This window comes from Bidens hawaiensis, unplaced genomic scaffold (genome assembly GCF_021521415.1).
Source record: "Bidens hawaiensis isolate Kalapana, Puna unplaced genomic scaffold, B.hawaiensis_p1.1 tig00004474_1, whole genome shotgun sequence".
In the NCBI taxonomy this organism is placed as follows: domain Eukaryota; kingdom Viridiplantae; phylum Streptophyta; class Magnoliopsida; order Asterales; family Asteraceae; genus Bidens; species Bidens hawaiensis.
The window spans coordinates 1,720,168-1,792,256 of record NW_027491269.1 but is presented as its reverse complement, the minus strand read 5'-3'; the positions used below and the strand labels follow the sequence as shown (position 1 = coordinate 1,792,256).

At 35.2% G+C, this 72,089-nt stretch overlaps 1 pseudogene across 1 annotated transcript; it reads left to right on the top strand.

Moving 5' to 3' along the window:
- The first annotated feature begins 36,448 nt into the window (after positions 1–36,448).
- Positions 36,449–37,878, top strand: LOC143626648 (glyoxylase I 4 pseudogene; annotated as a pseudogene). The gene is made up of 3 exons (XR_013152455.1): positions 36,449–36,657; positions 37,092–37,429; positions 37,736–37,878. The product of XR_013152455.1 is annotated as a glyoxylase I 4 pseudogene (transcript).
- Positions 37,879–72,089: the final 34,211 nt, after the last annotated feature.

Below are 72,089 nucleotides of genomic sequence, written 5' to 3'. Positions count from 1 at the left end.
GTAATTTTGACTTTGACATCTGAGTCAAAGTTTTAGATAAGATCTGATGGTCATTCGTTATGTTGAACGAATATCACCCATTCGTTATATTAAGATAATCTATCAGGTCATTCGTTACTCACCCATTCGTTATGTTAAGATAACGAATCATGTCATTCGTTACTCACCTATTCGTTATAACGAATGAAGGAAGCTTTCCTAAAAAATCAGACCATATAACGAATGAAGGAAGCTTCATAACGAATTAGACCATATAGCGAATGAAGTCATTTGTCATAGCAAATGAGATAGAGAATAAAATAATAATTTAAGATTCTAATGAAAATTTTGTTAAGAGCAGTTAATGAAAATAAAATTTTTCCAAGCTGACCTGGCAGCTTAACCCCAGCCAGGGGCTATGTCCCTTGGACCCCGCTAGGGGCTGCCAGCCCTAGAACCCTGTTGCTAGGGGCGCTTCCCCCGGACCCCCGTTCATTGAGGGTTATATTAAACTAGAAATGCAATAAGGGTAGTGATAGTTAATTGATACGTATAATTGTTATACAGTTAGCCGTGCCCAGCTAGAGAAAGGAGTTACCATTAACACTGAGAGGAACCGAGCTCAGGTGAGTTTCTAGCCACACTTCTTTGGTATGTTTTCGGGGTTGTGTGCATACTCGATGTGATTAGTTAATACACTTACCTTAAGTGGTAAGTGTATGCCTTTTTATGATTTTATGTATGAATGATGCTTGACAGTACGTGAACGATCTTCGGATATTGCATGTACCGCCAGGTAATCGTGATATGTTATTATTTACGAATGATGTTTGAATGATATATGAAGTTTATGGAATAGATCAAGTGTATGTGTGCAAGTACATAAATTTAAATATAAAGAAATAATGTATGGTTGTATGGAAGTATGTTTAAAGGGTTGCAGACCCTAATAATATATGCGAAGGTTATAGGGTTGCATACCATAATAATATATGTGAAGGTTACAGGGTTGCATACCCTAATAATATATGCGAAGGTTACAGGGTTGCATACCCTAATAATATATGCGAAGATTATAGGGTTGCAGACCCTAATAATACCTGCGAATGTTATAGGGTGAAATGCTCTTTAAAACATAGAGATAATTATGTATGTATAAGTAAGCTAAAACAAGAAAGAATGAAAGTACGAAAGAAGGAAAGAAAGTATGTATGCATGAATGGAAGAAGGTAATGGGTTAAGTTTGTAATATATATCTTCGGATATGTATACATGTAAGTATGTGAATGTATTGTATGTTTCCTGATTAACTAGAACTCACTCAGTGTAACTGACTTTTAGTATGCACACAACTAAATAGACTAAGACAGCTGGCTTGAGGGAGACACATGGCAGGATCTGAAGAGGCTGGCATCTGAAGATTTGTCATGATGTTTTGATACTATGTTTTATGTTATGTTTTAAACGACAAGTTATGAATGTTTGTAATGAATGGTTGACCTTTATTAATATTCTGCGAAAGTTTTAATTCACTCTGATGTTCAAAACTGTTTTTATGAGTAAATCCAACGTCAAAGTAGGGCATCGGGATCGGGGCCTTACAAAAGGGCTGCGTTCAGTGATGTGACTTTTTGGCAATTACTTGAGCAACTTCTTATGTGGTTATGATATGTTGTTCTAATGGAGGTGAAAGAGAACTAGCCCTAGGAGAGGGGCTTAGATTTGGAGTGCATATTAGCCTTTTAACGGTTTGAGGTGCATCCCATGTGCTTACAATAGTTTCCTTTTATGAGGAAGACTGAGGAGTTGGCTTGGTTGGAGGTGTGACAAGTTGTGAGGAAGTATCGACTGTCAATTTTCTTTGTGGCATTTGTGTTACCACTAGTGGTTCAGGCACCTCATCTTCCTGAATTAATCTTTTAGGTTTCTCTGAGGATTTGGCCTCTGTAGATATTCTGGAAAGTTTTTGTTTTTTTTTTGTTTTAAGTGTGGGTTTCAAGATACTGGATGTTTATCTTGATGACCTTAAGTAGTGGGCCATGTTAATGTAACTGCTATGTCGAAGCATCAACAGTTTGTTCTGATTCCTTATCATCAACCAAGGTTGAATATTTGGAATATTTCATTCTCGCAAAGTTCTCATTGCTGAGACTTTTTTGAACTGGTGATCCTTGGATCAAGTCAGAGTTTGGTAAAATTCTCATAAGATAAACATATAAATATCTTGGATGCATTAAAAATGATTTATTTTTGTTACAAAAATTGCTTTTACATTTGAAACAAAATCATTAAAAAAAATATTTTTGAAAAGCAGTGATTTTCACCAGTTAGAATGAAATATGCCAAATATTGAACATTCCATGGAAAATGATTCCAACTAGTGCTTTTACATGGCATACACTGAAGCAATGTATGAAAAAGGAACTTCAATAGAGAGGGTAATAAGTTTTTATAAAGTGTTTCCTTTGAGTAGAACCCCAATATCCTCTCTCAGTGAGATCAACCTTCAATGTAGATGAAACAATTTTTGTATGAAAATCATCATCATTCAAATCCAAAGGTGGTGAAAGGAGTGAAGATGATACAAATATCGCTATAGTTCCCACCTTAGATTTTATAAATAAAGTTATTTTATTGTCCTCTGCATATTGAATCGAAGCATGCTTCCAGAAGTCATTAAGGGTTTGAGGATACATGTCAGGATTAATCGTGAGAAGGATAAAGTAAATATTGTTGGTGAGTACCCTGATCATGTCACCATAATCTGGGTAGGTTGAACTTCTGGTGAGATATGGAAACAGGTTATATGGGTATTTGAATTGCAGGTTTCTAGGGTTTTGTGCCATGACTGTTGTATGTATGAAGATGAACGGCAAGTGAAATGAAAATTTTATTTGAGAAGACAAAGAGTAATGTAGGCAAAAGCTTCCTTTAGGGGTAACCAAGATGATTATGGAAGGTAATATTTTGTTTGGAGTAGGATTAGGCGGTTTAAGAAAATGGGTGATTAAAAGTTACCGTTAAAACCACTGTTTTATTGAAACAACGACTGTATTCTCAAAACAATTGTTGATGAATTGAAATAATTGTTCTTTGTCATTGATCAGTAGTTTAAAAAACTTATCAGCATTTTTGAAAATACTGAATTTATCAGTAGTTTTGAGAAATGATTGTATTGAAACAATTATTTTCATTATTTTTTTCAACAATAGTTTAGGAAAACAGTACTTTTGAAATCATTAATCAATTTCTTGATCAGTGGTTTTAAAAACAGTTTTCCATTACTAATACATCAAAGGATATACAAGCAATCTTTTGAAAAAATTTTCAGTATCAAAAATCAATTGTAGACAACTGTTTTGGCTTTGTAAAAATGATTATTCAAAGTTAAACATTCCCAACCTAGAAATCAGTTTTTGAAAGTTACTGAATCAAGTGCTTTGGTAAATACATTAGCTAACTGATTTTAAGATGAAACATGTTCAATTGATATCAAACCTTTATATAGCAATCCCTTATGAAGTGATGTATGATCTTAATGTGTTTTGTTTTGGAATGTTGAACTAGATTTTTTATGTTGTTCAAAGCAGCTTCACTGACCAGTTTTAATGGTGTTTTCAAAGCTGTGATTCCATAATCCAGCAATTGGTTTTGTAACCAAAGTAGTTGTGTTATGCAACTTACAGCAGCAATATACTCAGCTTTATTAGTTGTGTTATGCAACTTGCAGCAGCAATATACTCAACTTTAGTAGTTGAGTTTGAAATAGTTGTTTGTTTCTTGCTTTGTCAGGATACCAATGCTTCTCCAAAGAACTGACAACCTCCTGATGTTGATTTTCTTGTCATTTAACAAACCACATAATCACTATCTCTAAAACCGACAAGTTGGGTCTTTCTGCTGGATGGATATCAGATGCCTAAGGTGGGTGCACCTTTGAGGTATCTAAATATCCTTTTGACAACACTTAAGTGAGATTCCCTTGGTGAAGCTTGATATCTTGCATACACACATGTTACATACATTATATCAGGCCTACATGCAGTTAGACACATTAAGGTTCCAATCCTACATCTATACAAGGCCTGATAAACATATTCACATGTTTCATCAGGTATTAATGGATCAATTTTACTCACGGGTGTGGAACTTGCTTTGAAACCAGTCATTTTAAACTTTTCTAGATGATTTTTAACATACTTTGATTGAGGTAGAAAATTCATGTTTTAGGTTGTTTAGCTTGCAAGCCCAAAAAGTATTGTAAATCGCCCATGTTACTTATTTCAGATTCAGACTTCATGAGATTTGTGCATTCATCACATAATTTTGGATTGGTGGATCTAAATATGATACCATCTACATAAATCTGAACAACAAGCAACTCTTTTTCCTTTATTTTGAGAAACAAAGTTTTGTCTCTTTAATCCTCTTTGAAAACGATTTGAAATCAGAAAAGAGAAAAGGTTGTCATACCAGGCTCTTGGAGCTTGTTTGAGTCCATAGAGTGCTTTCTTTTAGCCTGTAGACATAGTTAGGGCTTAATGCATTTTAAAACCCTAGTGGTTGTACAACATACACCTCTTCTTGAATGTCACCATAAAGGAAAGCTCCATTAACATCCATTTGAAAAAATTTGATGTTGTGAGTGGATGCATAAGCAAGAAACAATTTGATTGCTTCAAGTCTTGCAACAGGTGCAAAGGTTTCTTTATTGTAAATTCATTCTTCTTGAAGATATCCTTGAACTACTAACATTGCCTTGTTTTTTTATAACAATCCCTCTTTAATCAGTCTGGTTCCTAAATACCCATTTTGTACCAATAGGAGTGACATTTTCTAGGCATGAACACAATTCCCAAGCATGCATCTTATTGAATTGCATGTGTTCCTCTTGCATAGCTTCAACCCAACTATTGTCTCTTAAAGCAACTTGATACTTGGTTGGTTCTAGTTGAGATAGGAAACCAGCAAAGAAACAGACGTTTGCTTGTTGACTTCTGGTAAGGACACCATGTTGTAAGTCACCAATGATCTGCTCAGAGGAAGAGCTGGGTGAAATACATAAGGTATAATGGCCCTTATATTGTTTGTTGAGGAAGTTGGTGAAATTGCTAATGTGAAATCAGTTGTTAACGGCGGGGGTATTGGTTGTAAACAACTATTTCGGGAAACAACTGATGGACTTCCAATATTGGAATGAGAAAGTCCATTTTGAGAAGATGTTAAATCATTAGTGGTTTCACAACCTTGACATCCTTGATTAGCATATTGTTCTTGATTAGTAGTTTTGGTGAAACTGATGTTTTCTGTGTTTTACTCTTCAAAGAGGTATAGCTTGTCAGAATAAATATCATCATCAGTAGTTTTATAATTCTTAGGTTCAAACTTTAAGATGTCAAGATTAAACAAATCAGCAGGATCATTAGGAATTTTAAAATCATACATTTCATTAATTTTAACATTGAGTTAAGTGCCATTTTAGTACCTGTGGTTTGGCCAACTACGCAACTTTAGTACCTATTCTTTATTTTGTGTAAATAGATACCTCAGTTTCAAAAAACTTGCATTTTTAGTACCTTTTTCTAACCCCGTCTATTTTTTCCGTTAAGTCAGGGATAATTTGGTAACTTCGTTATTTTCTTTGTTTTTTTCTTTTTTTTAAACGCTTATATCTTGTAAACCCTAAATCCTCAAATCATAACATCAAAATCCACATCAAAAATCCCTAAATATCGTAAAAATTCAAACCCTAAGATAATATGGAGAAAGGGTTTGGGGATTTAGGGTTTACAAGATATAAGTGTTTAAAAGAAAATAAAAAACAAAGAAAATAATGAAGTTACCAAATTATCCCTAACTTAACGGAAAAAATAGGCGGGGTTAGAAAAAAAGTACTAAAAATGCAAGTTTTTTGAAACTGAGGTAGCCATTTGCACAAAATAAAGAATAGGTACTAAAGTTGCGTTGTTGGCCAAACCACAGGTACTAAAATAGCACTTAACTCTTTAACATTTAATGTTTCTTTTATAGCCTTTGTTCTAGAGTTAAAAACTCTATAAGTCTTAAAAGTTGAGGAATAGCCAAGAAAATAACCACAATCTACCTTGGCTGCAACTTTGAAAATTGAGTATTTTTAATTCAAAATAAAGCATGGGCGACCAAAGGCTTTGAAAAAATAGTTGAATGGTTTAAGTTTGGAAAGAATTTCATAGACTATTTTCTCATGTCTTTGATTTATTAAAATCCTATTTTGAACATATCCTGCATTGTTGACTGCTTCAGCCCAAAGATATAAAGGTAGCCCTGAATTAACCAACATGGATCTAGCAGCTTCAATCAATGTCATTTTCATCCTTTCTACTACTCCATTTTGTTATGGCTGCCTTGGAATGTTGAATTTCCTGACAATGCCTTTGGAGACAAAAAGTATCTAGCACTTCATTTTTGAATTCAGTTCCATTGTTACTTTTTAGGATTTTGACTGGTAGATCAATTTGTTTCTCTACTTGAACAATCAAGTTCTTGATCTTTTCTATTGTCTCATCCTTTGAGTGCAAGAAGAATGTCCAAGCAAATCTTGAGTAATCAGCTATAACCACAAGACAATACCTTTTCTTTCCAAGACTCGGTATTCTAATCGGTCCAAAAAGGTATGTGTGCAAGAGATTAAAACAAGCAATAGTTTTAGATTCTTCTATGAATTTGTATGAGACATTTTGTTGTTTGCCATTTAAACAGGCAACATAATTTTTTATAGACATATTCTTTGATAGGTAGGCCTCTAACCAGCTGTTTCTTGGTTAGATTGTTAATTAATTGTAAATTAGCATGACCTAATCTCCTGTGTCATAAATTTGTTTCTTTGGTTGATGCTCTACTAAGAAAACATGTTGCAATAGGAATGTTGTTATCCTTATGCATGTCTACAACATAGACATTGCCACTCCTATGTGTGGTTACCAAGGTGGTCTCTATAATAAGTTTTTCACTTTGCATTGCACAATTTGAATTGGTAATTTTGAATGTTTTATTAGTAAAGAAAGCAACAAATTAAATTTCAATTTATCAATTAAATTGACACTATCAAAAGTCAACTTACCTGCTTCAACCTTACCAGAGCCAAGTACACTTCCTTTCTCATCATTTCCAAATGACACAACTCCTCCTCCATGTGTTTTAAATTCAGAAAGGAGAGACCTATTCGTTGTCATGTTCCTAGAGCCTCCACTGTCCACATACCATAGACTCTCCATGCATGTGAAAACTCTCATCACATATAAAGGAAATTAGTTAGAAGGTTTAACCCAAGCCATATTGGTCTTAGGTTGCTTATTTGAAGAAGACAAATCAGTTTTCTAGTTGAAGATTCTTTACATGATTCATCAACTGTTTTTGATTTTCCATTAGCATCTTGAACTCAGCACTTTGTGAAACTGGTGATGGATTACTTGGAACAACAGTTTTGTGAGAAGATATGCTTGTTGGTGGAGCACGTGTTACTTGAACAATTCTTGAACTAGGAATGTTCTTTAGAGCCTAAGTAACATGTGTTTCAATGGTTTCAAACTGAACTTTTTTCTTGGGTGTGGGACTTTGATTTTTAATGAAGACATTTTGTGTTTCAACAATTTTCTTGTGATGAACAGCTTTTAAAAATTTACAATCCTCAGTTAGACGATTGTTCTTTTTACATACATCACATGGATTTGGCAACAAAGGTTTCTTTTGAACATTTTTTGATTTTTTTTCTTTTTAGTTACACCCAATCTATCAACAACTATTGTTCCCTGTGATTTGTATCCAGGTACAGAAGTTGGACGAAGTTCAGCTTGATTAATGCCAGATGCATCATTCTTTACTTGAGATACAACTGATCTAGGAACAATGCGGGAGTAGTTGCTACTAGGCGTAATTCACTTTTCTTTGAAACTGTTGATAACCTTGATATATCAGTTGTTTGAGTTGGAACAACTATTGTGATGTTTACATCAGTTGTTTTGAGTGAATTATTAGTTGTTTATGAAAATACTAATGGATTTTGATCAACTATTAACTTTTGATCATCCAGGAAAGTGCTGTTAATCTCATTGATTCCTTTGAGTGAATCAGTTTGATACAATTTCCCAATACCATCTTCGAATAGGATCTTAGGCAACACATTCGAGTTTTGAGAAACTTCTGAATGATTTTGATCTGCAACTAATCTTTGATTACTTAAATCGGCAAATGAAATTGGTTTAAACTCTTGTGATGCATCAGTTGTTTGATATCAGTTCCATATTTCAACTTCATTAGCAAGTTTTAATGGAGCAACATTCGGTAAAACAACTGAGGGAACTTGTTTTGGAAAAATTGCTTCTTCCTCAAGTTCATCAACACAATTTTGAAGAGTTATTGGATTATACGTTGAGGTTGTTCAACATGATTATATCCAATAACAAACTTCACATTCCTGCTTGATTACTTAGCAGCATTTGAAATCCTTTGTTAGATTTAATCCATTTTCCACAATTCACTTGAGTTTGTTCTAATGTTTTGCTGCATTCATTGTACTTTATCAATAAATCTTCTGCAAGAGCATTTTTATCTGACAATGCAAGTTTTAATTTCCAAATCTCCTTTTCTTTTTCATGCAATTTTACATTCGTGTCACTTTTAGATTTTGAAACTGTTGGTTCAAGTTCAACAACTTGTTAGATCAGTTTTATGTCTGATGTTTGAAAATGCAATTATGCAATTATTAGAACATAACTTTTGACAAATTTCAGGTGTTACCTCATGAACAGTGGTTTGGGAGAGCTTTTCAGCAACAATTTGTGTATTTGCAGAAACATCACTTATTATCAGCACTTGAAGAAGATCATTGTTGAAACTATTCTTAAAGTCTTTCTCCTCAGATGTTTCTTCTCCTATAACCACCAAAACTAGATCTTTATTATTCATTTCTTTAGGTAGACTACTCCATTTGACAAATTCTTGAATAAAGAAACTTGTCTTGGAGTTATCTTGACTAACTGAAGATGATCCAGTTGTGGCAACAAGATTTGGCTTAATATATGTGTTAATGGGTTTCATGAGATGAGGTTGAAAAAACTGCATATGTTGCACTTGTTGAGGCATGGGTGAATAATGATAATGATATTGAGGAATAGTATTTGGTATATTTAAGATTTGAGCAAAGTGTGATATGGAGAGGTTATTAAAGGATTGAGATGGTAAGTGACGATGAATAGGTGAACTTGGGTAACTTATTATAAGCTAAACAATATTAAGACTTGGCATTGACTAAGTTCTACATTCGCGTGCAAAGTATCCTAGCCTGACACACTTGTGGCATGTCAGTTTTTCCTATCATAGCCCAGTTTTGTCTTATTATATGTATGCCAGGGAAATTCTTTCCTGTCTTGTTGTAGAACTTTTTTGTCATGGCTTTAAGCAATGCCAAAGAGTTTAAAATTTCCATTTCTTCCTAATAAGTTGTATCTATGTATTGCAAGTCTTCCATGGAAAATGAAAGGTTGTCAGATACATGTGGAGAGTTCTGTTGAGCAACAAATGCTTGAGTGTTAGCTGCTGATCCAATACCAGTTTCTGGAAGTGATCTCAGAAATCGGTTGTTAAGAGCAGGTTTGTGAAGGTAACATCAACCATTGTCAATTCACTTACTAGAGTTGTGAACCATTCTTATTGTTGAATTAAACTCTCTCCTTTTAAGTGATAAAATGCTTTATACTGTTGCCTAAGAATTTCACGAGTATTCTCCAAAACTTGTGGGGTATTAGCAAATTGTTCTTTCAGTGTATCCCACAAAGCCTTAATAGACTTGTGATGAATTATTCCATCATAAATTTCATGTGGAATTGCCATGGCAAGAATAGCATGTGTTTTGGCATCCAGTTCAAATTTCTATAGATCCTAATCAGAATAATCTGTAGGATCCTTCTTGATCGTTTTGTTTCCATCCAACGCATCAACAGTTTAAGGGGAATGTGGCCCATGAAATATAGATCTTCAAAAACCAGTGGTTTAGTTGCATAGATGGTGGAGCATTCTTTGAGCCCATATGTTATATTGACCTCAAACCAACATTGGTGGTTTAGAGGTTGAACTTGTATGAATGACATGATTCTCAATTCAATTGGTTTCTCAATAATAACAGAGTATGAAACAGATTATGATCCTTTTTGAATCCATAGGAAATATCAAATTAAGATAATATCTATGATACTGAATTGATTACGAGATCAAATTCAGTGAATCTAGCTCTGATACCAATTGTTAGGATCGTAGATCTACAAATATAAGCTACTTGAACACAAATTACAATCAATGAAATAGTAAACAATTGATCTAATCCTTTGAATGGATTAGTATCACTTTAATTGAAATCATATTTGAATTACAACTTCAATTAGTCTATGAAATTAACAAGTTAATCAATAGAATTTATTTGAGCTAAATAATAGGATTTATATGGAAGAACAACTATGTATTAACTATAATCGAATGATTACAATATATTGTTCCCCCTCAACCGCTCATCATAATTTTCTAGTACGAAAGTACACGATTCAAGTGAGTATTGTGACGTGAAAAGTGTTAATGAAGATGAGACTCTCATCTTCATTTTATACATGTGTAAAAGTACTGATGAGCTAAAGGTGATAGTAACAACTAACAAAAAAACAATTACAAACTACTGATGAACTAAATACAGACAACTGCCTATAAGAAACATGTGCTAAGTACTTATCTTTATTCTAACAACTGATGTTTGAGTCATCAGTTGTTTGTCTTCAGCAGTTGGAATCTTCAATAGTTTGAAAAACAGCTGTTAAGTCTTCAGTTCTTTGATGTCAACAGTTTAAAGCAATAGAAAACAGTACATCATAACGGAGAACAACACCAGGTTTAACCCAATTTAGCCGCTTTAAAATGGATATTTTATGTACTAGTGATAAAAAATAAATGAGTTAAGTTCCACATCAAAATTTCACCTTGTTGTACCTATTTAGCTTAAGTGGTATACTATACTAATGTATAGATTGTCAATGTGATATTGTTAGATATTTTATGGAACACTAATGTTACATGTCAGATGATATTAGATAATATTTCAGAACAACATAAGTAGTATAAATTGCTAATAACAATGAATAGGTCATCATTGACCAACTTCACTACTTCATGACTGTTTTTTCCCAACACTTCTGTCCAATACACTTGAAAAACGCTTAGGTTAAGCGGTGTGTCATGTGTGTGATGTTTTCAAACTGGGTGGCCTCAGAAACGCCTGAAAGTGTTGAGGGACGTTCCATCGTTAGAGCATTATCATCCCATTCATCATTTTTTACCCTATAATTTAAATAAAAATCATACTTTTTGAAAATTCAATACTCATTTTAAAAAATCTCCCACAACTCAACCACCATCTTTATCATTATATTACTCATAAACAATTATTTTATTATATTTCTTGTTTTTATACGCTCACCAAAATTTAAAGAATGATGAAATGTAACTTTTTATATATCGAGAGTTGGTGTATCAATTTTCATAATTTAGGATTGGGGTAAACAAATGGTGGATAGGATGGAGCTAGTTTTTAGCATAATTTTTTAAAATTTAAAGATTGAGAGAATATGATGGATGAGATGAAAATGCTCTTACATATGCCCTTAAAGCTCTAACAAACAAATAATCATAATTAATACACTAATAATTGATGAATCGGATCGATCCGAATGCATGATTGTCAATCATTTTAGATGAAGGCTTAATAATTGAAAGGTATATAATTGTGTAACACATGATTCACATGGGTTCCAAGTTTCACACATGATGCGCCTTTATTCGTGTAAGCATTTGTTTCATTTTTAAGAATATTTTGAGAGAATGTTAAAAGCTTTTTACCTTAATAATGCATGTTCTATAAATATATATCTTTTAACTTTGCTACAAAGCTAGACTCACGTGAAACTAAAATCCTATTCCATAAACATCTATTGGTTTTCGGAATATATGTTGTATTCAACCTCAGTTGTCATCTTGTATGTACCCATTATTTTACAAGATTTGATGCACTTATTGTACCAACCAATCGGTTTAATTACTTTAGTTGGATTATTTTCGATTACGATACCATTATTCAGTTTTCAATTTTTCATGTTCATTGCCACATACAAAAACAATAATTCATCTAAGGCTATATAAAAAATGGAGCCTCGAATTTCTTAACGAACTAAGATTTTTCTTGTAAGCAACTATAATAACCAGATAGGTTTTTTCAAGTTTTATTGGCTGCGTGGTTTGAACCCACTAGAATTTTAATGAACTGGATTTGAGAGTGAGATTTTCCAAAAGAAAAATAAATTCATAAGAACTGAAACCATGAAAGAAATTTGAATTTGAGAGTATGCATGCATGGTTTGTGAAACTTTTTTTTTTCCGGAGGAATTCGAATTTATAAAAACAATGGAATCTATCACTAGGATCACAACCTACTGAACATACGTTAATCGACGCATAGCATCAGTCATGTAATAGACACCGTACTTTTTACTTGCACCGGACACGTAATCAACGACTTACACGCTTGATACGTTAACCAGCGTCGGACGCATAACTTGTCAAACTAGTTGACCGGCCTCGGATGCGTTAAATAACGTGGGACGTTGAATGCATTAACGGATGTCGAATGTGTTATGCTTATGTTTTAGACCTTTGAGTACTGTGTTCACATGTATAAATAATTCGTTAAGTTTTCTATAGAATCTGGTAAAAAAAAGTTCTACATGTATAAAAGTATAAAATAATTCAGTTAAGTTTTTTTCTATAAAATCTGGTCCAAAAAAAGACGTTCTTTAAAAATGATTGGACGGGTTTATGTTTATCTTTTAGACCTATGAGTAGGGTGTTCACACATCACATGCATCCGATATTATTAAATGATTTTAAGTACATAAAATAGATAAAAGATAATATATTAAAATACTATCAGTAGCATATTAAGCACATGATAAAGGAGGGAGAAATATATAACAAAGTATAAGAAAACGCGTAGTTTTTTCTCTTTTCATTTTTTCTTTGTGTGGGTGGTGGTGGTTTTGGGTTGGGGTGGGGGATGGGTTTGGGTTTCCACAATCAGGTGAACACCGCCTCCTTCGTTTTCATCTTTGTTTAGTTGAGCTCGTTGTGTACACAACTTTGGTCTTGGCACGACTTTCAATACTAGCGGTTGTCAACGGCTAAAATAATATATTAATTGACAATTTTAAACTATATCGTTATTTAAACAACATTTTTTCAAAACTTAACACAACTCTATATCATATTCATCAACAATTCTTCTACAACTGTTTTACTAATTTTTCTCCAAACCATCAGTTTATATGTAGCAACCAACTCTCCAACCGGTATTAGGCTAGGGTCACGAAGATGGACCCATTACGAAGATGTAGCGTTAGCAAAGGCTTGGATCTATATTTTCGAAGACTTGGATCTTGTGGAATATTTGGAGGAGCAAACAATCATACAGAGTAATAAGTGTGCTTGGAATGACAAAATTGGTGAGACAAATTAACGTTCACGATAATGATACGTATGAAGTCATAAAGAGAATCAAAATTCAATGAAATTGGAAATAATATATTTATCTATTTTATTTACTTATTTAAGTGCTGTTTCAAGTATTTTGGTATTCTTAAAGTACCATTTTAAGATTTCTTTTTTAATTTTAATGTAATTTGTTTTTGTTTTTGCTTTTGTTTAATGAAATATGATTTGTTTTATTTTTATTAAAAAATTTAGAAAAGAAGATAGAAAACAATAATTGAGTAATGATCATGACAAGTTTTTCCAATATGCAATTTTTATTTGAAAAATCATGTCACACAACCCTCTTATGTGCTTAGTTACCATAGAGCATGCTCTAACCAAATATTTACCAAATATTTGATATGTTGAAAACCATTATAAATACCTAGAGTTTAATAAGTAAAAATTATAAAAGTTAAAAACTATTATACAGACAATACGTAAGATATTGTTACAGAAATATTGATATATAAGTTTATGATTGGGATAATGTGAAAACTATTTTGAAATTTAGAATCATTTTTTACCAAAAAAAACCAAAGAATAAAAAAAATCATAAAAAAGCGCAAAAAAAAAAAAAAAAAAAAACCAAAATTCTTATTTATCATCCCGGTTTCATAAAAAAGCCGTCTCAGTTTAGCTAAATTATACATATATGTATATTGTATAATATGTACATACATGTTTTTTTATTCACGTATGTACAATTTAAGATAAATGATAGTGTAAATATGTGTATATTACGTAACTAGAGATTAAATGAAATTATACACATGTGTATAATACGAAGTTTTGTTTATGAAACCGGAATAAAATATAAGAATTTTGGTTTTTTACTTTTTAAAAATTTTTATTTGTTTTTGTTTTATAATTTTTTTAAATATTTTTTAATGGTATAAAATGGTTCTCAAATGTCTCAATTTTTAAAGGGTTCTCTTATGATCCTTAATAATATTTGATAAATATCTTCTTTCTAAAAGTTACAAAAATTTTTAAGACTTAAAAAAAATAAATATAATTTAAGTTTAATCATGTTAAATTATCATGCACTATCATTTAAACGAATTGTCAATAGTGTTGCAAAAATATCAAAATAACCATTCAAATTAAAAAAATAGTAAAATGATATTAATTTTCTACTGAAAAATGACGTCGTCTTACGTGCTCCATGTTATTTCTATAAATTGAACAGCTGCTTAACATGTCTAACACACATCTTTCACAACCATTGCACTTTAGTTATTAACTTATTGGCTCCTTTTATATTTCATAGAAACATCCAAACGATATACAATGAAGTGACAGGTAAACGGGCAACAAGCTGCGCCGCAATCCTCTTTTGGATAGCAAACCCAATCCGACTAAAAACAAAGTTTTGATTCTTATGGGCTGATACGTTACTATACACAACTTTCTGAACCCTATTCAAAAGGTCCACGGCATCCGGAGCTAAGAAACCAAAAGTGTCAAGGCGAAGGGGATAAACATGTGTTGATTCTCCAAACAAGCTCTCTCGTGTTTAGCAACCTTGCCCGATGCCGCCTTCAATGTTGTCTGGCCTGCTGCAAATCCAGTGTCCCTAATCCCAACAAGAGGGGACACTCATGTGAGGTTGACACAAGCGTGTTTTCCCCCTACCCACCCAAAAACAAGTATATCGGCTGGTCGTCATGTAGATCTTCCTTCTTGAGGATCCGTAAGAAAGTTTACGGGGGCTTCCTTTTTAGCCGAAATTCCGGCTCGTTTAAGAACATCGCATAGAACATCCCTCACCAAATCATGCCTGTACTTAAACCCAGGCAACTCTTTGCAGTGAACCGTATGCTCGCCAAAAGAATCCAAACAAACCTTACGGCAAACCGGGCACGGCTCATCTACCGGAAACAAAGGGATCATTAACCGATACTTCAGGATGGCCCGGTACTCCAAAGCCGACATATGTTGGCCCAATCCTTCAATAGGGAGAACACTTAAGAAATCTTGAGCCCGAGGAGCCCGAAGACACTCAAACACCGCTTTCTGACGAGGGGATAAATCAAACTTCATTTCCAAACAATTGATGATTCCACTATAAAGGGCACTCGCCAAAGCATGTTGGGCTTTAGGGGGGGCGGTGTCTTTATTAGAGAAACCGCTAATGTCAAAATCGGGAAGTGAAATGTGCAACCGATCAATCGCACTCCCATAATCGGAGTCAAACCCATCAATACCACAACCTCAAAGAACGTGGCCTTGTAATTCCCAAGATTGCGCCCTCGAGGACACAAACGCATAAGTAGAAACGTCTGAAGCTGAACATAAACCCAAACCTCCAAAACGAGTCGGAAGTGATGCCAACCTCCATTGAAAATCTCCAAAGAAGGGACCACCACAAACCACGATGTCCTCAATCGCCCCCCAAAGGCCATTGTCAAACACAGAAACTGCTTCCTTCCGACTTAAAAAACATTAATGGCGAACAAGATGTAGGTTCCCAGCCGGATCTACACGGAAGTATCTCGTAGTACGTAGGTGCGGAATCCCTACGTAAGACGATACGAGCGTAGGATGTAAACTATGTTAATACCGAACATGAACACACGTTACAATACTCAAAAGACACGTTGTATTGCAACCCTTCAACACGTGATCTTCATCACAATTACACGTACTAGAATCATTATCCAATACAACCCGTAACATATGTATATATATGTTACGACAACTTCGCCTAACAGACTAGGCGAAGTTGTCAATAACTTCGCTTGTCCACAAGTTCGCTTATATCAGGCGAACTTGTGAGACAACCTATCTAAATCAAACAAAAACAAACTAACACGATTACAGACACAAACATAACACTAGATACTGAACTACTGACATCATGTACCAACAGACTCCCCCTTGGCAGTAGCTTCATATCTCTATCTTTAATCACGTGTCTGGTAATCCCAAAATCTTGTCTCTCCCGTCTTCAAGCATGAACTCCCTGTCTTACACAAACAGAGACAACTCTATGGTATTTCTTGGCTTCTTCTGTCCATGCAGGAATATAGAATATCTTTTTCTCGTTCAGCACCTGCAAGTCAGCTTGAGACAAATTCACCAAGTGCATAGGATCATACACTCTCAGCACCTCTTGTTCATCTTCATCCTCCATAACCGCTTCAGCTGTTTGACTGTCGACATACCACCATTTCAGATCCTTTAGGACATCCTTGGGCATTTGTTTCATCGGCACTTCTTTTAAACACCGGATAGGCTTATACTTCATTATCATCCAAGGTTTGCCATCAGCTCTCATTCCTCTGTCTTTATCTTCAACAAGCTTCCCTTTCTGGGGCTTTAACAACTCGAACTTTTTCTCTTTTATACTTTCTTTCCACACGATCTTTCCAATAATCCTAGCCATATTATCATCACTCCTGTTTATCAACCCCAACTTGGCTAAATCCTTCACCTCACACTCCGGCAAGGTATTCAATGATCTCAACAACTTTTTGAAGTACTGAACTCCGTCAAAACGTTTAATCACAAACAGCCTCAACTGCTCATCATATAACCAGCATATAATCCCCTTCTTTGATTCAGCATACCCTTTGATATTATAACTCTTTTTAAACATAGTTGGAACCGCTGGCTTCTTTGTCTTTACGAACCATTGAGCGTAGCCTTCTTTCCATCTCGGCTGCTCTTCCCATTCAGTCTCATCACTTCCCATATCTTGACCCACATTTGACTTATCAACATCTGGAATTTCATGTTCTACATTATCCTCCACAATCTCCCCCTCTTCAATCTCACTGTTAATCACAATCTCGGCTCCTATCTTCTCAATCTCTTCAACCGGTAACACATCGTCGTAACCTACAATATCTTCATCCAACATCTCCTCGTCATCCACAACCACCACATCATCACCCCCTGATCCACCTGCTGCACCAGCTGACTCCCCCTGAGATGTGGAAGTCCCAAGACTTTGTTCAGTTCTTGGAAACTCACCACCTGCACCTTTCGATGCATTGGGATCATCGTCTCTATCATTACTCTTCTTCGTCCTCAACTCATCGCCCTTGCAGCTCGTCTCCCCCTGAGATGCTAAGAACTGTTTTAAAGCATCAAAAAGTTTACCGTGCTCAACCAGGAGGGACGACTGAATCTGATTTTCTGCAACAAGGCGCTGGATAGCGTGAGTCTGGATCAGGTTGATTCTTGATTGTTCTGCCACGACCCTTTCAAGTGCTGCTATCATGTCTGAGTCAGATAAAGTTGCATCAAAATCAAATCTCATATGAGAAATGTCTTGAGCATACGGTGGAGGGATTCCCAAGGTAGCCGGAACATCAGAAACAGGCTGAAAAGTAACCACAGGTGGTATTGTAACAGATAACCCTGCAGTGGAAACCAGTGTCGACTCAACGAATCTTGCAACAACCTCCGATGGAGTAAGTGTAGGAGGTGGCAAGGCAACAATTTCTGGAGCCGAAAACTGAAAAGTAGTGGGTGGAATGCCAAAGGAAGATGATGTAGTTATCACGGGAACACCCGAGGTGATTGGTCCCGTCAGAGTCAATGATGCAGGGACCATAGTCATACCAGATTAGGCGGGTGGAGAGAAACGAACCACCCTCGAGCTTTCACCAGCTCCCGAGCCTTCACCCGTTCTGACCCTTTTCGATCGACGAATCAACCGATCTAACTCCTCCTCAAAATCAGATTCACTGTCATCTGTGTCTTTCTTTCTTTTTCCATGAATTCTTTCTTGGGCGACCAGTATCTGTCTTGCTTCAGCAACATCATCAGCTGAGGACTCAGAGTCGGTTCTTTCAGAATCAGCTACAGACGTAGCTACCATCGACACATCAACACCAGAAACCTCCGCTACTGAGCCCTGAACCTCTGCCTCAGGATCAACTCGCTCCATATCAAAGAACCCTTGGCCACCAAAAGCAGCTTCAAGGTCTACTTGTTCCTCCGGTGCCACAACAGGAGCAGCAGGCAATGCTTGCTGTACCACTGGTGGTGGTTGAGAAACAACAGCTTGTTGCGGTGCCGGATCCCGAAACTCGTCTCCACGAGGAGCAACATACGCCGGGTTTATCAAATACCCAAATAATGGAGTATGCCGAGGACGAAGCTCTGGTTTACTTCGAGCACTCGACGCCCTGCATTGTGCGAATATCCTCTTACTGACACTCTCTACATATCGAATGGGATGGCGCTGAAGTAGCAAAGGAGCCACATGATTCAAGATCATTTGTAAGAATCTTGGATACATCAAGAATCTTTCACGAGCTACCGCACGTCTCTGACGGTCTATTTCATAAACACCATCTGACTGAAGCTGTAATGCTTGTTGTAAGTCAGTGCTGTCATTGCCGATTGCATCGTCGCACCCATCCCGTCCGTACCAGCCTTACGACCCGACATGCACACGATCATCACATGCATGAGAAAACGCCATTGATCCAATAAAAAATCCCTTACGCCTCTGAGTGTCACCTAATGGACCGGAATAGCCCATTCGTAAAAATGCACCATCTCTGAATGGAGCAGTAAAGTCTGTAGGATCATCTCTAGTTTCGTTCCCGAACTGCAAGGCGACCCTTATCTGCTCAGATGAGAACTGCACCTCCTGATTGTTAACTGTGGCGCGCATGACAGGGGGCTCAACTCTACAGTCATATTCTACCGTCCTCCAGAAATCTTCAATGTTCGGTAGAGATATGGGTAGTGTTGTAGTAATAGCGTGGAAGAGACGCGAGCGAACAAGGAATGAGATGATCTCACGAAAATCATCTATACCACTGGCATCCGGATCTAGTGTGATGTACATATTGTGCCCCAACCAGGCGAAGTTAGGTATAAGGCGAAGTTAATGATAACTTCGCCTAATCATAACTTCGCCCCTTGAACAACTTCGCCCCTGATTAGTTAAAGATTAAAGCAGCAGGCGAAGTTGAGAACAACTTCGCCTAAACTATAACTTCGCCTGAACTGAAACGGCAAATGTTCACAAGGCCAGACGATGCTTGTTTGGTGAATTTGGTGATTGTGGACAATAAAAACATGTTACTAAAGAGATCTAGATGATCACATTGGTTACGAACACGTTAAAAGGAGTTTGAAAAGTGGGTGTGTAATGGTTTGCATGAACGAGGTCCCAAATCGGACCAAAACGACATCTAATTAACATGAACGACACGAATTATAAGTCATCCCGACCCTACACACCTTTAACACGGATTGAAATTGAGAAAAATAACAATGGTTTGATTCGAGAGGTAACTTCGCCGAGGATTATATTTACTGATAAGTTCGCTTGGAATTTGAGAATATTAACTGGTGTTTGACCAAAAAGTCATTTATATAGGGTTGTACATTACACAGGCGAAGTTAAGGTTTAACTTCGCTTACCCTTAACTTCACCCAGTAACTTCGCTTTAAATTTACAAAAGAGGCCCTTAAACATTTGAACAAAATGCAACTTTCATTTAAAATCCTCCGTTAAAGATTTAAACTTTATAATCAAAGAACCAAGTAACCAAGCTTTGAACCATAAAATGAACTATGTAAAGTAAATTTTAGAAATAAAGTACACGGGATCAAATTTCAGTCTTGACGGGGACCAGAATGTTTTAGAAAAGATCCGAACAGGAATCATACTAATTAGATGGCTGTCACATAGATCCATGTTCAGCGGTATTATGACATAAAGAAACAGATTGTAAGCAGGTAAACAACTTAGTATGGTTTTCATCGCTTCTGTGATACGGATTAGGTTCAATTAAGCTCAAAATTTAAACGGACAACACATCAGAGATTGTGATGCCTCCCATCTATTCTCAAAGCTTATTTGACTTTCCCCGAGTCACCCCGAGTTGACCTTGACCCGTAGTGTCTGATTAAACAGTAAGTACATCTGATCTTTAGAGTCTTCATCCCGTTCTCTTTCTTGATAAGTATAACATAATAGGCTTCAGAAGGCTTAACATCATTTTTTTTAAATAATAAAGATTTACATAGCTTCAAACAGTAGACTACTGCAAGTCCCGAATCTGGATCACTGCAGGTACTTGACACACTATCTTCTCGGAAATCAGAACACTCACGGGCTCGTGTATGACTGGGTAATCGCTTTTCTACCTATCATTCGGAAAGATGTATATGGAGACATACACAGCTCTTAATGAGTCTTCCCTTTAAATCGAGAAGATTTAGTTAGTATCACTTTAAATTTTACGCACCATAAAAAGCTACCATAACATACAATGACTGTTCTAGAGTCTTTTAGGCTTAATAACTTCACTAGTTAAGCACACATAATTAGTTTGTGTATCACTTTCCAGGGTTGGATCAATTTTCTTAGAAACATTGTATTGAAACTTCTTACGAAGTTATAGACTTGAAAAATTATATCATCTCCCTAAAAAAATTTAAATTCTATCGCCTCGATCAAGTCAAAGCCATCAGGTAAACGGCTATCCTGAAGATCCAATGGATCAGCTGGACCGACCACATACGAATATGCGTCCTTTTAACTAAGTATGAACGACTACTTTTCAGCGAAAGAATAAAAACACACCATAAACCGCCCCGGTCACTTTCAGTCATCTGGTTAATGGCTATCCTCATAATCTACTAGTAGAAGTAAGGACCAAACATATCCGAAGATGTGTCCTTCAAACTGAAGCAACCGACATAATTCTAAGCGATAGTGATGGTTTTTTTTTTTTTTTTACTCAAAAGAAACGAGAAACACAGTTACTCGGGATTGATCATCCCATTAAACTCAACAAGATTTTGAAAACGAGTTCGGTCAATCGCTTTAGTAAAAAGATCGGCGAAATTATCTAACGAATCAACCTTTTCTAGCACAATTAATTTCTTCTCAGCACAATCCCGTATAAAATGATGACGAATGTCAATGTGTTTGGTTTTGCTGTGTTTGACGGGATTTTTAGTTACTGAGATTTGCAGCAGTGTTATCAATGCAAATAGGAGTTTGAGTAAAATTCAGACCGTAATCGCGCAATTGCTGTTGTATCCAAAGAACCTGGGAGCAGCAGTTTGATGCTGCCATGTACTCTGCTTCACAGGTGGAAATGGCTACTGAGGTCTGCTTCTTGCACTGCCATGACACCAATCTTCCTCCCAGAAACTGACATCCACCGGTTGTCGACTTCCTGTTCTGATTGCAACCTCCATAGTCAGAATCTGTGTAAGCGACCAAATCCAAGTTTCCCCCTTTCGTATACCACAATCCCAGCTTAGGCTTGCCTTTGAGATACCGTAGTATTCTCTTCACTCCCTTCATGTGAGATTCCCTTGGGCTTGCCTGAAATCGAGCACAGAGACAAACTGCAAACATAATATCAGGTCTAGATGCAGTTAAATACATTAAAGAACCTATGATTGCTCGATATTGGGTGGGGTCCAAGTCTGCATCACTGTCCGAAACAGCACCCAGTTTGTGGTTGACACAAACTGGAGTATCAAATGGAGTGCTGTCCTCCATCTTGAAGCGTTTGAGTACGTCTTGGACATATTTAGTTTGATGGATGAACATCCCATCTTTCTTCTGATCAACCTGCAATCCTAAAAAGAAAGTTAATTCACCCATTGCACTCATTTCAAACCTCTTTTTCATGACTTCTTCAAACTCCTGACACATGACGACTTTTGATGCAGCAAATATGATGTCGTCCACGTATACTTGAACTAGTAGAAAATATCGCCCTTTTCTCTTGACAAACAGCGTGCTGTCGATCTTTCCTCTTTCGAACCCATTTTCAAGCAGATAATCAGACAAGGTTGAGTACCAGGCACGAGGGGCCTGATGTAGACCATATAGCGCTTTACTCAGCTTGTACACATGATCAGGAAAATCAGGGTCAGAGAAACCCGGAGGCTGTTCAACGTACACTACCTCATCGACTTTACCATTCAGAAAGGCACTTTTTACATCTAACTGGAACACCTTCATCTGATTGTGTGAAGCAAATGCCAAAAAATAGTCGGATTGCCTCCAATCTTGTCACAGGAGCAAACACTGTAGTCGATTCCTTCTTGCTGATTAAACCCTTTTACTACCAGCCTCGCCTTGTTCCTTATGATTATCCCTTTCTCATCTCTCTTACACTTAAAGACCCACTTTGTGCCAATAGCATGTACATTCTTCGGTTTTGCAACTAATTTCCATATTCCATCTTCTCAAACTGAGCTAACTCTTCTTGCATGGCTTCGACCCACGAGCTATCCTTGAGAGCCATTTGATAGTTCTTTGGTTCAATCTGGCTGATGAAGCAGGTGTACAAGCACTCATTAATGATACTTGTTTCCTTAATGCTTGCGTAGACACAGGTGTGCTCATTCAAGCTTCGTCTTGTTTGTACACCATCAGACAGATCACCTATCACATTCTCCAAAGGATGATTTTTGTGAACTCCAGTAGTCGGAACCGTACTTACTTCTAGATTGTTTTCCAAGTTCGAAGAGAGTTCATCAATGGGTGATTGGTGTTGAGAGTGAAAAGGATTGTAGAATTCTTCCTCAGTAGAGGCAGCAGGAATATCAGCGGTTCTTGACGAGGAAGGATGACACTCATCGTATCGCGGACGTTGCACAACATTTTCTTCCTCATCATACAGCATCTGTGAAGCAATTTTCTCATCAACTTCTGCAAAATCCAAGTAAGGCACATTAAAAGATTTGAACAGTTTATCATAGTCAAAAGCTTCAGCGGGTCCCGTGCTGGGCATTGGTGGTTTGTAACTCGTGATGTCAGTGTTACATACCACTTCAACCTTGCTGTTCGATAAATTAAAGACTCTTCTGTTGGGTGTCCCAACTGTTGGAATTACGTATGCCCGAGACACATACTTATACTAATGTGGCTAAATGTGTTTGATCCAAGTCGGGTCATACCCAATAACAAGCTAGACAACACCAAATGTATTCTTTTAATGATTTGATCAATTAAACGAATACCGAACACTACATGTTTAGAAAATTGGTTTTCTAAACAAACACACTTGAGGATTTAAATAAATTATCTGGATAATTTGTTTATATAAATTAATTATTTAATTGGTTAAATAATTATATAAATGTATGTACATTTTATAAAAATGAGTTTTATAAAATGAATGGAGATGTTTTAAATGGTTAAAACAAAACAAAAAAAAAAAAAAAAAAAAAAAAAAAATATATATAAAATAAATATAACCGGCCACCCCATGTGGGTGGAGGTTTTGGTCCAATCAAAAGTTTTGTCTTCTTGTGTTGACCATCTTATTTATCTCCATTCACATTACATGCATTTTGGTCTTGTCCCTTTTTGAATTCTCAAGTAATTTTGAAGTTTTCTAAACTCTCTCTTCTCTCTCAAAACTCACGGCCATATTGGCCTCAAATTGGGAGTTTTGTGAGTCTAAAATTGGTGTTCAAATCCTAGCACAAATTGGTGTTGTTGCTACAAAAGCTTGGGGTATACAAAGCTTGAGGGTTTCTCCTTTGCAACCTTGCCATTTGAAGACATCATCTTCTTCATCCACCTACATCTTATTATAAGGTATAAGAAGGTACAACTTACATTATGTGAGCATTTTGTTCTTGTAATATTGATCCTTGTTCTTCGGGTTTTAGTTTTAACATAATGGTATGTTCATAACAAGTTTTAAAATCTAAGCTTCCGTTGCGTTTTCTTGTTAAATATGGTTAACTTGAACTTTGATAATCTTGTATAAAAACCCAACAATGGCATCAAGAGCCGGTTACAAGGACTTATGCTCCTTACATGTTCCTAAATTTCGGGTTTTTTCATGGGTGAAAAAGGGGTCCGAAAATTTGGTGGATTTTACCCCTCATGGTTTTGTAAGATCTTGACATGCATGGAAAGATCTTAGGAAACCATTTAACATTTGGATGTTGAAATATCAAAATTGTAAATATTTTGGGGGGGTGGCCGTAGCCTCTTGGGGGGGGGGCACCTTTTGTCTTTGTGATATTTTGGGCATTGGTTGCTTAGGATGCATGCTTAGAACATTTGGTATGTTTGGATGTGTCATAACCGAAACCTAGACCTTGGATGTGTTGATTGTTGTTTTGTGTATGTTGATTATGTTTATTATTCAATATGGTTGTAATAATTCATAATTTTAGGCTTGTGTAATTTATTTGTTCATAAATGGTATGTAATAAGTAGATTAGTTGCATTTTCTTCATTTTAGAAAAATATGTATTAGGATACATGTTGTAAAAATTGAAGATGCAAGAATTGGTGGATTTGGGCCTTGGGCCGAAATTTTGGGCTTGTTGGGCCTCACCGGCCCATCATGGGATTCAAGCCCATTAGGCCCATAAATTTCACTCTTGGGCCCAAGAAGACTTTTGGAAGTTTGGAGCCCATTAACAAGCCCAACAAGAACACAACAACTTGGAAAGGATACTTGAAGCATTTGGATGCAAGATCAAGTGGGAGTCAACATTCCATCCTTGTGTCATGTTTTGTCCCTTAGGTGTGACTTATGACCTATACTTGTTTCGGCTAACAAGTATGGTCAAATTTAGCGGTTTTCGGTTATGACTATATTTTGCATGTGTATGCTTGGTTGTTTGTTTTACTTAATGTAATGTGTGGTTGATAGATATTAGGATATCCAAACCGTCACATAGGAACGACAACAAGCATAAAACGGGTTCTAATATATATTTGGTAATATCGCGTCAATTAGTTTAATTAAATGGGTTTATTAAAACTAAGCGATCTCTCACCTATAATAAAATTGGTTTTATTATAACTAGAACCTTGAAAATTGGTTTTCAAAATCGCCATATTTCTAAATGCATGTTAGGATATGGCATAATGTTTTTCAACTAGAATATTTGAAAATTTAAAATCCCTTTTTCAAATTACCAAGGAAACAAGTCTAACACCATCCTTTTGTATGACACTTAACGTATTAGGGAACTTTAAATGGGATAAAGGTCACCTAACCATTTTGAGCAAACTAATATACTTAGGGTAATATTAACATATTTGTGGGATAAAGGTCACCTAACCACTTGTATGTTAATCTTACATGTTTATACAAGTAGGACGACTTGAATTGGAAACCATGTGATAAAGGTCACCTAAGCATGGGATCCAATGGTGTTGATGGGATAAACATGCCAACACGAAATAAGGATTTCGAATGGTCCCATACCTCTAGAAGTTGCAAAGGGTTGCAATTGTCAAGGTTGACTACCTTGTTAAATCAAATAACGGGATAAAGGTCACCTAACCGAAATTTGATTTATCGTTGGATTCTAGAATTTAATTATTATTTTAAAATCTGAAATAAAAGGGTATTAATAATTAAATTGATTATAATACTAAATAGAACTTTGTTAAATTTTGTAGATGGCCACTAACAATGCAAACACCTCTACCCATAACACCCGTAACCTATCCTTAAGAACCATCCTTGAAAAGGATCGTCTAAACCATAATAACTTTATGGATTGGTATCGCAACTTGAGAATAGTTCTCAAACAAGAAGAGATATCATATGTCTTAGACGATCCCATTCCCGATGAGCCTAACGTGGAAGATGAGGAGGCTTATAACGATTGGGTCAATTACACCAAAGATTCGGTGCAAGCCTCTTGCCTCATGTTGGGGACTATGATTCCCGAAATCCAAAAGGATTTCGAGCATCATGGGGCATACGACATGATAACTCAATTGAAGGAAATGTTCCTTCAACAAGCTAGAGCGGAACGTTTCGAAACGGTTCGAGCGTTTCATGCATGTCGTATGGAGGAAACCCAAACCGTCTCATCTTATGTCCTAAAGATGAAAAGCTACATCGAAAAGCTTCGTAGGTTGAATTGTCCCGTGTCTAATGAGTTGGCTACGGATTTGATCCTCAACTCTTTGACCAAAAGGTTTGAAACCTTTGTCATGAATTATAACATGAATGGGTGGGACAAAAGCATTGGTGAGCTTCACGCAATGCTAAGAACGGCCGAAGCGGGAATGGGTAAAAAGGCTTTACCCGTTCTAACAATCGATGAAGGAAAAAGGGGACATAACTCCAACCCCAAAGCAAGTGTTGCTAAGGGCAAGGGCCACGTCCGAGGAAAGTGAAAGAGGAAAGCCATCACGCCCATCAAACCGAAGGAAAAGAAGCAAAAGGTTGCGGCGCAAGATCCATGCTTTGAGTGTGGAGAGATAGGTCATTGGAAAAGGAATTGTCCGACCTATCTCAAAGCGTTAAAAGATAAGAGGGATGCGGGGCATACCTCAGGTATTATCTTTACTATACATATTGAACTAAATGTTATTTCTTCAAATACATGGGTACTTGATACCGGATGTGGAACTCACATTTGCAATTTGTTGCAGGGGTTCAAAAGAAGTAAACAACTCAACAAAGGGGACATTAGTCTCTTTATGGGCAATGGAGCAAGAGTTGAAGTCCAAGCCCAAGGAGACTACATATTAAATCTTCCAAGTGGTTTGGAAGTAATTTTGAAGAATGTTTTGTATGCTCCTAAGTTAAGGAGAAACATTATTTCCGTGTCCCTTTTAAAACAATGTGGCTTTGATCTTAAATTTATAGATTATGATATTCATGTTTTGATGAATGGCATATTTTATTTTAAAGCTATACCCATGAATGGTATATATGAAATAGATCAAATTGGTACGTCACATAGTAGTTCAATGTACAATGTCAACACCAAGAAACTCAAGAAGGACTTGGGTGATTCCTATCTTTGGCATTGTCGCCTTGGACATATAAGCAAGAATCGCATGCAAACTCTTCGCAAGAGTGGTATTCTAGAAACAAATGAGTATGATTCATTTGATGTATGTGAATCTTGTTTACAAGGCAAAATGACAAAGCAACCCTTTAATAAAACTTTTGAAAGGTCAAAAGAATTATTGGGTATCATACATTCGGATGTATGTGGTCCTTTTAGACCAATGACTAGGAATGGTGAAAGATACTTCATTACCTTTATTGACGATTATAGTCGATATGGTTATGTGTACTTATTGAAACACAAAGATGAAGCTTTTGAAATGTTCAAAGACTTCAAAACTGAAGTAGAAAGACAACTCAAGACCACAATCAAAGTACTTCGTAGTGATAGAGGAGGTGAATACCTAAGTGGTGTTTTTCAAGATCATCTTAAGAGTTGTGGAATTATTTCACAACTTACTCCACCTGGAACACCACAACATAATGGTGTGTCTGAAAGGAGAAATCGTACCCTATTAGATATGGTTCGATCGATGATGGCTAGAAGCACTTTACCTCTATCATTTTGGGGCTATGCTTTACTTTCCGCTGTTCGCATATTGAATATGGCTCCAACCAAGAAAGTGGAGAAGACACCTTTTGAAATATGGCATGGAAAGGCTCCATCGCTATCATTCTTAAGAGTTTGGGGTTGTGAAGCTTATGTAAAGCAATACACCCCAAACAAATTAGAAGTCCGATCCACTAAGTGTATCTTTATAGGTTATCCTAAAGATGATTTAGGATATTACTTTTACGATCCTAGTGAGCAAAATGTTATTATTGCTCGAAAGGGTAAGTTCTTGGAAACTAAGTTCCTTAAGGAAGGAACTAATAGTAGAACAGTGAAACTTGATGAGGATCAAGAACCACAAGATGATACACAATTGGTTGATACTAGCACTCAACAAGAGGTTGTTGAAAGTGATCAAGTGGTTGATCAAAACACACAAAACGTTCGCAGATCTGGTAGAGTTAGCAATCCACCTGAAAGATATGGATTTTTTGTAGAAGGTTGCTACGTGGTAGATTCGGATGAACCAACCACATACCGTGATGCAATGTCCAAGAATGATTGTGACAAATGGCTTGAAGCCATGAACGTTGAGATGCAATCCATGTATGACAACCAAGTTTGGGAATTGGTTGAACCACCACTCAACTCCAAAGCTGTTGGAAGTAAGTGGGTTTTCAAAAGAAAAACTGATATGCATGGAAACTTGGATACTTATAAAGCAAGACTTGTAGCTAAGGGTTTCACTCAAACTCAAGGGGTTGATTATGATGAAACTTTTTCGCCTGTGGCAATGCTAAAGTCTATTAGGATATTATTTGCCATAGCTGCACATTATGATTATGAAATTTGGCAAATGGATGTCAAGACCGCTTTCCTAAATGGATATCTTGAGGAAGATGTCTATATGGTTCAGCCTGAAGGTTTTGTCGATCCAAAACATCCTAATAAAGTATGCAAGTTAAAGAAATCAATCTATGGATTGAAACAAGCATCTAGAACTTGGAATCATCGTTTTGATGAAGAAATCAAAAGTTTTGGGTTCATCAAAAACGCTGATGAGGCTTGTGTGTATAAGAAAGCTAGTGGGAGTATAATTACCTTCTTAGTATTGTATGTCGATGACATTCTACTATTTGGAAATGACATTCCAACCATGGAAAGCGTTAAGGCTTGGCTTGGAAGTAGATTTTCCATCAAGGATCTTGGTGAAGCTGCCTATATTTTGGGAATAAAGATCTATAGGGATAGGTCAAGGCGCTTGATAGGTTTGAACCAAAGTACATACATTGATAAGATCTTGAAAAGGTTCAAGATGGAAAACTCCAAGAAAGGTTTTGTACCTATTCAAAGAGGGACCATATTGAGTTCAGCTCAATGTCCAAGCTCAAAGGGTGAGCAAGAGATGATGAAACAAATCCCATATGCTTCTGCTATAGGATCCATCATGTATGCGATGATATGTACTAGACCGGATGTGTCATGCGCTTTGAGCATGACAAGCAGATACCAACAGAATCCAGGAAACAGTCATTGGATGGCTGTTAAGAACATATTGAAATACCTTAGGAGAACTAAGGATATGTTTCTGATATATGGATCTGGTGAGGAGGAACTCGCTATAAAAGGTTACACGGATGCGAGCTTCCAAACTGATCGAGATGATTCTCGATCACAATCTGGGTATGTGTTCACTCTTAATGGAGGAGCTGTCTCTTGGAAGAGCTCAAAACAGGAAGTGGTAGCATTGTCCACTACAGAATCAGAATACATCGCCGCTTCATTGGCAGCTCAGGAAGCTGCATGGTTGAAGAAATTTATTTCTGATCTAGGGGTGGTCCCTACCATTCAAGACCCCCTAGAAATCTTTTGTGACAACGAGGGTGCGATTGCTCAAATCAAGGAACCTCGTTCGCACCAAAAGACAAGGCACATAGAGCGGAGATTCAACTACATAAGGGATGAAGTTGAAAAAGGAAAGATATGTATTCGCAAAGTTGGAACTGATCAAAATCTTGCAGATCCATTCACGAAGCTCCTAGAAAGACCGAAACATGAGCGTCATGCGAGTGGCTTAGGACTTCGATATTCTAGTAATTGGATTTGATCTATTTTGTATTTACGTTTAAAAGACTTTTGTAATTTAACTCTTTTATATGATTATGGAATCTTGAGTTAAATTCTAATTTTGCATGTTTAATCCATGAATAAGTTATCTTATTCTAAAAGTCCGTAGTCGATCACATTTGTGGGAACAAATATGAAGCAAGACTATTATGAACTAGGATTGGTGGATATTCATAAGGAATGAATATGGAGCATAGGTTTGCTGCCAAGGTTCATAGATATTTGTGGGATACGAATATTGGACTGACCCGCTCTCAATATTACTACATGGAGTCAATGGACCTGATCATTAGTAATTTTGAGTAAAGGAGAATTTCATATTATCCTTAGACCTGAGATGTATACTGGGTCTTGATTTTCACCAAGTATTACACTTTGACTCTCCCCTTCGCTATTCGTAAAAGATGGTACATAAGGATGAGCTCAGGTGGAGTATAAAGTGATAGTGAGAGGCGTATACAGTCAAGATGGAATTTGTTCCTCTTATGTGTTGAGAGTTTAGATGTCTAAGGCCTGATAAAGTTGAATTGTAAAGAGAATGATAGCCTATGTCTCTTAGATCCAACATGACATCTAGTAACAAAGGGATATAATGATAGATTCACCTAAATCATATCAAGTAAGGGACTTGAAGGAATGATGTTATTGAATGGCACTTCGTCAAACACATTAGGGGTGGTGAACTGTTGTTAGGCGGTATTCACCACTTGCATTAATTTTCTATGTATCTCGTGCAAGTGGGAGATTGTTGGAATTACGTATGCCCGAGACACATACTTATACTAATGTGGCTAAATGTGTTTGATCCAAGTCGGGTCATACCCAATAACAAGCTAGACAACACCAAATGTATTCTTTTAATGATTTGATCAATTAAACGAATACCGAACACTACATGTTTAGAAAATTGGTTTTCTAAACAAACACACTTGAGGATTTAAATAAATTATCTGGATAATTTGTTTATATAAATTAATTATTTAATTGGTTAAATAATTATATAAATGTATGTACATTTTATAAAAATGAGTTTTATAAAATGAATGGAGATGTTTTAAATGGTTAAAACAAAACAAAAAAAAAAAAAAATATATATATATATAAAATAAATATAACCGGCCACCCCATGTGGGTGGAGGTTTTGGTCCAATCAAAAGTTTTGTCTTCTTGTGTTGACCATCTTATTTATCTCCATTCACATTACATGCATTTTGGTCTTGTCCCTTTTTGAATTCTCAAGTAATTTTGAAGTTTTCTAAACTCTCTCTTCTCTCTCAAAACTCACGGCCATATTGGCCTCAAATTGGGAGTTTTGTGAGTCTAAAATTGGTGTTCAAATCCTAGCACAAATTGGTGTTGTTGCTACAAAAGCTTGGGGTATACAAAGCTTGAGGGTTTCTCCTTTGCAACCTTGCCATTTGAAGACATCATCTTCTTCATCCACCTACATCTTATTATAAGGTATAAGAAGGTACAACTTACATTATGTGAGCATTTTGTTCTTGTAATATTGATCCTTGTTCTTCGGGTTTTAGTTTTAACATAATGGTATGTTCATAACAAGTTTTAAAATCTAAGCTTCCGTTGCGTTTTCTTGTTAAATATGGTTAACTTGAACTTTGATAATCTTGTATAAAAACCCAACACCAACAACATATCCGACTAAAATACCTTCGTCGGCTTTCTCACCAAATTTAGAGTTTGTCTTTAATATCGTACATGGGGACCCGAATGGTTCGAGACTATTCAAGTTTGGCTTTCGACCATGCATAAGTTTATAACAAGTTTTATTCAATCTTTTAACAGTTAAAACACGATTAAGGATATAGCAGGCTGTGGCAACAGCTTCAGCCCAGAACACCATGGGAAGTTTAGCATCAGCCAGCATAGTTCTGGCACCTTCAATTAGCGTCCTGTTCTTCCTCTCAGCCACTCCATTTTGTTGCGGAGTATACGGGGCGCTGCACTGGTGGTCTATCCATTTCTGTAAGCAGAACAGCTCCATCTGGTAGTTCTTGAACTCTGTCCCATTATCACTCCTGATGTACTTAACCTTTCTCCCCACAATATTTTCAACCTTGGTAATAAGGCTAATTACCAACTGAACCGTCTCATCTTTTGCCTTCAGAAAGTATACCCAAGAGTATCGAGAGTAATCATCAGTTACTACCAAGAAATATGACGTTCCACCTAGACTCTTTACATTCACGGGACCAAAGAAATCCATGTGAAGCAGGTCTAGTGTACTGACGATTGAGTTAACCTTCTTGGAGTGATGAGGTTTCTTGTGTTGCTTTTCCTTCTTGCACGATAAGCATTGGTTTTCAAAGTTAAAATTTTTCAAAGGAACACCAAGTACAAGCCCATTCTTGACAATGTAGTTCATTTTTCGAAGATGTATGTGTCCCATTCTTCGATGCCATAACTCGGACTCAGATTCAGTTGCCTTTGACAGAAGACATGACTCTTCTGTTGCCATCTCAGTTGACCTCATATCCATTACATATGTGTTCTTTTCTCTTGAAGCTTTCATCACCACCCATGCCTCTGGTATCTTGAAACCAGGATACAGAACAATTGCTTCATTTTTAGTAAAATGCACTGTGTACTCTTTGTCACAAATCTGAGACACGCTCAACAAATTATGCTTCAACTCCTCAACAAAATTCACCTTCTCTAACTTCATTTTACCATTTGTCATAGTTCCAATACCAGTAATTCTACCACCACTCTCTCCAGCAAAACTTACTCTACCTCCTTGAACAGGTTTCCATTCGTGTAACAAATTCTTGTTACCAGTCATGTGCCGGGAACAGCCACTATCCACAACCCAATGATTGTTTACAGTCCTGTTCAACTGTTCCTGCATAGTTAATGAAAAGATTAAAATCTGGGGACCCAAGACCTACTGGTCTTGGGTCGATTAAATCTGTTAAACGGCATCCCGTACTTTGATTGCCCAAAGGCAGTTTGAGAGTGATTTCTGTAAGTTCTGAAAGGATACCTTCTTGAGAATTGACTATGAGGCCATCCAAACCTTACTGGATTAACTGAGTTATAATTGTTGGTTTGGTTGTTAACTGGGAAAAACAGAGATCAATTTCTTTGAAATCTTGGATTAGTCTAATATCTGAACTTTGGTGAGTAAGCATTCTTACCATTATAGTAATTACTATTCGTTTTATTCTCAGTTTTCGGAGGCCTCATAACTCTGAATCTCTGATTTAGAGGACAATCTGCAATCAGGTGTCCTATTTGATTGCATCTGAAACAACTCCTGTGTTCAACTTTCGTCTCAACAGTTGTTTCAGATGTTGAGGTTGCATTACTATTCGTTTGTCTAACATATGGTGGGACAAACGGGTTTAGGTGAGAGTTCTTTTCAGTTGGCTTATATTCCTCCCCACGTTTTAGTAACACTACCTCTTCTTTTATCTCACTAGATTTGGATGTCTTGTCCGAATTTGATGTGACAGAACTAGGAGCAGAAATCTTAACATTTGAAACAGGCTTACATGTTTCGCTTTTACTAACTTCAGGTTCTTTAATAGAAACTTTGATAGGAACTGTTTGACTAATCTCAACATCAACAGATTTCTGATTACTAGGATCATACGTATAGTTATGGTTATATGGTGGTGGAACTTCAGAAAATCCAATTCCTCCTTTGTTAACTGGGGAACGTTGAACACTTACGATATGATCAAGCATTGCTAAGGAATTTCTAAACTGTTCAATTTTTCTGTTTAATTCCACCACTTTTACCTAGTAATCAGCTATCTGTTTATCCCTTTCAGCAATTAGTTTGGTTTTTTCCTCTAACACTTCATAACTAAGATCAATTACTTGTATTTTATCAGCTAGACTGGCTTTAAGACTTCTGATATCCTTTTCACTAGCTTTTATTTTTACCGAGTAACTGTTTTCACTAGTTTTAGTGTAATGATGATCTTCTTTTAACGTTTTAAATTGAGCGTCCTAAATAACAAACTGATCAGTTACTGTTTTCAATTGTTTAGACAGATTTTCACATTACATACAATGAAGTTCAGAACTTTCCTCATAGAGCTGATCGTTCACTTCTGCCATATAAGCTTGATTTTCTCCCGTCTCTTTCTCACTCCCTCCAGTTTCGATGTTTACCAAGTTAGCCTGTTCGAACACTTCCTCAACTTGCAGATTCCAGTTGTATCCCCCATTCTGTCTAGATACCATAGCCCTATTTTCACTACCTCCCCCATTCTGTTGTGCCGGCCTGTTCTGACTACGTTCGACTCTTTCATTTTTACATTCCTTGGCAAAGTGACCATTTTGTTGACAGTTGTAACATCTAACCTTTGATTTGTCAAAGCCTGGTCTTTCGCCAACGAACTTTCTACCCTTTTTCTTCATGAATCTTTTAACCCGTCTTACTATCATAGCCATCTGCCACTGCAGATCCATCTCTTCTAGATCATCAGCATCAATCTGATCATAGTCTTCATCCAACGTTGCGGGATCGACTATTTTACCTTTGATGTAATTCTCATAAGATGCAATGAAAGATGCATAGAGAGCAAACTGCTGTTTAGCTGATTTAACACTTATGGGCATCTATGAGTAGTTGTTGGTTGGAACATTTGATGAACAGTTACGAGTTGTGGCTTGAGGTTTTGAAGAATTATTTCCTGCAGCTACGAAATATACATCACCATCCATGTTGAGAGTCACATGACCATCCTGAGTTGAATTTGAGTTTGAGTCTCCCTTTGAGTAATAAGCAGAGGATTCTGACTTTGAACTTGAACTTGAAGTAACTTTCGCACCATACATTCCCGGATCCTGAACCTGATCAGTTGGTGTCTCTTTCCGAACCATGTTAAGTTCAAAAGTTCATAATTTATTGACTGATGTTTCCAAATCGATATTGGCAAACTCTTTATCTTCTCTCATCAAAATCGTGTACATTTCCCATTTTGGTGGAAGAGCATCAAGAAGTTTCTCTACTATCTCCTCTTCTTTGTATACAATGGAGTAATTGCTGAGTTCGGTCATCAGGTGATAATATCTTGTGATGATATCATCAAGTGATTCATTTTTCAAATATTTGAACACCGAGAATTGGGTTTTTAGTAGCTTAATTTTGGATGCACGTATCCTCACATTACCTTCATATCGATTTTCTAGCGCTTCCCATAGCTCTCTAGCGGTTTTGTATTTCCTGAAGGTGTGAAGAATCTCTTGTGGAAGAGCCATTGTGATCGCCGCATGAGCTTTACTCTCTGCCTCATACATTTTCCTCTCTTCCTCATCCATCTTACTGTACTTCTTTATTTGATCACAACCCTCAAATAAGGCCGTTGGTGGAATGTATCCATCTTGTATGCACACCCACATCTTAGCATCTTGATATTTAACATACTGTTCAAACCGATCTTTCCAAGCAACGAAATCGGTACCCTTAAGCATTTTCGGAGCCTTAGTTGCTGAACCGGCCTCAACTTCCATTTTCACCAGTTCCGTAATGTTTATCGAAGTCATCGCTGAAAGAAACACGACTTGAAAACACACACATTTTTTTTTTTTAAGTTGAACAGTGACCAGTAGGCGAAGTTATTCTTAACTTCGCTTAAGCTTAACTTCGCTTGATTCCTTAACTTCGCTGAAACTCTTAACTTCGCTTGCTGATTAACTTCGCTTAAGCTTAAGTTCGCTTGATTCCTTAACTTCGCTGAAACCTTAACTTCGCCTGCTGATTAACTTCGCTTAATGACAACTTCGCCTGATATCAACTTCGCTTGGTTGATAACTTCGCTTAAACTTATAACTTCGCCTAAACCCTACGAACAGTGACGGCAACTTCGCCTGATGAACACAAGGTTTTTGCAGGTTTTAATTTGACGTATTGCGAGGTATGCGAAGGTGTAATGGGTTATATTTGATAGTGGGAGATGGGTAGGACACAAAAAATCGGTATTTCAACGTAAACTCGTCCCGCGAATAGTCGAACGAAACGATTTCTACACTCGTGTGATAATCCCGAACCACACAATCACGAGCAAATGCTCTGATACCAATTGTAGGTTCACAGCCGGATCTACACGGAAGTATCTCGTAGTACGTAGGTGCGGAATCCCTACGTAAGACGATACGAGCGTAGGATGTAAACTATGTTAATACCGAACACGAACACACGTTACAATACTCAAAAGACACGTTGTATTGCAACCCTTCAACACGTGATCTTCAATCACAATTACACGTACTAGAATCATTATCCAATACAACCCGTAACATATGTATATATATGTTACGACAACTTCGCCTAACAGACTAGGCGAAGTTGTCAATAACTTCGCTTGTCCACAAGTTCGCTTATATCAGGCGAACTTATGAGGCAAGCTATCTAAATCAAACCAAAAAAAACTAACACGATTACATACACAAACATAACACTAGATACTGAACTACTGACATCATGTACCAACACAAGATTGTTAAAGTCGGATCAAACATCGTGAGGGAAGACGAAGAGATATCATCTTCAACGCAGCAGCTGCCGTTTCTATTGCTTAATCATGTTTCATTTATCTGCAAATCCATCCCTCGGTCAGTCATGTTCTACACCGATGTACTCGGATTCGTTAGCGTCAAACGCCCTTCCTCCTTCGACTTCAAAGGCGCTTGGTGCGTAAATTTTTAAATTCGAATACTGATTTTATGCCGACGCCATTTTTAGATTGTTTTTTATAACGATTAACTATATTATAAAAAGCTATCTAGTTAGTAAGAAACTAGATAGGACGATATATCAATACAAAATAGACCATAAAAAACCATAAATCCACAACAAGATCATATTCCTACGTTAGTTGTAGATCAAATCGCGAAATCGATTCGTTAATCTAAGCTCTAACCGAATTTCGGTATCAAAAAACTTCTCGCGTTAATTATCATTTCAAATAAACTGAAAAGCAGTTATTATATCGTAGCAGAAGGTAAACATGCAACAAGCTGCGCCGCTGCAAAATTCAAAATTACAAAACTCAATCCTTTAAATACTACATTGTAAATGGAATTGAAATTTTACTTATGAATATGCTCAAAATGTGTTGAAACAGGTTGTTCAACCACGGAATTGGAATCCACTTGCTAGAAATGGAGACAACTCCAGCAAAGAAATCAGTGATCAATCCAAAAGACAACCACATTTCATTCCAATGCACCAACATGGACCTGATTATCAACAAACTGGAACAATTGGGGATCAAATACGTCACCGCGGTGGTGAAAGAAGGCGGTCTGGAGGTGATTCAGCTCTTCTTCCATGATCCTGACGGTTACATGATCGAAATCTGCAACTGTCATGTTCTTCCTGTGCTACCCATCTCTTCATGCCCTCTCAACAAGAAGATCAAATCCATTCCTCAAATCAGTCAATCCCAATCATCGTTCTACGGTAAGGCCTTGTGTAGTGGGCCACCTCACCATGTTAACAGGCGCGAGGTTTGGTGTGTGGGGTATCGCTTTTTTCCAATCAATCAAACCGACCAACTCACGCTATTATATAAAAATAATTTAAAAATAGTTCTTCTTTTAGTTAAACTATTACGCGCTTTTAAGAAAAAAAACGAGTGAAAATCGTCATGTGTGCATGACAGTAGTAACTTAACTTAACGTGGCAGTCACTTTATAAATATTGATTTGAGACTTGTACATACAATGCCTACTTTTTCGGTAACTGATTTGGTATAATCAAATGCAGAGAAGAAGAGGTCAAATGCAGTGATGATGGACGATTGGGATCTCATTCTAAGGACGAAGCACATGATCGTATTTCACCTGCTAATCTATTTATGAGAGTAGGTTTTGGATTTTGTTGTTTTGCTAGAAATCTTTTTAAACCAGACCAATATTATTTGGGAAGTACTAGTTATAATCAGGGGCGGACCCACATAGTGTGGATCGGGGTCCCAGGACACCAATGTTTTTTAAAAATTTATTAGAAGCAGTATATTAAATTTTTTGAGGACCCCATAAGATTTAATACTTGGAACCCATACTATTAATGTTGATGTGGTCTGGTGGAAAGTCCCCTGTTTTATCTTTGAAAGGTCATGGGTTCAAGTCTTACAAGGCTCAGTTTTTGGTTTTTTGTGTTAATTTTTAGTGTTAATCAATCATTTGATTGCTAATGTTGCAATGATAACTTTGGAAACATTCAAACACCTCTAAAATACATATCATTGTTTTCAACTTTATGCATGGTTTTCTTTAGAAACATTCAAACACTTTAAAATATCAGTTTTATTTTTCACTAGTTTAAGTTAATGGTTTTCAACACATGCTTATGAAAGGGTGGATCTAGGTTCTATCTCAAAAATGTTTAAGAAAGGGAAAACAAAGTGTTTATGTGTCAACCCGACCCATTTTGACCCGTTCAGGTAGTGATGATTGAAAAGAAAGTTTTATTATGATATTGTTTTTTATTATGTTCTTCGCCTCGACCCGACCTGAACAACGACCGACCCGAAAAATTTGAACACCGAAAATATGGGACCCCATTGGCAAAAAATCCTGGGTCCGCCACTGGTTATAATATTATCAGTTTGTTTATGTATTGTATGCTATATAGGATTAGTTGGACTTGGGGGTTGCTTTTTTATAAGTAATGATAAACCATTGTGATGTATTCATATATGATAATAAATCCAAAAATTACAAACCATTTGTTATAATATTTATAAATATGTAACAACAAACATAGGCTTGGTAATCACGTAACAAGTTTATGGATGTTCGTTGTTTGGTTTGAAACTGTAAAATCGTTCATTTGTTTGATTTCACGGTTGATTTTTTTCTTTAGCTTTTGCCCAGTTGTTCAATGGTTCGGTTTTGGTTTTCGACGACAAAAAACCGTTACTAACAGTTTAGTTTACGGTTTAACTTGAAAACCATCAAAACCACATCGCAAACACCCCTATGCAAAATGTTAACTTTTTAACTGAAAAAAAAATTATGACAATACCATACTCAAATTAAAGAGAAAACTATGCTCATGTTATGGTACAATTTTTTTTAAATATATTAACTATAAAAAGGCTATTAATGTTTAAAAATCATGAAGGAAATTGGGTTAAAATTGAAAATATAAATAAAATATGAGTAAAAGTTTAAGGGTAATAATATAACTATACATTAAATTTACGAAAGTTGATTATAGTTGAGGTGGAAAATTTGAAACTATTTTAAAACAGATTAAAAAATATGTGAGTTTTGATGTTATAATAACCCTTTTGCCATTGTTTAAAGTTGTACTATGTACTTGTAAATCGCTTAATCCAAACGTCATAAAATTTACCCTCAAGTGGTGTATGATACTAATATATTAAACACAACTAGGTTATTAACCCGTGTACGACACAGGTGGAAATATTTAAATTTTCGAACAAATACATGTCATTTGAAAGGACAACATAAGTTGTTATATGTTATTCGGGACGACAACATACTTTAAGTTGTAAATAATATTGATACGAAAACCAATGATTGTGAAATACAATGATAAACCCTAACAGCATTCAAATTACAATATTTGAAAACATAATCAAAAGTTAAAAATCTAAAATTCATAAGCTACTAAAAAGACTTCCTTATAAACCATATTTATTCTTTATTTGTAACTTTGTCTTCATTGTTTAATATAAGAATTTTAACATCACTCATCGCTCTTGATAAAGCTATATAGAGTTGTCTATGTGTAAACACCGGGTCTCTGAGATATATGTTAACTCTTGCTAGAGATTTGTAAGGCCCCGTTACCGGTAGCCCTACTTTGGTGTTGGATTTACTCATAAACACAGTTCCAAATATCAGAATTAATTAAAACATTTGCGGAATATTAAAACTTCAACCATAAAATGTTACATAACCTTTAAATCTTGTCTTATAAAACATTCAAATATGTTTAAACATAAAACATAGTCTTTAAAACATCACAACATTTCTTCGAGATGCCAGTATCTTCGATTCCATGCCATGTGTCTTCAATCACGCGAGCTGCCTCAACTTATTTGCATGCGTGCATACTAAAAGTCAGCTATGCTGAGTGAGTTCTAGTTAATCACATAACTTACTTTACATACACATACACGTGCCTGTAGGTACGCATTACATACTTAACCTTTCCATCAATCTTTCATACACATACATATCTAACCTTACGTTATAAAGAGCATTCGCCCTCCATACCTCGGATATTATTAGGGTCCGGTACCCTCCATCCTCGGATATTATTAGGGTCCAGTGCCCTCCATCCTCGGATATTATTGGGGTCCGGTGCCCCCATCCTCGGATATTATTGGGGTCCGGTGCCCCCCATCCTCGGATATTATTAGGGTCCGGTACCCTTCATCCTCGGATATTATTAGGGTCCGGTACCCTTTCTTCCATACCTTTTTAACATACTTTTCTATATACATAATCGTAAGTTTAATACATACATCATTCATTCTTCATCTTACAACATACATATAACATCAACCATTTCCTGGCAATACGTGCAATTCTGAAGATCGTTCATGTATCGACAAGAAACCATTCACACATTTCACATAATACATATATGGCATACACTGATCACTTAGGATAAATGTATTAACTATTCACATCGAGTATGCACACAGCCCCGAAAACATAACAAGGAATGGGGGCTAGAAACTCACCTAAAGTCGGTTACGTTCACCGTTAATTGTTATTCCTTTCTTCAGTTGGGCACGGCTAACTGTATAATAATTACATGCATCAATTACTATCACTACTCATCTCGCGTTTCTAGTCTAATTATAACCCTCGACAAATGGGGGTCCGGGGGCAGCGCCCCTGGCAGCGGGGTCTAGGGGCGGCAGCCCCTAGCAGGGTCCAAGGGGCAGAGCCCCTGGCTGGGGTCGAGTTGTATTAACACATTTTCCCTTAGGATTTTAAATTCTTTTTCTAATTCGCTGCTCATTTTCTATAACGAATCAAGCTCAATTCGTTCTCTAATTCGTTATCATTCCTGGTCTGATTAGCTGGTTCGTTAGATTCATTCGCTGTCTTAGTTCGTTATTTTTCATCAGCTGATTCGTTATAATATCACAACGAATTGACGAGTAGCGAATCCTCCTGATTCGTCATCTCATCATAACGAATTGGCATGTAACGAACGACCTGATTCGTTATCCTATTTAGCGAAGGGATAAGTAACGACTTAAGGGTTCATTCGTTATCCAAGCACGCAAATGTGTCCCATTCATCATGGCTGCTTAACGAATCAACAGGGGTTCGTCTGTTCTTATCCAAACCTTGACTAAAGAGGTCAAGGTCAAAATTGATAAGAACATCCACAGTCAAACTTATCCAGATCTGCAATTAGCACCTCAAATCTCAAAGGAAAAACACGAGTTTGGTATCCCTGAACTCGTAATCACCTCGCCTACAAACCCTAACCCTTAGTTCGTCCAAATACCCGTGTTTAAGAGGTGCGATTTAGGCATATAGGTTATGGGATTATTTAGGTTATCGATTAACATATCAAACGTTCATGGATTTCAGTATTACTTGTTGTGTTTGATTCGTTTTCAACATTCAAGAGAAAATCTGTGATTTCCCAAACCATTCCAAACCTAAACGAACGACTTCTAATCATAAACGTACCTTAAACGAGTCGAAATACGAACATGGTTAAGCCTTGATGTTGTTTTGGTTCTTCACGACGATCTAGCACCAACAATCTTAGGTTTTCAACTTCGGATCTAGGCTCGGGTTAAAGGATGGTCTTGTGTGTGTTTCTGATAGTGTAGGCTAGGGTGTAGAGAATGGATAAAAATGGAAAGGTTTAGGGTTTAAGGGGTATTTATACTCCCTTAAGCCCATGGACCTAAGGCCCATTCCATCTTATATTCCATCTTCTAAAGTCCAAGCCCAACCATGTACAGTTATTATCTAAACTGATAAACGACACAATATATAAGATAAACAAAATTTATTTTATTAATTCTTATAATCGAAAACAGGATGTTACAAGATTAACCCTTCACTTATGTTAATGGTCATTACTAAACAGAGTACAACTGGAAAGAACCACCTTCTCTTCAATTTAAACGAAAGTTTCTTATATGAATGTGTTAGACCACAACGAATTATATTAGTGAGATAACCAGTATTAGTACCTGAAATAACTTTTACTACAACAAAACACATACCCAAATTAATTACTCGCAATCTAGTTCCATCACACAAGCCATTCCACCGATCCATATTCCTTAGTAACATTGTTGGCACACTGACTTTTAGAACCAATCTATGAGTCAAAATAATTTTGGTCTTTTTGATTTTATTTAGCATAATGTGTTTATGAAAATTTTAGTTCAAATATAAAAAAATAATTGGTATTATCTTACTTAAAAAACCAAAAAACTAATTTTTTATATGGACCACAACTAAATTTGTGAATTTTGCTACAAAGTTTGGAAACAATATAAATTGAGTTAACCAAATATAAGTAAAAAATAATGAAGAATTATCTGTGCTCCTCTAATTAACATAAATTGATTCGGATACAAATCTTAATTAAAACATATATTTTAATTGGTTTTAATAAAATAAAATAGTATTGAATAACTGCAAATTATGTTTTGTATCATTTATAAAAAAGAAAATAGAAAAAAGAAATGTGTAAACATACATTCAATGTTATTAAAAATTTGTTTATTAAAAAGGTATAATGTAGTTAATAATAAATATATTAAAAGTCGTTTATAATTTTCCGCTACAAGTGCCTAATTTTTAGTTAATAACATATTAATTTTTATTCACTATATTTTAGTTAATAAACAAATTATATTTTAATACAATATAGTGTATTAAAGCGTTTAAAATAAAATATTACCGTTCAAAATGCTAGTAAGTAGTTCTCTTGGCGTTGAAGCTGCACGTTTACAAAAAAAGGCATTCTTAAAAACATTTTAAAGGGTAACTAAAAATATTAAATGACTTACTATTTGAATTGCCGCTCTTATTGGAAGACGTTGATTGACCAGAATTAAGTTTTCTTTAACTTTGAAGACATCTATAATAGAATATAATATGATTAGTATATGAAAAAGATGAACAATATAAATATAAAACAGAATTTATAGTGCATGATGTTTCAATTTTGCTGACTTAATGAAGGATTTTAATACAAACAGAAAAATTAGAAAACCGGGAAACCAAGTACTATTATCTTTAGTAACAATTGTAGGTTATTTATATTTGGTGTTTACAGAGATATTAAAGACATGAAAATTAGAAATATTACACATGAAACAACAATAACACAACTTACTCAACTGGATATGAAGACTATCGGCTAACTTGAATCGACATAGATGATCAGAAATTCATTTATGTAAAAGTATCTAACCCACCAATATATTTCTATAATAGTAGCCCATGTTACACATGGGTTGAAAACACAGAAACAACCATATAAATATAGACAACCATAAAATTTCATAACTAACATATTAAACCAACACAAATATTTAACATAAGTTTGTAACCAAAATATTAAACATTTAGATTGTGTACATAAAAACTTAATACTTACACAAACTTACTATACACTTAAATTAAAAAACCAAACGAAGACATGAACATGTTATCATCATATTAGTCCACCATCAACTTCTTCGATGTTTAATATACACGGGTGAAAAAACATATCAACAAACCTAATAAATATACGTAACATATTCAAGCAACAAAAATATGATACACAAGTTTTTGACCAAAAAGTTGAACATTTAGATTGTTTAGATATTAAAAGTTCAAAGTTAAAATAACTTAATGTACACCAAACCAAAAAGCACATTCACAGAGACTAACATTGTTCTTTCATATTAACCCACCATCAAGTTCTTCAACATTCTATCAAAAGAAACTAATTTTGCTTCACTACTTGAAAATAAAAAAACAATAGCATCCTAATTAAATATACACCATATATTTAAAATCATAACATATTTAATAATAGGATAATACATGTGTTACACACGGGTGGAACATATTTAAAAATATAATATATACAAAATATCATATAAATTTAGTGAAATGCAAATGTTGTATTTATAAATAAATGATAATTTCACATGAATTATAAGACATCATAACTTATTTGAATCAAATACAAAAAAATACAAAGACTAACAAATAGTTACCATGCAAATGTTGCATTTATAAATAAATGATAATATTACCCGGTCATACTGTAATATTAAACAGAAAATAGTTACCGGACGGCAAATAACTTCATTATTACCATAGAAAGCAAACGAATAGAAACAAAGATGTTTTGTGGTTACATTAGTTACTTGCTAATTCAAACCAAAAATAATAATGATAATAATTTGCAATGTGAATTCAAACATATATATTTAGAATTGGTTATCGGAAATATGTGGGTTTTATTTAAGGCATAAATCTTGAAATTTAGACATTATTTACATTTACACATAAATAAAATGTAAAGTTTGATAATATTGAAACTATAAAATCATATATATGTATCTATTATAATTTTAAAGAAATGTAAATGTCAAATTAAAAAAAATATCATTTTACATTAATTACAAGACGTAGCATTGTTATTTTAATTCAAATACAAAAACATACAAAGACAATCAGAGATAAATGAAAATTTAAAACATGTTTATAAATTATACCATGAGTACAAATAACACATGTTAATTAAAACATAATACTATAATGAAATCAACATAAAAATGTATTGTCTTTATACATATTTTGCATAACTAATTTGACAACAAATATAAACAATATATGTGTGTGTGTGTGTGTGTAATTAATGAGTATCATAGTTTTTTATGATACCGGTTTTTGTAATCTTCAATTTCAAACAAATAATCATAGATAAACACACGACTGACAGCTGAGCCATGAGAATTTGAGACATAAACTTTCTCTACGAATGAAAAATATATTAAAAGTTAAAAATTATTATATGTAGTACGTAAACGTTTGAAAAATCTGAAAAAAAGTCCGTTTTAAGAATTACTGAAAAAGTAAAAACGTCTAATTGTTTCATAAATGCCGTCTAAAATTGATTTTAAAGAAACATCATAACTCATAACTAATAAATTAATTAATGGTCAACATATATTGCAAAAGCTTAAAATCAAACGATTTACATATATAGAAAGTATAAATGATTTTGAAGTTGGCAAAATATAGTATTATTAATTATGATTATATCATTTTTGTCAAATGGTAGTTAGTTATAATAATATTTGAAATCATTCTTAAAATACAGAAATCTTTGTAGCAATATTATTAGGGTGAATTAAAATAAATTAGAGTTTAAATGATTTAATTTGACTTCCATAATTACCCGGATGTTTTGAAAGCGTTAATAGTCAAAACCATTATATTTGTAACTATTTTGGAAATCATTAATATTTAAATAATTTGATTTTTGGTAATATGATCATAATATAATGTTAATTGTGTTAATAATAAACGGTTTTTGAAAATATATCGAACAAATAATATGGAAAATGACAACAATTGATTTATAAAGTATAAAAATCTTTTAACTTTCGTTGAAATTGGTGAAATAATGTTTGCTAATATTAAAAATAAATAATGATGATTAATACCTTCTTTAACAATCAATTTTATTATTTTTTTTATTTTATACATTAATTTTGACATTTATGTCTAATTAACAATTTGTCAAATATATAAGATTAAAAGTTTGTTGAGATTGAAGACATTAATATTGATAGTTGGGATTGGAAACTATAACAAATATTTTAAATTTGTCAATTTCTGTATTTAATAGGATCTAAATTTGTTATACTTAAGACTAAATTGATGATCAAATTTCGTAACTTTTTAAGGAATCTGAATTAATTTCCATAATCAATTGTATTAAATATTTTTTTAGAATTCAAAATTCAAAACACTTTCCATTTTTTTAAGTTAAATTTCCATTTTTTTAAGTTAAATAACTAAATAATATATAATTAAAATAAATAAAATGTAAAGGTAAAGTTTGATAAGATTGAAAATATAAACATCTTTTAAATTTTCCAAATTGTGTATTTAATATGATATAAATTTGTTATGCTTAATAGACGGTTATATTAATAAAATACATTTAATATTAATAGAAAATAGTATGTAGATACTATAAAATTTTAAAACACCATAGGAACTTCATTTAATACAAGAAACTTTTAAGTAGAATTTGACCAATAATATAAAACATGGAAATATGGAAATAAATGAAAATCATGGAAACTTTATTATTGTATTTACGTAATTAAAATCATGAAAATATATTAAATAAAATTTGACCAATAATGAAAATCATGAAAATATATTAAATTGAATTTGACAAAGATATTTTTTTAACAAATGGTGAAATTCAAACTCTATCACATATTTTTGTAAATTTCATATAAATGATGATAATTGAATTTTGATATATATTTATACTAGCTTTTATCCCCATATTACGGGAGTTGTTTTTATATTTTTTGTTCTAATATTTATTTATTTTTTGAATTTATATTTTTTTATTGTATGAAAGTTAATAATATACTTATGGTTTGATGATAAATTGTTTCACAAATAAACGAGATGTTATAACCCGGTTTAAAAACTATATGGTTTTGATGAGACCCAAGACCCGTTTATTTTTTTTGCTATAAAATTGGTTTTTTCAATTATCAATAATATTTATTAAAGTTAATAGTATACTTATGGTTTGATGAGACCCAAGACCCGTTTATTTTTTTTTTACTATAAAATTGGTTTTTTAATTTAAATAATATATATATATATATATATATATCTTTTTTAAAATAAATAAGATATTAATTTTTAGTATATCCTATTTCATAGGATTTTTACATCATTAATTTGGTGAGAATAACTTTTTATTAAATGAGATGTTATAACCCGTTTAAGGAATACATGGGTTTGGTAATACCCATACCCATAAATTCGGGTCAAATACATGAGAAGTCTCCATTTAAAAATCAAGCAAATCTGTTGACTCCAAAAAAAGGGGGAGCAACCACATCGCGACACATAAGATTTTTATGTTATATATATATATATATATATATATATATATATATATATATATATGACATTTAAATGGGGAAAATCGGTTTCTAAAACGTCATATTAAATGTGTATAAATCTAAAAATGTAACGTAAGATAATATTGAAAAGTATAATAACGTTTTAAATTGCGTTGACATTGGTAAATTATTGGACTTTGACCAACAACAATATAAGATTGATTATCTTACTATAGATAATTTAATGTCTTATAGAATAATCAACTAAATTTCATTTCTGGATTATATAATAATAAATTGAATTACATAAATTGTGAAAAATAAATAAATACATGAATACTAACAATAATATACATTAATATTAAACAAAAATAAAAGGCATCTTATCAAACAATCATCAATCCATGAAAATTAATTAGCTATATCAAGTTGTAGACAATAACCTGAAATGATAAAATTAAATATTAATATTACATAATTAATAATTACAAATTATGGAAGATTTGAATCATGTGGAAAAAATGTAAAATTGATGTTAGAATTTACAACCGGAAAATTTGAATCTCGTTACCGGAAAAACGAAATAGTGAAGATCTCCATTGAATCTTCGATTTTGATATTTAACCTAAAGAGATTATAAGAAAAAATGTTATAATTGTTAATTATTAATATAAATACAAAAAAACAACATAAAACAAAAATAATTGTAATTGATATAAAACATCATGCTTGGGAATGCAAGACCTCCGTACATAGGCTTGAATTCTATTACCCTGAAACATTAATATAAACTTTAGTAAAAAAATTTATGAATGATATAGAAAAATTAATGAATGTGTAAGAATACCATTTCGTACGTCTTGCACAATAATTTCGATCGACCAATCCTCATCGGGCTTTGAATTGTCCTTCAGACACCAAAGTTTCAAAATACGCACCTTCAGGATACACTCACTGTTAAGAACATCCAATTGGTTCAACATGGTGATGTTTGTTGGCTCCATGTTCCTAGTGGTAAAAAATAAAAATAAACAAAAAAAATAATAGTTTTAAGCCAAATACTAAATAACAAAATGGACGATATAAACACAAGACAAAATAGAAACCTTAGAAACAAAGAAAATCGATTTTGCTAAGATGGTAGGATAGTGTAAGAATTGTGGTGTGAAATTGAAGTATTTATACGGATTGAATTTTGGAAGAATGGAATATAGAAGGAATGTATATAGGGATTTAATTTAAAACAAAAAATAGGGAATTTCAATAAACTTAAAGTATGGACGAAAATTAGGGAATGAGGATTAATTGATTTTCTAAAAATTTGAATTACTCAAATTTAATGTGATCAAATTAGATTATAATATTTTAAATATAAATGAATTAAATTCATATATTTAAATCTAGAATATATTTGATCATAAGAAATGTAACTTATTAATGTAGAAATATAAGTTAGTAATTTATGTATTTACATTGATATAATAAATCATCAATTATATTACCGTATATCTGAATATCTAATGTATAAAAATACCGTATTTATAATATATAAAATTATAATAAATTAGGATATATTTAAATACTAAATCATAAGATTGAAATTTAAAAAAATACTCAACATAATATAACTAATAAGCATTTAAATATTTAAGTAATTGATATTAGTTGTGGAAAAATAAGTTACTAATTTTTATTTATTTATTAACATTAGACAATTTTAATATAGTTGAGCAGTAATTATGAATTACAATATTATCAATTACAATACTTACAATATATTTAACATATTTAAAATTATAATCAACCTCATATATTTAAATCATTAGTCGCTTAATTTGGAATCAGTCAATGGTCAAAATCCGTATTTATAGAAATTACAATAATTAAGTGAATTATAGAAATTACAATGAATTACAATATTATCAATTACAATGCTTAATCAAATCTTTAGTCAAATGATACATGATAATTAAGTGAATTATAGAAATTCCGTAATTAAAGAATTCCTTAATGAAATGGAGGATTCATTCTTAATTTACAGAAATTGATTAGGAATTTGACTTTATATTCTAATGGTTCAAATTTGAATGAGTCAATCGGTGAAATTCATAAATATTCAAAAATATAAGATTAGAACCAATTATACTAAAACCAATCAATTTCATAAATTTTCATAAATATAAGATTAGAATCAATTATACTAAAGTGAAATCCGTAATCTCTGTATATCGAATCCTATCAATGAATTATCAATTAATTATCTATTATATAAAATACATCAAACCCGGTGGGAAACCTAAATTCGTAAATGAATAAATAATAATTAAAAAAATTAGTTTTAGTATGTTATAATAGAAAATTTAATTAATTATTAATTATAATTATTAAAGATTATAATTATTAAACATTAAAGATTAAAATTTAAATGAAAGATGAAACATAATCATTAAAGATAATTGATTCTATCTTATTTTAATTTCTTTTTGATTTATTTTATTAATATGAAAATTAGACAGGTGATAGATATACATGGAAAGTCTAAGCAACAACCAATAGGAATGTGGGAAATTGAGTTAAAGCCTATTGGTTTAATGGTATAGTTAGATGTATTCACATGACATTCACCTAGGTTGTCCACATAGGATGTCACCAAGATATCATATATATCATTTCCGTATTAATTATTAACTATTACCTAAAATACACCAATTTAAGTTTTAATTCTCGCGAGTATTGGGTGCCCTGTTAACCCAACAACCTGGAACTTTAAGTACTAATTATCTGATATCATTTATTAGTCACAATCATTCTGATTCGCTACCACCATCCAAAACCCTAATCGCATCTGCACTTCTCCTTCAATCATAAATTTAGTCTTCTATCTATCTAATATATTATTTTGATCAACCTGGAACTTTAAGTACTATATTATTTGATATCATTTATTAGTCACAATCATTCTGATTCGCTACCACCATCCAAAACCCTAATCGCCTCTGCACTTCTCCTTCAATCATAAATTTAGTCTTCTATCTATCTAATATATTATTTTGATCGATATTTTTTCAATGTTTAATTGAAATCGTAGGTTATCAAAACCCTTACCGTTTGAAAGTTTACTTACAATCGTTGTCCATTATAAGCGCAGTCAGTCACCGTAAACCCTAATCCAATTGATTCTCTACTCTTTTCATACGTTCACTTATCAGTTTGTTATCTTTGTTATTCACTTATTGTTGATCAATCAAATGAACCTCATAATCTAATAATCATTTTATGATAACTTCAATATCATCCTTACCTATTTATTATATCGTTTTGGTGTTAAGGATGTTTATGTTAAAGTTGAAGTTGATGGTGAAGATGATGATGTTTCAACGACGATTTGTATGTATTCATTTAACTATATATAGCAAATAATGTTAGTAGCATATATATTTCGCTAATAGAAATGATTAAAAAATGAAGCAAAATATAACATGCATTAAATTATTATTTGGAAAGTTGTTAAAGTTTAAAACCAATGGAAAAGATATTGTTTAAATTGAATTCAAATTCATGTCATCTTCGTATTATTTGGAAACAACCTTTTATTTTTAACAAAATTTTCACACTTTAAGAGTTTTAAATACAATATTAACATGTTTTTGAATTTTCAACAACTTTCCAAAAAACTAAACATAATAATAATATATGGGATTTAAAGTTCTGTAAGGCCCCATTACCGGTGCCCTACTTTGAACGTTGATCTACTCATTAACATAGTACTAATCATCAGAGTTAATAAAAACGTTCGCGGAATATTAAAAACGTTCGTAAAATATTACACATTAATCCATAACTTGTCTTATCAAACATATTGTCTTTCAAATCAAAACATAAATTATAAAACCACTTGAGTCTTCGGATGCCAATCTCTTATTCGTTTGCCACGGGTTCCCCTCAAGCGAGCTGCTTCATTCTACTCACCTGTGTGCATACTAAAAGTCAGCTACGCTGAGTGAGTTCTAGTTAATCATACAACATACAATACATTCATTTATAACATACTTTATATTCTCATACTTCATACGTGATATATATATATATATATATATACTTACCTTCATTCTATTCTGAATTCTACTTTACATTATTCTATTATGCCTCGGATATTATTAGGGTCCGCTCCCTTTTTCTGCCTCGAGTATTATTAGGGCTCAGTCCCTTTTCTGCCTCGATATTATAAAGGGCTTGGTCCTTTTTCTGCCTTGAGTATTATTAGGGCTCAGTCCCTTTCTTCTGTACCTGGCTATCTCTTACATTCATTCATAACATACGTACATATCATTCATACATTATATCCATAATCATAACTTGACAATACGTGCAATATCCAAAGATCGTTCACGTACCGACAAGCAGTCAATCATACCTTTCACATAATTCACATAAGGCATACACTTATCACTTAGGATAAGTGTATTAACAAATCACATCGAGTATGCACACAGCCACGAAAACATAACAAGGAATGGGGCTAGAAACTCACCTGAATGCGGTTACATTCACCGTTTATGGTAATCCCTTTCTTTAGTTGTGCACGACTAACTGTATAGCAATTATGCGTAGTAATTTCTTTCACTATCCATAACGTACTTCTAGTTTAATTATTACCCTTAACGAACGGGAGTCCGGGGGCAGCGCCCCTGGCAGCGGGTAGCAGGGTCCAAGGGGCAGAGCCCCTGGCTGGGGTCGGGTTGCCAGGTCAGCTTGGAAAAATTTTATTTCCATTAACTGTCTTAACACATTTTCCATTAGGATTTTAAATTATTATTTTATTTGCTAACTCATAAAGTTCGAGGGCTTCTTTGTAATTTATCCATTTTATCTTAAGTCTAGGGACCTTTCTGTCATTCTTCCAAACATCTAGTTCGTTATTCAGTCCTTAACGAATGGGGATTCTTAACGAATGAGCCCCCATAACGAAATGACTACTGTAGCGAACTAACTCTTATAACGAACTGATCCGCATAACGAACTGATCTCTTTAACGAATTGAACCCATTTTCGTCTGGTCTGGTCAACGAATGAACCCTATAATGAATGGGGTTCATTCGTCCCTCTCTTAGCGAATGGCCTTAACGAATGAGTTAGTTCGTCCTTATTTCCATAAGGAATTAGCTAACGAATTAAGGCTATTTCGTCATTCTTCCCTTAACGAATTAGCTAACGAATTAAGGCCAGTTCGTTATTCTTCCGTTAATGAATTATTAACGAATTAGGGTTAGGTCAAAGAATTTCAGAACATTCTCTGACATCTCTTAACCTCGTACCATTTTCCGGCGTCATCGTCGCTGGAAAACCGCGATCTCGCCGGAAAAGCGAGATCTCAGTCGTTTTTCCACCATTTTTCGTCCCGTTCTATCCAGATCTGATCTAGGGTGACCCCTAAGCTCATCTTTTGACCAGTTTATACCCGATTCCACCCGAATCTTAAGACTTTAACGGTTTAAGGGTGTCGGCTCGTTGTTTCACGAATAAATTGTCACACCCCAACCTACGGCAGAAATGTCGGGGCGTGAACTGATTGTCACAGCTCACAAGGTTACTATCATGAAATTATAAAGCGACAATATCTAATTAATTTATTTATTATCAAACAACATTCATATACAACAAAAATAAAGAAAATTACAAATACAAAACCAACTATTCTTGTATATGTTTTATCCTAAAGTCATCTCTATGTGAGCTTCAGTTCGATAAGCAATCTGAATCTATAACCTGCAAATGTGTACAAAATATATGTTTGTCAACAACACATGTTGAGTGAGTAGATCACCAGTTTTGACACAAACAAAAATGGTAATAATATATAAGGCCCCATTACCGGTGCCCTATATTTGGTGTTGGTTTTACTCATAAATGCAGTTCTAAATATCAGAGTTAATTAAAACTTCACGCGGAATAAAAACTTCAACCATAAAACATTACATAACTTTCTAATCTTGTCTTAATAAACATTCGTAGTCATTTAAAAACAAAACATAGTCTTTAAAACATCATAACATTTCCTTGAGACGCCAGTGTCTTCAATTCGATGCCATGTGTCCTCATCAAGCGAACTGCCTCATCCTACTCACCTGCGTGCATACTAAAAGTCAGCTACGCTGAGTGAGTTCTAGTTAATCACACATAATACAATACATACACTTACCTGCAATTATGTATCCGAAGATACATAATAATTACTATATTAACTTACTTTCATTACATAATTTCATACATACATTCATACTTTATTACTTTCATACTATATACTTACTGTCCATTCTATCTCAGATATTGTTAGGGTCTGGTCCCTCTTTCCTTTGTCTATCTCAGATATTATTAGGGTCTGGTCCCTTTCATGTCTATCTCAGATATTATTAGGGTCTGGTCCCTATTTACTTCTCTATCTCAGATATTATTAGGGTCTGGTCCCTTCTATCTTAGATATTGTTAGGGTCTGGTCCCTCTTTCTTCATCTTCGTACATAGCGTCATTACATACCCATGTCATTCATACATACTCATATATTGTACATATATCTATCATACACATTCATCTATCATAAACATACCTCCCTTGTTAGCATGTGCAATATCCGAAGATCGTTCACATACTGACAAGCTTTCATTCACATTTACGATATACATACATAACATATAAACCATAAAAGGCATACACTTACCAGTTAAAATAAGTGTATTAACTATCACATTGAGTATGCACACAGCCCCAAAAACATAACAAGGAAATGGGGCTAGAAACTCACCTGAAGTCGGTTACGTTCACCGTTTATGGTAATCCCTTTCTTGAGCTGTGCACGGCTAACTGTATAATATGCACATGTATCAATTAACTATTGCTACTCATATCGTATTTCTATCTTTATATAACCCACAACGAACGGGGGTCCAGGGGCAGCACCCCTGGCAGCAGGGTTCTAGGGGCGGCAGCCCCTAGCGGGGTCCGAGGAGCAGAGCCCCTGGCTGGGGTTAAGCTGCCAGGTCAGCTTGGAAAAATTTTATTTTCATTAACTGTCTTAACACATTTTCCATTAACATTTTAATTTATTTTCTAAGTTGGGCTTGTTGCTTAGATGGGTTATGAGCTTTAAGTTTTGTGGGTTTAGTTAGGCCAGGCCCAACTGATTCAGGCCCAACAGGAACTAGGTCAGCCGAGAACTCTTGGCAGAGAACATATGTTGAACGAAAACCCATGTTTGACCGAAGTTCTTTTTGACCGAAAACCCACAATCTTGGCCGAGAACCTTGGTTGACCGAGATCCCTCATGGTCGAGAACCCGCATGGCCGAGAACCCTCAGGTTTGACCGAGAACTCTCGGTTTTGGCCGAGAACCCTCAAGTCAGATGTTTTCAGCTCATCAGCCTATTTCCGCGTTTCTTTCCTTAGCCTAGTTAGCTGCTACAGGTCCATATCAAGGATTTTAACCACTTTTCTTCATCATTCTCAACCGTTTAACCGCCCAATATCACCCCACTAATAAGATTTACTCGTTTATAGCATAAACTTGGACCTTTATCATGAAAACGTTCTTTACGCTAGACCAAGGGTTTCATTCGTGAACCGTATCTAGCAATGAGTACATTACATCCATTTTCAATCATCAAGTTGTTAACTTTATGTTTTATCTAGACCCGATCTACTCTAGGTTTGAGTTTTGTAACATCCTACTTTCGGTTATATTAATAAAATAAAGTTCATTTATTTTATAGCGGGTCGTTATCGGTTTAGTTGAATAGAATACGAGATGGACTTTTGTTGGGTAAATGGATATGGGTTATGGACTTGGGTTATGGAGGAATGAAGGAAAGACCATGGGCTTAAGCCCATGATCAAAAATATATATACCCTTAATCCTCCATTTAATTCATTTACACATATCCCTTACACCTCTCAAACACACACACTTAAGCTCTCTCTCTCTCTAGCCGAAATATAGAAGAAGAATCGGATCCCGACCAAGGTATGATAGTATTTTGTTGTATGAGCTTAAATCCGTTATGGTCACTAAACGACGAGCCGACACCGTTAAACAGTTTAAGTCACGAGATCCGGGTGGAATCGGGTATAAACCGAACCTATGATGAGCTTAGGGGTCACCCTAGCTCAGATCTGGATCGAACGGGACGAAAAACGGTGAAAAACGAGTTAAAACTCGTTTTTCCGACGTGTTCGCGGTTTTCTGGCGGCTTTCCGGCAAAGGCGGCGCCGGAATAGTGGTACGAGGATAAGGAATGTCAGGGAATGTTCTGACATTCCCTCACCTAACCCTAGTTCGCTATGAGGACTTAACGAATTGAAGGTGATTCGTTAGTTGATTCGCTTAAGGGAGCACAGCGAACTAGCTCTAGTTAATCTATGATTGGTCTCTGATTTGTTAAGGGAAAAGGGTAACGAATTACCCTTGATTCATTATGATTAGTTCGTTAAAAGAAATAACAAATTAGAAGGTCCAATTCGCTATATGGACTGATTCGTTAAGGAGTCCAGTTCATTAGGGTTCAATTCGTTATAAGAACCAGTTCGCTAGGATAATCCAATTCGCTATGAACCAATAACGAATTAGAAGTTTAACTGAATGACAATAACAGTCCCTGGACTTAGAAAAGAACGATTTAATTACAAAGAAGCCCTTGGACTTTAAGTAGCAAATTATTTAAGGATTCAAAACCCTAATGAAAAATGTGTTAAGGCAGTTAATGAAAATAAGATTTTTCATTAAGCCCATTCGATCCAAATCTGTTAAGCCAGGGGCTCTGCCCCTTGGACCCCGCTAGGGGCTGCCTCCCCTAGAACCCCGCTGCCAGGGGCGCTGCCCTCGGACCCCCGTTCGTTGAGGATAATAATTAAACTAGAAAGGCGATATGTGTTGTGATAGTTTACTGAAACGTATAATTATTATACAGTTAGTCGGGCACAGCTCAAGAAGGGAATACCGTAAACGGTGAACGCAACCGCATTGAGGTGAGTTTCTAGCCCCACTTCCTTGTTATGTTTTCGGGGCTGTGTGCATACTCGATGTGATAGTTATTACACTTACCTTAAGTGGTAAGTGTCTGCCTTGTATGATGTATGTATGATGATTGCTTGACGGTGCGTGAACGATATTCGGATATTGCATGTACCGTCAGGTGGTAGCTAAAGACGTGATTACTATGTATGATGTAAGATAAGATGCATGTATGAATATTTATGATGTATGCATAATGTACGTATGATAAGTTAATGGTACGTGAACGCTCTTCGGAGATTGCACGTATTATCAGGAAAAGTATTTAAGGACAGGTATAGTGTGAAGCTATGAAAGAAAGGGTACCGGACCCTAATAATACCCGAGGATGAAGGGTACCGGACCCTAATAATATCCGAGGATGAAGGGTGACCGGACCCTAATAATATCCGAGGATGAAGGGTGACCGGACCCTAATAATATCCGAGGATGAAGGGTGACCAGACCCTAATAATATCCAAGGATTGAGGGTACCGGACCCTAAAAATATCTGAGGTATGTCGGGTGAAACGCCCTTTATAATGTATGGTTAGATATGAATGTGTATGGACGAATGCTGATCTTGATATGTTGTAATGCGTACCTACAGGCACGTGTATGTGTATGTAAAGTAAGTTATGTGATTAACTAGAACTCACTCAGCATAGCTGACTTTTAGTATGCACGCAGGCAAATAGGTTGAGGCAGCTCGCGTGACTGAAGACACATGGCATGGAAATCGAAGATACTAGCATCTCGAAGAAATGTTGTGATGTTTTAAAGACTATGTTTTGTTTTAATTGACTACGAATGTTTTATAAGACATGACTTGATGGTTATGTGAAATGTTATGGATGAAGTTTTTATTATTCCGCGAAAGTTTTTGTTAACTCTGATATTTAGAACTGCGTTTATGAGTAAATCCAACGTTAAAGTAGGGCTACCGGTAACGGGGCCTTACAAGTTGGTATCAGAGCAAAGTTCGAGTGATTTAAGCATCCTACATGCTTAGACTCGAACAGAGAATGGGGTAAAAATTAAGAAAAGAAAGAAGATGCCAGTACGAGAATGCCATGTGTCACTCAAGCAAGCTAAGTAAAGGTAAAGTACGTGATTAAATTCACATGTAAAGTAGAATAATGAATGAATGTTTGCGTAATTGGTAAGTAAAGGTAAAGTACGTCATTAAATTCACATGTAAAGTAGAATAATGAATGAATGTGTGAATGCTAGCTTAATTGCTAGGGATAGAGGTATAAGATGATATGAAATTCTTGATTGTCTAACTGTTAGAAGTAGAACCAGCACAAATAGACTCATAAAGGGAAGTGTATAGGACATGGAAAGTAACGTGATCAGCTAATCACAGCTGGCCACTGTTATTACCTGTTAGTCTTACTATCCTTGTACTAAATGGTTCCTTAAGTGCTGACGTTTGTGTTTCCTTATAGAATATGAATGGCTGAAGCTAAGAAAGCTGCTGGAAAAGGAGGACGTACGGGACGTCGTGGCAGGCCACGCGTTGTCCGAGAACCGTCAGTGGAAGCAGCTACTAATAATGAGGGAGAAGGAAGTGCAGCTGGTGGAAATCCGAGTAACAACGAGGGGTATCAAGTTGACCCTGCTGTTCAAGCTGCCATTGTGCAAGCGGTAGTAGCTGCTGCGAAGAACTGGAATGCTGAAGGGTCTGCTGGAGGCCGTGAAAGAACCGCTGAAAGGGCGGAAGGAGATGGTAAGAAAAATGGTGAAGAGGAAAGGGAAGAATCAAGCGTGGTGAAGTCAGTGAAGGTTGATGACGAGAAAAGGGGCCGAGGTGGGTGCAACTATAAGTCTTTCAAAAGCTGTGGTCTACCGGAGCTAACCGGCTTGGGAGACGCAATCGCTACTCTCCAATGGATAACCGCGATGGACAAAATTATCCGAATTAGCGAATGTCGTCCCGACCAAGCTGTGGGGTATGCTACCCAATCCTTTGGTGAGGAGGCGATGTACTGGTGGGATACAGTCGAGCAGAGGAAGAGTCGAGAAGAGATCAAGGCCTTGAGGTGGGACGATCTGAAGGAGTTAGTGATGAAACGATTCTGTGCTGATGCAGAGATAGAGAAGGTTGAGATGAAGTTCTTAAGTCTGAAGGCGGGTAAGATGACGCACCGAGTATACCTCACTGAATTCAACCGTCTGTCAAGGTTGGTGCCAGACATGGTGAACACCGAGGCCAAGCGGATCAAATGCTACTTCAGGGGACTGCCACAGAATGTTCGTGTCTTGGTCAAGGCTGGTAGACCAGGTACTTTAGAATCTGCTGTGGGGCTCGCGAAAACGGTTTATGAGGACTTGATAGATGAGGTGGCTATGGATGAGAAGAAGGAGAAGAAGTGGGTCGCGCCTGCCAAACGACCTGGTACTCAGTTATGGAACCCTAGGGACAAGAAGCAGAATGTGTGGGGGAGAAAGACATGCAAGACGTGTGGGAAGGTACACGGTGGTGAGTGCAAGTGGGGTACTGGTTCGGACGTGTGCCACAAATGTGGAAAGGCTCATGGTGGAGAATGCAGGATGGGGACAAATGCCTGCTATAAGTGTGGGAAGATGGGTCATTATGCTAATGAATGTAATGCAAAACCAGCATGCTTTAAGTGCGGTAAGACAGGCCATATGGCAAGGGAGTGCGCCGACGGTGAGGCTGGAGGTAGTGGGAAGAAAGATGCTGATCAAGCAAGGCCGAGGACTAGAGCCTACATGCTGACCCAGGAAAAGGCTAGACAGATTCCTGATGTTGTGACCGGTACGTTCCTAGTAAACGGTATTTCTGCTTCAGTATTATTTGATTCGGGTGCGAATAGGAGTTTTGTAGCTACGGCGTTTAGTAAACTAACAAAAATGAAAAGTTTCCGAGTGTTTGAAACCTTCATAGTAGAAACCGCTAGTGACACCTCGGTGAAAATAATGAAAATGATTAAGGATTGTAAGATAGAATTAGAGGGACATGAGTTCCCTGTTACTTTGTATGTCATGACCTTAGGAGGGTTCGATGTAGTCTTGGGAATGGATTGGTTATCCGAATACGAAGCTCAGATAGTATGTAAGAGTAGAATAATAAAGCTAAAGTCCTTGGATGGTAGTGTCGTGACGGTTTATGGCGATAAGGAAAGTTCAGGTTTTAACGTCATTTCAATGATAAAAGCCGAAGGTTTGTTAAGGCGAGTGTGCGGTGCCTACCTGGCGTATGTTGTCAACGCTACGGCCGAGACGAAAGAAATGAAAGATGTTCCTATTGTGCGCGATTACCCAGAATTATTCCCTGAGGATCTTCCGGGGTTGCCACTGGAACGTGAGATAGAATTCCAGATAGATTTAATACCAGGAGCCCAGCCCGTCGCGAAAGCGCCTTACCGTCTAGCGCCGTCTGAGATGAAAGAATTGATGTCCCAACTACAAGAACTCCTTGACAAAGGTTTCATAAGACCAAGTGTTTCTCCTTGGGGCGCGCCAGTGTTGTTCGTGAAGAAGAAATATGGAAGTATGAGAATGTGCATAGACTATCGCGTGTTGAACAAGCTTACGGTAAAAAATAGATATCCTTTGCCAAGGATTGACGATCTGTTTGACCAACTGCAAGGGTCAAGTTGGTTCTCACGAATAGATCTCAGATCAGACTATCATCAATTGAAGGTGAAAGAGGCAGACATCCCTAAAACAGCGTTTCGGACGCGGTATGGACACTACGAGTTCCTCGTAATGTCATTCGGTCTAACGAATGCTCCCGCAGCATTTATGGACATGATGAATAGGGTATGGCGACCAATGTTGGATAAGTCGGTTATTGTCTTCATCGACGATATATTGATTTATTCCAAAAGCAAGTCCGACCATGTTGAGCATCTGCGAGAAGTATTGGAGACTCTGAAGAAAGAGAAGTTGTATGCTAAGTTTTCGTAATGCGCGTTCTGGTTGCGAGAAGTACAATTTCTAGGTCACGTGATCAATCCTGAAGGGATTACTGTGGACCCAGCTAAGATTGAAGCGATAACAAATTGGAAGACTCCACAGAATCCGACTGATATACGAAGCTTCTTAGGGTTAGCTGGCTACTATAGGAGATAGCCGCACCGTTGACCGGCATGACCCGAAAGTCGATAGTATTCAGTTGTGGTAAGTTTCAGGAAGAGACTTTCCAGGAGTTAAAGAAGAGACTCACGCAAACTCCAATCCTTGCTTTACCCGATGGTGACGAGGATTTGGTTGTTTGTACTGATGCTTCGCATCGTGGGTTAGGTTGCGTGTTTATGCAACGAGGAAAGGTGATAGCTTACGCGTCTAGACAATTGAAGGTCCATGAGAGTACTTATCCGACGCATGATTTGGAGCTAGCAGCAGTAGTGCATGCTCTCAAGATATGGAGACACTATCTGTATGGTACTAAGTGTACCATTTACACAGATCATAAGAGTTTAAAGTACTTCTTCAAGCAGAAGGAATTGAACATGAGGCAGAGAAGATGGTTAGAATTGATAAAGGATTACGACTGCGATATTAAGTACTACCCTGGTAAAGCTAACGTGGTCGCTGATGCACTAAGCCGTAAGAATGAGGAAGTCATTGCAAAAGTAAAGTCATATCAGCTAGTTATGAACTCAAGCTTATTTGAAGAAATCATCAAGGTGCAGGCTGAAGTGCTGGTAGATGAAGGGCTAGTAAAGAAAGAAAGGATTTTTGGTCAGCAAGACGAGTTGATGGAAAACACGCATGGTGTTAAGACTAGGTTTGACCACATGTGGATTCCACGCCATGGAGATCTCAGAGGTCGAATCTTAGATGAAGCTCATAAGTCAAGATATTCTATTCATCCAGGAGCTACGAAGATGTACCAAGATTTGAAAAGAGACTACTGGTGGCCAGGAATGAAGAATGATGTGGTAGATTACGTCAGTAGGTGCTTAACTTGTTTACAAGTCAAGGCAGAGCATCAGAAGCCTTATGGGAAAATGCAGCCTTTAGAGATACCAGAATGGAAATGGGAACACATCACCATGGATTTCATAACTAAGCTACCTCGTACAGCTAAGCATCATGATACCATCTGGTTGATTGTGGACCGTTTGACCAAAAGTTCTCACTTTCTGCCTATACGAGAGGCTATCTCGTCAGAAATGTTGGCAAGCTTGTTCATTAAAGAGGTTGTATCTAAGCATGGAGTGCCGTTATCGATTGTGTCTGATAGAGATACTCGTTTTACTTCGAGGTTTTGGAAGAAGTTCCATGAAGCTACGGGAACAAGATTGAACATCAGTACGGCGTATCATCCTCAAACATATGGGCAGTCTGAAAGGACGATCCAAACCCTTGAGGATATGCTACGTGCTTGTGTTTTGGACTTTGGAGGGAGTTGGGACGATCATCTGCATCTAGTAGAATTCTCCTACAACAACAGTTATCATTCAAGTATTGGTATGCCACCGTTCGAGATGCTTTACGGTAGACGATGTAGAACCCCGGTATGTTGGGGGAAGATTGGTCAGAAAGAGATAGGAAGTTTAGAAGTTGTTCAAGAAACTTCTTCAAAGTTCGATCAGATTAAGGCAAGGATGAAAGCTGCTCAAGATAGACAGAAGTCGTATGCTGATAAGCGGCGACGACCGATTGAGTTTAACGTTGGTGACAGTGTGATGCTCAAGGTCTCGCCTTGGAAAGGAATCATTCGCTTCAGGAAGAGAGGAAAGTTGAGTCCGAGGTACATTGGACCGTTTAAGATTATAGATCGTGTGGGTGAAGTGGCTTATAAACTGGAATTGCCTGAAGAGTTAGAAGGAATTCACTCAACCTTCCATGTTTCTCATCTAAGGAAGTGTCTAGCTGATGACACGTCGCACGTGCCATTAATGGACATTGAGGTTGATGAACAGCTGAACTACATCGAGCAACCGATAGGGATTGTCGATCGCAAAGAGAAGCAACTTCGTCACAAGGTTATACCCCTAGTGAAAGTGATACGGAAGCATCGCAAGGGATCGGACGCTACATGGGAAGCTGAGGATGAGATGCGCAAGTTTTATCCAAATCTGTTTATGTAATAGTTAGGTTTCGGGGACGAAACCTCTTTAAGGAGGGAAGACTTGTAACATCCTACTTTCGGTTATAATAATAAAATAAAGTTCGTTTATTTTATAGCGGGTTTGTTATCGGTTTAGTTAAATAGAATACGAGATGGACTTGGGTTGGATAAATGGATATGGGTTATGGAGGAATGAAGGAAAGACCATGGGCTTAAGCCCATGATCAAAAATATATTTACCCTTAATCCTTCATTTAATTCATTTACACATATCCCTTACACCTCTCAAACACACACACTTAAGCTCTCTCTCTCTCTCTAGCCTCTCTCTAGCCGAAATATAGAAGAAGAATCGGATCCCGACCCAAGGTATGATAGTATTTTGTTGTATGAGCTTAAATCCGTTAGTTATGGTCACTAAACGACGAGCCGACACCGTTAAACCGTGTAAGTCACGAGATCCGGGTGGAATCGGGTATAAACCGAACCTATGATGAGCTTAGGGGTCACCCTAGCTCAGATCTGGATCGAACGGGACGAAAAACGGTGAAAAACGAGTTAAAACTCGTTTTTCCGACGTGTTCGTGGTTTTGTGGCGGCTTTCCGGGAAAGGCGGTGCCGGAATAGTGGTACGAGGATAAGGAATGTCAGGGAATGTTCTGACATTCCCTGACCTAACCCTAGTTCGCTATGGGGACTTAACGAATTGAAGGTGATTCGTTAGTTGATTCGCTTAAGGGAGCACGGCGAACTAGCTCTAGTTCGTCTATGATTCGTCTCTGATTCGTTAAGGGAAAAGGGTAACGAATTACCCTTGATTCGTTATGATTAGTTCGTTAAAAGAAATAACGAATTAGAAGGTCCAATTCGCTATATGGACTGATTCTTTAAGGAGTCCAGTTCGTTAGGGTTCAATTCGTTATAAGAACCAGTTCGCTAGGATAATCCAATTCGCTATGAACCAATAACAAATTAGAAGTTTAACTGAATGACAATAACAGTCCCTGGACTTAGAAAAGAACGATTTAATTACAAAGAAGCCCTTGGACTTTAAGTAGCAAATTATTTAAGGATTCAAAACCCTAATGGAAAATGTGTTAAGGCAGTTAATAAAAATAAAATTTTTCATTAAGCCCGTTCGATCCAGATCTGTTAAGCTAGGGGCTCTGCCCCTTGGACCCCGCTAGGGGCTGCCGCCCCTAGAACCCCGCTGCCAGGGGCGCTGCCCCCAGACCCCCGTTCGGTGAGGGTAATAATTAAACTAGAAAGGCGATATGTGTAGTGATAGTTTACTGAAACGTATAATTATTATAAAGTTAGTCGGGCACAGCACAAGAAGGGAATAACCGTAAACGGTGAACGCAACTGCATTGAGGTGAGTTTCTAGCCCCACTTCCTTGTTATGTTTTCGGGGCTATGTGCATACTCGATGTGATAGTTAATACACTTACCTTAAGTGGTAAGTGTCTGCCTTGTATGATGTATGTATGATGATTGCTTGACGGTGCGTGAACGATCTTCGGATATTGCATGTACCGTCAGGTGGTAGCTAAAGACGTGATTGCTATGTATGATGTAAGATAAGATGCATGTATGAATATTTATGATGTATGCATAATGTACGTATGATAAGTTAATGGTACGTGAACGCTCTTCGGAGATTGCACGTATTGTCAGGAAAAGTATTTAAGGACAGGTATAGTGTGAAGCTATGGAAGAAAGGGTACCGGACCCTAATAATACCCGAGGATGAAGGGTACCGGACCCTAATAATATCCGAGGATGAAGGGTGACCGGACCCTAATAATATCCGAGGATGAAGGGTGACCGGACCCTAATAATATCCAAGGATGGAGGGTACCGGACCCTAAAAATATCCGAGGTATGTCGGGTGAAACGCCCTTTATAATGTATGGTTAGATATGAATGTGTATGGACGAATGCTGATCTTGATATGTTGTAATGCGTACCTTCGGGCACGTATATGTGTATGAAAAGTAAGTTACGTGATTAACTAGAACTCACTCGGCATAGCTGACTTTTAGTATGCACGCAGGCAAATAGGTTGAGGCAGCTCGCGTGACTAAAGACACATGGCATGGAAATCGAAGATACTGGCATCTCGAAGAAATGTTGTGATGTTTTAAAGACTATGTTTTGTTTTAATTGACTACGACTGTTTTATAAGACATGACTTGATGGTTATGTGAAATGTTATAGATGAAGTTTTTATTATTCCGCGAAAGTTTTTGTTAACTATGATATTTAGAACTACGTTTATGAGTAAATCCAACGTTAAAGTAGGGCTACCGGTAACGGGGCCTTACAAGTTTCGTGGCTATCCGTTCATAAAACGTAACCTTTAAGATCAAGAACATACCTTTATGATGTTTCTAGGTATGTTCGAACCCGCGACCACCAAGATCACAACACTCAGGCCCAACCAACTGCTCCAGCGTGTTAATTGTTTATTAACTGAAAACTATTACTTATATACAGAGGTGACCAGAAACCCCCAAATCAACATAAACCCTATAATAACGATTTTGTTAATCCTTTATAGGTTCGATTAATTAATGTTAGGGTTACTTTCATGCGATGAACAACGACCTGGAAGCAAGAATCAATTACCTATAATCGAGATGTATTGATAAAGAGTGACGGGTTGCAGTGACGGCCAAACCTAATTCACGAACACGATTCTTGCAGCTGCTATGATGTAATTAGGTTGAGGGGTATTGACGGCGATGAAGGAGAGATGGTGCAGCCGCGATTGATTAGATTATTATAGGTTCTAAGGTGTATCTCTCAAAATTGTTATAGAAGGGTTTGATATACTTAATCACGAGATCCTTTTGATCTTAATTCATAATTAATTAGTGTCGGTGAGATCGCATAACGCGTAACCACGATTGGAAATGATCAATTCCAAATATAAGCGTAGATTAGGCTACAGGAAACGTAAACGGGTTGAAGGTTTGGACTAACGGGTTTGGGTTAGAGGTTTATCATTCTGGGTTGGGTAAATATAATATAATATAATCATATTTCAGTTTATTGCAAATAGGTCCATACTGTTGGAAAGTGGAAGCACATTAGGGTAACACTTTAGGTTTGAACTATAATTGTCATATATTGAAGGTTATATATATATATATATATATATATATATATATATATATATGTATTATACAAATATTTAAGATTAATATTATAACCATAAAATAACTCGTTAACTGCGATAAAATTTCCCGAACATCAAAATGGGTCGGGTTACAAATAAAATCTCAATTGGAATTTTCGAGTTGTTACAGTCTCCCCTACTTTAGAAAATTTCATCCCGAAATTAAAGGATACTATAACAAACCATCAAATTTCGAGGAAAAGAAGAAAACAAAAATTTAAATATAACTTTTAAAATTTTATCATAACACGGAACTTTGAATAGTCAAAAGAACGCTCCAAATGAAAATCCGATAAGGACACTTATATATAGGATGTAACAGCGGCGTATCCACCATGTCCTTATCTTCTCTACATTTGTACCGTTATCCCAACTACTTTCAGTTCTCTATTATGCCACACAATTCCACGCATTATGATTTCCATGTGAGTACTTCGATAATTATGTAGGCCTCCATAATTACTTAGGTCGTCGGATGGTCCACATAACTCGTCACATCGTGTGGTTTATAAAATACTTGAAAGGCATGATTTTGTGAGAAATGTTATTAATTTATTATAAATATGAGGAAAGTGTTAACATATTATAAGACCATTGTGAGTTGATTTATTATAAGTGTAAAATCAGAAGATTTTATAAAATATTTCTAATAACGCAATTTATGTGAACTTTCAAGTTTGATTAATGAAATTAGTGAAAATTTTAAAGTAACTTAAAAGTTAAGAGAAATGGAAACATTGAAGTTGGGATATATGATGCATCGACAAGGTCGATTGTGAATAAGGAGAGTGTGGATACAAGCCGGCTAACAAATTTATGTGAACTTACCAAAAATTATATCATTGCAAGGATAACGTTAACAAAAGTTTATGAAGAAATTAATTGATAATTGTAGACGAATAATAACCTGTGAAAATTTTTAAATATTGCAACATTCGAGTTAGAATTCATAAGATCGAGAGTACAAATTTGAACAATCTTAAAACGAAGACTTTGAGGAATTTAGTTTAGTTAAATGAGAAACTCATGAAATTTAAAGAGAACTTTATACAACATTGAAATATCACAATTGTGTATTTAAGATGAGATAAGTTAAAATATTAAATTACCGGTAGTAGTAATTGAAAATGCAAAAATATTAATGCAAAAATTAATGTATACAAACAAACTGTAAATAGATGAAATTGGGAAGCGGATATTCACGAATCTCCGAGATAGTCTTATTCCAATTAAATCATTACAATTAGATAATAGTGAAAATTAATAATAAAAATCCAATTAAATCACTATGGGAATTCAATGAAATTCATTTTTTTAGTAGTGAAAATTTTACTTAAATAATGGAAAATAAAATTCCATATCGGAAAAAATTTTTGTTTAAATAATGACAAGTTCAATTAATAATGAAACTACAAAAATTCAATTTCAACGATGAAAATTTATAAGATGAAGGGTAAATTGCAATGCATGAGAGAAATAAATACACGACGTACAAAAATGTTAAAAATCAAAGTTGAGAGTAGAAATTGACACGTTTTCAATAATTTAATAAGCAAACAAGGTAAATGAGAAAAGACAAATTGGATAATATGGTCAACTAAAAACTAACTGTCGAAATTGTGTCTTTTATAATTGAAAAATTGTTTCGATTTATGATAATCTAAATGTTTTGATTAGTTGACGAAATGTTAATGAACCAAATCTTATAATTTTGATTAAGTAAAACCAAACGTATAGATAAGTACGGTAATCAACGATATTGGTCTTTGAAAAGATAAAATAAATTTTATTGTATGCAGAAATATTTAAGATGATGGATTATTCAGATTGGGTTCTGTTTCAAAATAACTAATTTAGACAAAGTGTCGTTTAAGGTATAACTGAATACAAAATACGTTTAGACGAAAATGATGAAGACGATAAAAATCTTCTTTGTGAAAACTTAACTATGATTGGTTTGATTCAAAACACCTTTGTTAATTGAGCTTATTAAAACTTAAATAATTGAGGTTGAATAATTTGGGGCACCTCGAATATGTTTGTGAATACGAGGTTTGGCTAAGGTAAGCTTGATGAAATTAAGTCTTGCGGGTCTAGAATCGAATAAGCGAGAACCACCTTGTTACATGAAGAAAGCCTGAAAGGCATAGAGTTGGTAGGTTTAAGCTAAATGAGCATGGGTAGTATGGTACGGTGCCGTTATAATTTGAACTCGATGTGAATGAGTAAAGAACAATGCGTTGCGTAGGTGATTAGGGTCTCCATAATTGTAGAAGGCATGTGTAGCAGGTGTATAAAGCTAAGTCGACGGCATAGACCGTCGTGGGATGTCTTGTGTCGTAGGCAGTGTACGACAAGTGTTAACGGGATAACCATAACGATTATAGTAAGTGTAAGAATGACACAAGGATTGAGTCGGATGACGAAAGTCGCGAATAAGACGTAACGAGCATATTCTGGTGGTTTCTTGTTTGGGACACTATGATTTCGTTGAGATTGATAATTGGTTTACTTAATAACCTAAACTCGATTATTAAGCTTGCGCTTGCTATTATCGTTGTTATGAGAGTGAGTAAGGGTAAATGAATCGAAATTTCTCTGAAAGAAATTAGTGAACAAGATTAAATTGATGGTATTAGTGTTTTAAGTTAGAATTTATACCTAGAGATTGTAGGTACTATCTCTTTGACAGTACTTTTGGTCATAAAGCGATTGTAGAGAATATATGATCTATATTGTTTGATGTAGAATCCTTCTATAATTATGTAAATTGAGATTAAGTGAGTATAAATAATAAGTTGTGTAAATTCCTTATTAGTTATTTAGGAAATAGTGATATTCGGTATAAGTTGTGCTAGCGTTAATCATGACTCAAGGATAAGTCAGAATTTAAATGAGATAATCTATACGGCAATTTGTTGATATGAGATTTTATCGAAGCATAACAAATTAAAATGTTAATACTTAAAATTTGAGGGTGATAACTGAGATGCAATTGATATTTATTGGGGGCATTGAGTTACTTGTGATAAGTTCGTTAATTGATAACGTGATAATCGTGAACATGAGGGATATTGTTCAAATATTAAGGTATTTAATAATACTTTTATCATATTTGATAGTTTGATGATGTTGTAATATGCGTATGAGATAATAGCTATTAATTGCTCTTGAAAATTTGTGAATTTGATAATATGAGTGCAAGATAACCGATTAGATAATTAAATAGTAAGTTGTTTAGATGGACTTGTGATAACAGAGTCCTAGTGAGAGAATGATTTGTGCTCCTTTATGGAAATAAAAATATTTGTGAGTATGTGAATGGATTGAATCAGTATGTCTTGGTTCGATGTAATTGAATAACTAAGTAATTGAGTCAAATCATAACTTGTTTCAAATAAAATAAAATACATAAACAAATAAAAATAACGTAAGTTTCTTGATATATTGGGTTTCCCATGAACTTGTCTATGGTATTTTGTTGTTGGCCCATGAGTGTTACATGCCGTTTTAACCGACCGAACTAAATAACGAATGACAAATGTAAGTATGAGTAGTTGAAATATCTCGTGTATCACCACGAGTGATAATGCTCCAACCAAATATCGTAAATATAATAATTGTGAAAATGAATAGTTGGCGTGCCCATGGCGTCCCATGGATTTTTCACCTGACTAAACATTAAAAAAAATAATAATAAAACACAATAAATGGTGTAACCGTTTAGCCGGTTACGTTAAACGTTTAAAGTATCGGTCGTATGACAATTTCCACAATGGCGGGGAATCTTATCACACTCCCTAGTTCTAAGCGAAAAAGAGCAAATACAAAGCTATGAAATTCTCAAGAAAATTTCCGACAATAAAAGACAATTTAATAAAATTAAATAGAAATATTTGAGTTTGAGGCATAGCCTCAGAGTTATATATAAATAATTTGAGAATGAGACATAGTCTCGGAGCAATAAAATATTTTGGAGGTGAAGCATAGCTTCGGAGTTGTGTGTGTGCATGACAAATAAATAAACAATTAAATAAGTACTTAATCTAGCAAGTAATTACGTAAGCTGTAAACAATCAAATAGAGCACTTTAGGTAAACAAATAAGCACGTATGGGGTTCCTAAGCATGTTACTAAGGCACCACTAACGACCTATCTTAAACCTTCGGCTCTGATACCAGTCTGTCACACCCCAACCTATGACGGAAATGCCGGGGCGTGAACTGATTGTCACAGCTCACAAGGTTACTATCATGAAATTATAAAGCGACAATATCTAATTAATTTATTTTTTATCAAACCTCATTCATATACAACAAAAATAAAGAAAATTACAAATACAAAACCAACTATTCTTGTATATGTTTTATCCTAAAGTCATCTCTATGTAAGCTTCTATTCGATAAGCAATCCAAATCTACAACCTGCAAATGCGTACAAAATATATGTTTGTCAACAACACATGTTGAGTGAGTAGATCACCAGTTTTGAAACAAACAAAAATGGTAATAATATATAATGATATAAGTGATAAAATAGGCAAAACTGTTATCTGTGAGTATAAACAATTAAACAATAGCACATACATAAACAATCAACCATAAAGAAAGGGCTAAATCGTTGCCATGCGAATGGGCATTGGTTACCAAAAATGAGGTGTTGGTGAAACCATTGCCAATGCGATCGGGCTCCGGCCACTACGACGGTCGTATGATCATACTATAATGAGATTATGTTGGACCACTTTGAATGCGATTCAAGTAAGCAAGTAAGCAAATAGCAAGTAACAGGCAATCATTCAATTGATACACAACACAAAGATCACAGTTTGCGTTTGAGAAATAATAAGATAAATAATATGATAAATGGTACGCAAGTGTCCCCAAAACATTTGAAAACAAGTAAAATAGGGGAGTGATTACTCACCTGTTCGGATGAACGTAATATAGGTGAAGATGATGATGAGAAAGATGAATCCCTCGGGATATACCGTCAAAGATTCCTAGTTAGATAATATGATATTAAATTAATTATAACTGAGATAACATGATTTAAATGAATTAAGATTTTGATGTGATTAGAGTTATGTTTGGGATTAGAAATGTTAATGATTGATCGATTAATCTCTTCGATCGTTATTATTAGTAAAGAATTCGTTACTTATGCTTCATGAAATTGAACTTCTAAATAATTAGTTTATATATTACCCAAGATGTATTTACAATAATATGAATATAAGTAAAAGCATCATTTTAATAATAATAATAATAATAATAATAATAATAATAATAATAATAATAATAACACGTAACTAGTTGTATGAATATAATGTATAAGTAAAAGTAAATATTTATTCAACTAGTTATTATGTATTTAATAATATTGTCTAAATAAGTATATCATAAATAACAAATAAATTATTAATAAAATAGTTTATTTTAAATCCCCTAACGACAAATACACGATGAAAATATATTAATCATTATAATACTCTTATTTAAAGGAGACAACACGTATATATATATATATATATATATATATATATATATAATTATACAAATTTTATCAAAAGGTTTAAGAACGAGAAAACGTGAATTTAAAGTGTCGGGTTTTATTTAAAACAAGTTGTATTATTAATACATATATATATACACACACACAATTACGAAAGCTTATAAGAGATTAACTAGACAATAAACGTACTTGATGATGTCGGTTTTCATAAAACATTGATTATTTATATCTAATTTCTAAACTACCATTTATTTAAAACTAATTATATAAATTATCAAAAAGTAATAGAAATTAAAACCAAAAATCTGGGTGGCCGGATTCGAACCCGCGGCCACCAAGATCACAACACTCAGGCCAAACCAACTGCTCCAGCGTGTTAATTGTTTAATAACTGAAAACTATTACTTATATACAGATGTGACCAGAAACCCCCATATCAACATAAACCCTATAATCACGATTTGGTTAATCCTTTATAGGTTCGATTAATTAATTTTAGGGTTACTTTCATGTGATGAACAACGACCTGGAAGCAAGAATCAATTACCTATAATCGAGATGTATTGATAAAGAGTGACGGGTTGCAGTGGCGGCCAATCCTAATTCACAAACATGATTCTTGCAGCTGCTATAATGTAATTAGGTTGAGGGGTATTGACGGCGATGAAGGAGAGATGGTGCAACTACGATTGATTAGATTATTATTGGTTCTAAGTTGTATCTCTCAAAATTGTTATAGAAGGGTTTGATATACTTAATCACGAGATCATTTTGATCCTAATTCATAATTAATTAGTGTCGGTGAGATCGCATAACGCGTAACCACGATTGGAAATGATCAATTCCAAATATAAGCGTAGATTAGGCTACAAGAAACGTAAACGGGTTGACAGGTTTGGACTAACGGGTTTGGGTAAGAGGTTTATCGGTCTGGGTTGAGTAAATATAATATAATATAATCATATTTCAGTTTTTTGCAAATAGGTCCCTACTGTTGGAAAGTGGAAGCACATTAGGCTAACACTTTAAGTTTGAACTATAATTGTCATATATTGAAAGTATATATATATATATATATATATATATATATATATATATATATTATACAAATATTTAAGATTAATATTATCGCCATAAACTAACTCGATAACCGCGATAAAATTTCCCGAACATCAAAATGGGTCGGGTTACGAA